This window comes from Neopsephotus bourkii, unplaced genomic scaffold, assembly GCF_033783945.1.
Source record: "Neopsephotus bourkii isolate Nb327-2 ecotype Australia unplaced genomic scaffold, CSIRO-AGI_Nbou_v1 NB_177, whole genome shotgun sequence".
Classification (NCBI taxonomy): Eukaryota; Metazoa; Chordata; class Aves; order Psittaciformes; family Psittacidae; genus Neopsephotus; species Neopsephotus bourkii.
In genome coordinates, this window is record NW_026900691.1 from 37,023 (window position 1) to 106,924 (window position 69,902).

At 49.1% G+C, this 69,902-nt stretch overlaps 1 protein-coding gene across 2 annotated transcripts; it reads left to right on the forward strand.

Moving 5' to 3' along the window:
- The first annotated feature begins 14,605 nt into the window (after positions 1–14,605).
- DAGLA (diacylglycerol lipase alpha) lies at positions 14,606–59,175 on the forward strand. 2 transcript variants are annotated; one of them, XM_061374981.1, is made up of 21 exons: positions 14,606–14,762; positions 21,264–21,417; positions 24,289–24,427; positions 24,902–25,113; positions 27,500–27,601; positions 28,181–28,319; positions 32,651–32,738; positions 37,283–37,417; positions 38,062–38,139; positions 39,557–39,681; positions 40,857–41,013; positions 41,320–41,403; positions 41,513–41,590; positions 46,650–46,730; positions 48,810–48,952; positions 50,539–50,607; positions 51,694–51,766; positions 53,500–53,696; positions 54,169–54,298; positions 54,766–54,947; positions 57,074–59,175. In XM_061374981.1, the coding sequence occupies exons 3-21, from the start codon at positions 24,333–24,335 to the stop codon at positions 57,999–58,001; spliced, it is 3,096 nt and encodes a 1,031-aa protein (XP_061230965.1). In that variant the 5' UTR covers positions 14,606–14,762; positions 21,264–21,417; positions 24,289–24,332; the 3' UTR covers positions 58,002–59,175. The 2 variants fall into 2 exon arrangements, with proteins under 2 accessions (XP_061230965.1, XP_061230957.1); XM_061374973.1 differs by lacking the exon at positions 21,264–21,417 and having other exon boundaries at positions 14,607–14,762.
- The last annotated feature ends 10,727 nt before the right edge of the window (positions 59,176–69,902 follow it).

Genomic DNA, 69,902 nt, shown 5'->3' on the forward strand with positions numbered 1-69,902 from the left:
TGACAAGCATGTGAACGTTACAGCTCTTGAGCCACTGGTCTAGACCACGAGGGCTAAAGGCTTCTGAAGAAAGAGTAAGTTGAACTTTCAGTTCTTTCAGCACTAGCACACTTCATTTAATGTGAATATTTGAGTAAGTCCTTTGGCTTGAGGTGCGTGAACCCCCTTTTCTCTTCCTGTTCTGGGCTGCTTTGATCATTCCAGTGTGTCTGGGCTGGCAGCTTTTGCGTTGACACTATGAACTATAGGTTGTTCTTCTACCTTTGCATCTGGAGGCACCAACCTCTCCCTGTACCAGTGCCAGAGGGTGGGATACCAGAACTCCTGGTTGTCCAAGCCTGGAGAAGCAGGAGATCTTGCTTCCAGAAATGCAGGTCCATTTGTTTCCTTGTACTTTAGCTGAACATGTTGGTGTTTGCTCAACAGCTTTGCACCTCACTGCTGCCTCTGTGTAGGAGTTCTCCAGGAGTTTGTGTTTCATAATGGAGTTTTTGTTTAAACTCAAGGTTTTTGAAGGGGAAAAAGTGACAGATGCCAAGGAGGGGAGAGAAAAAGGGAGGAAAATAGGATTATCCAAAGCTTGGTGGCCCCCAGGACTGTGTGGCTGCTGCTGCCTCTTTGTAGGGAGCAGGAGTAGGAGATGAGAAAGCGTTATCTTTATCTTCTCTTGAAATATGCAGAGTGTTCCTCCTGCACAGGAGCAAGGCTATTGAGGCTTCATCAGAGATTTCTGCTATTGGAAAAGGCAATGGGGTTGGAAGCAGTTGTGGCTCTTACGTTCCTATGGGAACAGATAGGAGCTGCAAGGCCTTGAATTCTCAACTCTCAGGGAATTTGTCAAGAAAGGTGGGAAAAGGATTTAATTTCTGATTTGAGTGGGAAACTAATATTCATTTTCCCCTTGATTGGCTCCTGGCTGCAAGTTCTTTTTTTGCTGAAGAGGAGACAAGAGTTTTGTGCAGCATCTTCAAGGATGCTGAAGAGGAGGCAGAAGCTTGTGCAGTGTCATTGAGGCTGCTTCCCTGAGCCTGGTCACAGGCTTAATTCCAAGTTGGACAATGAGATGCATGGGTCCACCCCAGCTCTTTTGCTGACTCAGCTTTTTGTGTGGTGAGAGGCAGCAAAAAGACTGTACATACAGAATCATGGAGTCGTTTGGGTTGGAAGGGAGCTTTTAAAGCTCATCCAGTTCCAACCCCTGCCATGGACACCTTCCACTGGAGCAGCTTGCTCCAAGCCTCTGTGTCCAACCTGGCCTTGAACACTGCCAGGGATGGGAGTGTGAATACCAGTTCTTTGGGCACCCTGTGCCAGTGCCTCACCATCCTCACAGTAAAGAATTTCCCTATATCCAACCTGTTTCAGTTTGAACCCATCACCCCTTGTCCTGTCGCTACAGTCCCTGATGAAGAGTCCCTCTCCAGCATCCTTGCAGCCCCCTTCAGACACTGGAAGCTGCTCTGAGGTCTCCAAGCAGCTTCTCTTCTCCAGGCTGAACAGCCCCAATGTTCTCGGCCTGTCTCCATATGGGAGGTGCTCCAGCCCCTGATCATCCTCGTGGCCTCCCCTGGCCTTGCTCCAGCAGCTCCATGTCATGCTGGATGAGAATGCAAACACAGCTCCGTCCCACTGAGCAGCGGTGCTTGTGGAGCAGGGTTAGTAACCCAGTCTGAGTGAATGCTCCAAACTAAACTACTTCTGAATCCACTTTTATCACCCCATTTAAAGCAGATAGGATTTTGAAGGCAGAGATATCCGGGTTTGTTTCCACCACCCTGAGCTGCAGGCTGTTGTTAAAGCAGTTCCTACCAAAGATGGGACTTTGCCCAGCCCTAAGCTCTTCCTGGGAAGATCAGCCAACACTCTGTAAGTAGGTTCTCCCTGTTCAGAAAGGTTGTGTGGTATAAGATTCCTGGTATAGGAAGGAAAACAGCAGCATGATAAGATCCCAGAGGAGTTTCAGTCCTAAAGCTAGGTTGCTCCATCTGAAAACTGAAAAGGGAATGCCAAAAAGGAGCTTGATGGATGAAGAAGCTGAGGATTTTAACAGTGAGTGTCTTGTTTCCAGCTAAATTCAATGGAAAGCAAGCACCTGCCCAGGGGTGGTGCTTGGATGGGTGCACTTCCTGGTCACCAGCAAGAGCTTTTGTTCTGTTAAAGAGAAAAGAAGAAAGCTGGTGGCTTTGGCGGCTTGTCACAGTAGCTGAAGGCTCAGGGAGCAAAGGAATGTTGGGTTGAAAATGGACCTTGTTGGTGAGTACAAGTTGCACTTACCTCTTAGAAAAAGCTCCTTTTAATATTCTTTAATACTCTTCTATATACATAGTATTTTAGCTGCACATCCTGGTTCTTTGACTGTTGCAAGGTCAACCCAATGCAGCCAGTGAGTAAAACCAGTATCTGCTGATCATCTGAGCAGTCGGTGTGGTGTTTGACTGCAGGGATGCTCCAGCAGTGCTGTGGTAAGTACTGTCTTGGTGTTAGGGCCCTGACTGAAGCAGTTGTGCATGGTGGAGCTTATCCCTTTGGGAGCTTCCAGGGCTGCTTCTGCCCTGGGTTGTGGTCAGCACATTGGAGTGTCCTGCCTGGAGGTTACAGTCTCTTACTGTATTATAAGGGGGATAACTGTCAGTTATATGTCCCAAATCAATGGGTTTTCAATTAATTCCTAGCTGGCCATTAAATCTGATACCTGCTACTTAAACTGCACTGTGCTTAGGGTGAATAATACTGTTTCTTTGTAGTACTTATGTTACCTACGTTGTAGAATGCAATTTGAATTAAGATCATTAGGTGTGCAGGAAAACAAGTGCTTCAGTTGAAGAACAGCTTTGCCTTCCTTGTAGCCTTTACACTGAGGTGCTTACTGAAGACCTGCAGCTATTTAGAGAACATGATTTCAGCTTCCTCATAGAGAAGGGGGGGAACCTACCTTAGAAATGGGGGGGGAGCAGTTTCAACTGCTGTTCTTCATTGCAAAAACCCCACTGTTTTATGTGATTTCCCTAAAATGGGTATGTAGCAAAGCTGTAGGTAGGGGCTTGAAGGCAAACTGCCTGTTAGCTGTGTGTTGTGGTCTGTGGTTCTGTGTCCTCCAGAGATGGAGATCACAAAGGTCACTGCAGCCCTGGTTGGCAGCCTGGAGGAGGAACAGGATGCCTGGCTGCTGTCAGCTGCTGATGGGTGTTAAAGTGCCAGGCTCTGTTTGTTCTCCTTCAGTGCCATTAACACCTTCCCTCCTGGTTGTCTACTTGATGCTTTGCTGCTGGATTCTTTGACTCTAATCCTGGTGATGCTTTTGTTATAGAAACCATTTCCAACTGACTCAGTTAGAAAGTTGTACGTTTTGTTGCCAGCCCTGGTAGGCAAATGGAGGTGAGGCCACTTGAGAGCTGTGGCCCAGATCCAGCCAAAAGTGAGGCTGAGCATGTTAAGTCCTATAGGCCCACACATATCTACTCAACATATACAAGGGTGTATGTATATATCAAAAGGAGCATGAGCAGCAGGTTGAGGGTAGGGATTCCCTCTGCTGCACTCTTGGGAAGACCCCCCCTTCAGTCCTGATCCAGCTGTGGGGCATGAACACAAGAGGGACCTGGAGCTGTTGGAGTGAGTCCAGAGGAGGCCATGGAGATGCTGCAATGCTCTGGAGCCAGGCTGAGAGAGCTGGGCTGGGGCAGCCTGGACAAGAGAAGGCTCCTGAAGGGGAGACCTTAGAGCAGCTCCAGTGCCTAAAGGGGCTGCAGGGAAGCAGGAGAGGAGCTTGGGACAAGGGCCTGTAGGGACAGGCCAAGGGGAATGGCTTGAACCTGCCCGAGGGGAGACTGAGCTGAGCTCTTAGGCAGAAGCTGTTCCCTGTGAGGGTGCTGAGGCGCTGGCACAGGGTGCCCAGAGAAGCTGTGGCTGCCCCATCCCTGGCAGTGCTCAAGGCCAGGTTGGACACAGGGGCTTGGAGCAAGCTGCTCCAGTGGAAGGGGTTGGAGCTGGATGAGCTTTAAGGTCCCTCCCACCACAGACTATTCTGTGATAGCACTTTCTCCTTTGACAGCCCAGAGAGGAGCCAAAGCAAAGGCTCTCCTTCCCCATCTAGATTAATGGGGTTCTTCTGTCTGCTGTAGTGCCTCTGTGCTCCTGTGTGTGTAGGTGAGCTATTTATCTCATAGCCTAAGGCGTTTCAGAGACCAGACTGTCTCTCTGCCTCTCTCCTTTCGTGCCCAGCCTATCCCTGATGGAAACACATAATTTTTCCATTTTGCTGTGTTTTTCTGCATCCTGACTTCTTGGGGTATTGCATAGAGAGAGGAGGAGGAGGAGGGAGAGAGGGAAGGAGGCTGCTGGTTTTGCAATTCAAAAACATACTTGTAGGGTCGTTCTTGTGTCCTGTAGATACTTTTCCCTTTGCCAGATGAACTTGACTCTGTCAACTGGAACACCTTTAATGTTTCAGTGGTGCCAGGAGAGATCATTGAACTGCTGGTGAATTATTCATAGTATCATTCCACCAGTATTAGTGTTTCTTTACTCCACAGTGATCACTTTGACCTCTTGGTATCATTCGTTCAGTTGAAGTTGGATGCTGTTTGCTGGGCAATCATTCTTGTGTGACTGAGGAGTACAGAGGAGGAAGGAAGCAGGCTGTGGACATTAATTTTTTCCAGTTTAAGGTATGCTGGAATTCATCATGTGCTGGGCAAGTCATTACTCAGATGGGATGCTGCAGTAGACTCTGCTCTCTGGGTTTGTCTGCTCTGCTCTTCTCCTCTTTACAATGGAAAGAAGATCATAAATTATCTGTGTGGTTTCAGCCACATGATGTATTGGCTGCTGGGCAGCTGGAGATACACAAAAAGATGAGTTGTTCATGTGAATAATAGCAACACTAATAGGGATAAATAAGAGTTCTTCATTATCTTGCTTCCAGCAGCAACCTAATCACTGACTGGTTCTCATCATGAATTCCCTGGGCAGTGCAAATGATGCAGGACTTTCATCAGGCACCTTTTTGTTGTGCAACTCTTTTCAAACACCCCAGTGCTGCGAGTACTGGGTGTAGTTCTGATGTCCTCAACATCAGCACATGGAGCTGTTGGAGCAAGCACAGAGGAGGCCATGAGGATGCTCAGGGGCTGGAGCAGTTCCCATATGAAGACATGGGGCTGTTCAGCCTGGAGAAGTGAAGCTGCATGGAGACCTCAGAGCAGCTTCTTGTTTCTGAAGGAGGTTACAAGGATGCTGGAGGGGGACTCTTCATCAGGGACTGCAGTGATAGGACAAGGGGTAACGGGTTCAAACTTAAACAGGGGAAGTTCAGGTTATATATGAGGAAGAAGCTCTTCCCTGTGAGGGTGCTGAGGCGCTGGCACAGGGTGCCCAGAGAAGCTGTGGCTGCCCCATCCCTGGCAGTGTTCAAGGCCAGGTTGGACACAGGGGCTTGGAGCAAGCTGCTCCAGTGGAAGGTGTCCCTGCCTGTGGCAGGGGATTGGAACTGGGTGATCTTAAGGTCCTTTCCAACCCAAACCAGTCTGGGATTTTATGAATCAACAGAGAAAACTGAACTGAATGATGGACACCTGCAGAGGGAAAGGCTGAAGGGAGGAGGTGGGTGCTTGGCTAAGCATGGATTCTTGAGTTCACCAAAATTTGACTGTCCAATATTAGAAGCATGGATTTTTCTCACTGGAGAAGGTGGAGTGTGAGAGATGCTGTCAGCAGGATTGCCGTGAAGGTATGTGAGAAGCTACCTGGCATTTAAATGGTGATCTGTTATTGAGTTCTCAAGGAAATCCCCTTCTCCAAGAGATTAGGCATAGTTTGTAAAAGACTTGGAGCCATCTGAGAACTCTTCTGCAGCTTTTGGCCTTGCAAACTGTTGTGCACCCAGATCTCAGGCAATGATTTGAAGGTAACTTTGCTGGTGCTGTGGGCTGTGCTGAGTGGTCTGCAAGGGCCTTGCAGTCTTGTCTAAACCTTTCTGCCAGAATGCAGGCATCACTCCTACAATTCCTTTTCCAAAGGGCTGGGAACATCTTCCCATCTTGCCTGTAGGTGAGTGCAGGAAACCTCAGCTCCAGTGTATGTGCCTGTGTTCAGAATTCAAGTGACTGAGGGAAGAAATGGAGGAGCAGTGGTGGAAGAAAGCCCAGGATTAGGATGCGGAAGAGCTCAGACCTGGGCTGGGCTTATGTCTGGTACTTGGCTGCTTGATTATGCTTTAATCAGGTGGATTAATTGCAACATAATATTGCTCTGAGGCCTTTGAGCTCTAATCAAGGATGAGGCTCTGAATCAAGGACTAGAAGTGAAAAAGATGAACTGAAGATGTTTTGTTTGCAGGCTGGGAAAGTTCACTTGCAACAACAGTGACTGAACTGGTTACAGCCCTCAGATCCTGTGCTTGGGGTCTCTTCCAAGATGATCAGGGGCTGGAGCATCTCCTATATGAAGACAGGGTAAGAAAGCTGGGGCTGTTCAGCCTGGAGAAGAGAAGCTGTGTGGAGACCTCAGATCAGCTTCTGGTATCTGGAGGGGACCTACAAGGATGCTGGAGAGGGATTCTGCATCAGGGATGGGAGTGATAGGATGAGGGGTGATGGGTTAAAGTGAATCAGGGGAAGTTCAGGCTGGATATAGGGAAGAAGCTCTTCCCTGTGAGGGTGCTGAGGCGCTGGCACAGGGTGCCCAGAGAAGCTGTGGCTGCCCCATCCCTGACAGTGTTCAAGGCCAGGTTGGACAAAGGGGCTTGGAGCAAGCTGCTCCAGTGGAAGGGGTCCCTGCCTGTGGCAGGGGTTTGGAACTGGATGAGCTTTAAGGTCCTTTCCAACCCAAACCATTCTATGATTCTGTCATTAGAACATTCTTACCAAGGACTGTTTCTTCTGAAGCCCAATTGGAAAGCCTGAAAGGAATGGGACACCTCATGGTTAATTGTAATTTAATTAAAGGAAAGGGAAAATAGTCTCCAGGAGGTCAAATCCTGCAGAATACATTGCTGCAAAGGCACTACATTTAATTACAGGGATATAATGATACATTGCCTACAGCATAAAAGGAAAAGTACTTTCTCTTCTAATAGTCTTAAAAGTGTGTCTGCCTAGAGCCAATTTCTTGTCCTGGAGTATATGTGAATAAACAGCTTCTTTTTCTCTTTATAATCCTGTTTAGATTGTAAATTCAAGTGTGAAGACTCAGCATTCGAAATTGGTTCCTGCTAAGCTAGAGAAAAAAAGACTTCTCTTACAGAGATCAGTTTAAAATCCATTCTTTTCCAAGGGGCAGCGACCCATCCACTGGTTGAGCAGGAGCCTGCCTGTGTTAATCAGTTCTCTGCATGAGATTTGGGGTCAACTCCTGGTCTTATCTTCTTGATGGAACAGTCAAGTTGCTTCCTTTTCTTCTACAAACACTGCTAACTTCTTGATGTCTTAATTTGCCAATGGAAAGGAATTCAACATGTATCTGATCTGGCTTTTGGCCTGGATGTGTGGCAACCAGGTCTGTCCTAGAGCTTTTGTATTGGACTTGGGAGCAGGTACCAAGGTTGTGTATGGCTCTGAGAATGACCCTGCTGATGATACTCAGGAAAGATGACCTTTTCCTTGTTCATTCAGGCTCCAGTGACAGTTCCAGGAGCAAGTTATGCCATCCCACTCTCTTTCCTTGCTCCTTTGCAGCTCACTGGCACCAAGGTGGTGTTACTTAGACCTTGTACATAGGTTTTGCCCACTTCTCTTCAGCAGGGAGAGGATACCTAGCTCCTTTCCCAACCCTTCCTTTGTGCTTTCTGATCCCTTTCCTCTGCATGATTCTTCTCTTGCTTTCCAGTAACCATGGCTGTGATTTATGTTCTGAACAGTCTCCTGCTGCTTCCTTGTACCTCCAGCCATAGTCCTAGCAGTCTGCAGCACTGGAGTTGGTGGCCTCCTGTGTGTGGCCAGCTCATGCTTCCTGTACACCATGAGCTTGGAAGAATTGCTCCTCATTTTCTGTCAGTACACCCAGTTGTTGGCCATAGAAACAGTTGCAGGCTGTGCTTTTTGGTTCACGTCTCTACAGCTGCTTAAAGCCAAGGAGTGTTTTTATCCAGGGTATTTCTACTGCTGCAGCTCTTGTCACGTGGAATGTTTGCTTCTGTCTCACCTCCTTTCACCTCAGTTTTGTCCATCTTTACTCAAGTCCTTCTAGGTGCAGAGCTGGATGGGCAGCAGGAGGGAGATGCTGTCCCTGCAGTGACAGGCTCTTCCAGCTCCTGCTGGCAGCTAATGGGAGAAAGGGAGGAGTATATGGGAATAAGGAGGATGGTGGCAACAGGGGTCTTCATAACAATAGCAAGGCAACGCTTGGGAGAGGCTGGGAACACTTGGCTTGCATTGAGTTTTAATGCAATCAGCTACAGGCTATAACACGTGTGGTTGTATGAAGGGGTATGTAGTAATCGTAGAGTCCCAGACTGGTTTGTGTTGAAGGGACCTTAGAGCTTACCCAGTTCCAGCCCCTGCCACAGGCAGGGACCCCTTCCACTGGAGCAGCTTGCTCCAAGCCCCTGTGTCCTTGAGCACTGCCAGGGATGGGGCAGCCACAGCTTCTCTGGGCACCCTGTGCCAGCGCCTCAGCACCCTCACAGGGAAGAGCTTCTGCCTAAGAGCTCAGCTCAGTCTCCCCTCGGGCAGGTTCAAGCCATTCCCCTTGGCCTGGCCCTACAGGCCCTTGTCCCAAGCCCCTCTCCTGCTTTCCTGCAGCCCCTTTAGGCACTGGAGCTGCTCTCAGGTCCCCCCTTCAGGAGCCTTCTCTTGTCCAGGCTGCCCCAGCCCAGCTCTCTCAGCCTGGCTCCAGAGCAGAGCTGCTCCAGCCCTCTCAGCATCTCCATGGCCTCCTCTGGCCTTGCTCCAACAGCTCCAGGTCCCTCCTGTGTTGTTGCCCCAGAGCTGTTTGCAGGATGCAGAGTGGTTTCAGCAAAGCAGAGGTGCATAATATTTGCTGTCTGTGTGTGCAGAAGGTGCTGTGTGTGGGTGTTGCAGAGGAGGGATGTGTGTGCTGGTGTTGACGAGTGCAGCTAATAGAGGCTCTGTCTGAAGGGAAGGGCTTTGTAGCTCTGGGTTATGGGAAGATACATATACATAAGGCTTAAATCTGACACAAGAGCAGAGAAACCTGGGCTTGATTTATCCTTGCTTACATAAGCAAAATGAAAATAGGATTCCAGCCTTTTATCACACGCGTCCAAATCAGAGCTGCAGGAACAGTCCAGCTCCTTCAGCTTGGCAAGATCAGCCTGGGATTTCAGTTTCCTCTTGCTGTGTCATTAGGGAAACACCAGCCAGTCAAGCATTCCTGGGAAGAGGAGGAAGCGTGTGGTCTGCTCGTCCCTGTGGTCTGTACACAGAGGTATGGGACCTGTTCTGCTTGTTTGCTTGTGCCTCTTGCAGCATTGTACGTGTGGGGTTACAGCATCTTTATCAGAAGCACTAGCTGGTGAACGTGGCTCAAGGGAAAGCAAAAGTGATCCCTCACAGGGGAACTGCCTGGATTTCATTTCCACTGGGGCTGAATTTGGGACTTAATTTCCTAAGCCAGGAGGGAGCTTTTGCTGCACGCACCGAGCAGTTGGGTGATTGTTGCTTCTTGCTGTGCTCTTTCTCAGTGATCTCCTCTGGGATCCTAATGGACAAGCCTTTTGGGCTATAGAACAGCTGTCAGCAGCTGGAAGGAGGAGCTTGGATTGTCTCAAGGTACTCCAGGGCCTCTTAGCAACAAAAAGTGGAGGAATAGATGGAGAGCTGCAAAGCACAGAAAATGTGGAGAGAAAGGAAAGGGGAGAAGAGAGTGACAGAATAATGGGGAAGTGGGTTGTAAAGGAGAGAGAAAATGTGTAAAAGGGAAGAGATTGGGTGAGGAAACAGGTTGTCAGTGCAGGACAGTGCTGTTATGGCAGGTCTGGGGTGAAGTATGAGGGAGCTATGAGTAGGAGAAGCACATTGGTGTGTGCAGAGCTGTGTGCAGAGCAGCACAGGCTATAGGAAGGGTCTCAGTGAATCATAGAATCAGCGAGGTTGGAGAAGTCCAACCGCTGCCCAGCCCTGCCAAGGCCACCACTGACCCATGGCACTGAGGCCTCATCTCCATGGTGTGTGAGCACTTGCAGGGACGGTGCCTGCAGCCCTGCCCTGGGCAGCCTGTTCCAATGCCTGAGCACCCTCTGGGGCAGGAATTGTTCCTCAGCTCCATCTAACCCTGCCCTGGTGCAGCTTGAGGCCGGTTCCTCTTGTCCCAGCCCTTGTTCCTTGGGAGCAGAGCCCAGCCCCTCCTGGCTCCATCCTCCTCTCAGGCAGTTGGAGGCAGCGATCAGGTCCCCCCTGAGCCTTCTCTTCTCCATCTGAACCCCCCAGCTCCCTCAGCCCTTCCCCATCACACTTGGGCTCCAGGCCCTGCTCCAGCTCCATTGCCCTGCTCTGGCCCCGCTCCAGCCTCTCAAGGTCTCTCTTGCAGTGAGGGGCCCAGAGCTGAGCACAGGATCTGAGGTGCAGCCTCCCCAGTGCCCAGCACAGGGGCCCAATCCCTGCCCTGCTCCTGCTGCCGCACTGGTGCTGGTGCAGGCCAGGACGCTGGGGGCTCCTTGGCTGCCTGGGCTCAAGCTGCTCCTGCTCAGCTCCATCAATCAGCACCCCCAGGTAAACGAGGTGAAGAAGATTTGGGTTCCTGCAGCACTCAGCCCTGGAGGGGGGTTATTTATAGCAGCAACCACTGAGGCAGGAAAAGTTTGCTCAAGCTGTCATTTGTGTGAGCCAGAGAGCTGGAATCTCGCTCTCCCTCCTCCCTCCTGCTCTTGCTTGTTCACGTTTTCACTGTAATTACCAAGCTTTACATGAGCAGGGTCAGAGCAAGGAGCTTTCTTTAGAAGACTGTGTTCTCCAGGCAGGAATCAGGCAGGATTTTTTTGTCTTCTGGGAATACTTACCCTGAGTTTGTGTTATTTCGAGGGCTGTTCTCGTGCGCTGAGGTGGAAGCCGCGAGATGGGAGGGACAGAACCACACTGCTTCTGAAGTTGCAGCAGCCAGAAGCCACCATCTGAGACTGCAGAGTTGAAATGTTCACTTTGAGCTTAGGAGGGATAGAAAACTCCAACTGCAGATTCTAATCTGTGCTAATGTGGGTTTGTCCAAGATGAGGAAAGCATGTTAGTCAATACAGAGATGTTCTCCTGCCGCATGCCTTCAAAAGCTGTTTCCTTTCAAATGGGAAAAGCTGCTTTTTGGGTAGCCAAAGGGGTGGATTTGGACCATTGGGTCAGTGTGCAGTTCAAGTGGGGTAATAGCTGTGTCTCTGTGACGGGTGATGACAATGCTCTGCTGTCATACGTTGTAAGGCTTTGTGCAGTGTTTATTGTACAGTCACGGAATGGCTTGGAAAGGACCTTAAGATATCCAGTTCGAGTGCCCTGCCATGAACAGGGATGACTTACACTAAATCATACTGCACAAGGCTCTGTCCAGCCTGGCCTTGAACACTGCCAGGGATGGGGCATTTTCCCCACTTCTTTGGGCAACCTGTTCAGTGCCTCACCATCCTCACAGGGAACAAGTTCTTATCTCCAACCTGAACTTCCCTTGTTTCACTCTGAACCCATCACCCCTTGTCCTGTCACTGCAGCCCCTGATGCAGAGTCCCTCTCCAGCATCCTTGTAGCCCCCTTCAGACACTGGAAGCTGCTCTGAGGTCTCCATTCAGTCTTCTCTTCTCCAGGCTGAACAGCCCCAATGTTCTCAGCCTGGCTCCATACAGGAGGTGCTCCAGCCCCTGAGCATCCTCGTGGCCTCCTCTGGCCTTGCTCCAACAGCTCCATGTCTTTAGGCTGAGGACACCAGAACCGCACCAGTGCTGCAAGTGGGGTCTCACCAGAGCAGAGCAGAGGGGCAGGATCTCCTTGATAACATATGTGGTATTATCCCAGTTAAGGAAACTTCCAAGCTAAACTCCACAATGCTGCAAGGTTTCAGCAGTGTTTATGGTGTGTGGGATGTAAGTTAAGTTACTGCTACAGTGACACTTGGCTTGGTGACAACACACGTGTGTGTTCACGTGTGCTGAGCAACACATGGACACCCAGTAACCAGAGCTCATTACTTTGGTGTTTGATCTCTGCTTTGTTCATGCCCCAGGGGAGACTTTGAAGTGAAAGTGGATCTGTTCCATGGTACGGACACGTGGCCTGGATTGGAGCCTGGAGAAGCCCTCCTCTGGAAGCAGTAGCCCTGTGCATGTTAGGAGGTTATTAGATACACTGATCTTGTTGGGGGGAAAAGCATTCAGGGGTTTTCTTTGACATTTTTTCTATGTAGTCAGGGTTACAGCAAATAGAGTGATGGCAATATAGAGTTAGGTTTCTGAACAGGATGCCATAAATACTGCTTTAGGTTCTGTTTTATTAAATACTGATATTCCTCTTGCAGTAGATCCTGCTGTTAACTTGATTTTCAGTGAAGGCTCCAAGAAATCCAGAGTGATGGGCAAGCAATAGAAGGGATTCTGCTTGATAAGGGGCAAGGCTGATGCTTTCAGGAGGGATAAGCTAAGGGAAAGTGGGAAACTGGGAAGGTTTGGGGGGTAATGGGAGAAGGCAGATGTGCACTCAGGAGGAAATACAGACATGGTATTTTCAGGGACTTCATAGAATCATGGAATGGTTTGGGTTGAAGGGAGCTGAAAGCTCCTCCAGCTCCAACCCCAACCCCTTCCACTGGAGCAGCTTGCTCCAAGCCCCTGTGTCCTTGAGCACTGCCAGGGATGGGGCAGCCACAGCTTCTCTGGGCACCCTGTGCCAGCGCCTCAGCACCCTCACAGGGAAGAGCTTCTGCCTAAGAGCTCAGCTCAGTCTCCCCTCGGGCAGGTTCAAGCCATTCCCCTTGGCCTGGCCCTACAGGCCCTTGTCCCAAGCCCCTCTCCAGGTTCCCTGCAGCCCCTTTAGGCACTGGAGCTGCTCTAAGGTCTCCCCTTCAGGAGCGTTCTCTTCTCCAGGCTGACCTAGCCCAGCGCTTGAAATACTGCTGCAGGATGAGGTGGGCCCCTGGAATAGTGTTTTGGTGTCTGTCTACTGGGAGTTTCATATGAACGTTGGAAGAAAACAGGTTGGGGACTGTGGGAGACTGGATGGACTTCCATGACTTGATGGTTTTGGAGTGACCTGTTGAAAGATAGTTGGGAAATATGTTGACCGCATTTATGGGGCTGTTTGTGGGAGTGGAGAATGTTCAGAAATGGGTAATTTGAACTTCTAGGAAGAATCCTTAGTGGTAAATGACATGGAAGAACAGTGAGAACTGAATTAAGGCATTTGCAGTAACCCAGAGAGAGCTTTTACATTCAGCTCTCATGCTGGGTGACTTGAGGACATGATGGAACATGCATGTCTTTGGGGTGTGTGACCTCAGCAACCCAGTCTTTTCAGTTATGGTTTCTAGGAACAGAAGATACAGGCAATGCCTTGCCTGAAGTCAAGAATACAAAGCAAAAGTGGCACTTTGAACCCAAGTGGAAGTACAAGCAGTCCAGAAAGATCAGCAGATGGGTTTAGTGCACATGGAGAAATCAGAGACCAGAGGAAAGAGGTGAGAGCCAGATATTTGATGAGAAACAGAGCTGTTGGTCCAGGGTTCCATCATCAGGGCCATGACTGAGGGAAAGCACTGAACTAAGCAGGCAGCACCAGTAAGATGAGGATGGATCGTCTCCAGGTAAGGTTTAGCCTGTTTGAAGCCCATTTCCAATGTGGTTGAGCCTGGAAGCTTCATGGAGTTTGCAGCCAGGTTTAGTGGGTAAAAAGTACATTAGGGTTTAGTGCTCAAGGCCAGGTTGGATGAGTCTTGGAGCAACCTGCTTTAGTGGAAGGTGTTCCTGCCCATGGCAGGGGGTTGGAACTGGATCAGCTTTCCTTTCCAGCCCAAACCAGGCAGTGATTCTGTGATATCCCCAAGCAGGGGAGGGAGGAGAGGCACTGCTTTTAATTCCAGAGCATCTTTCCCTTCCAGTGACTCCTTCCTGTATCAAACACTCCTTGGATGTGAGCAGATCCAGCACATTTCCTCTTTCTCTCCTGGCAGTTGCACGTGGAGGAAACCACTCTGCAGTGATTCCCTTTGCTTGGGAGCCTGGGGCTGCCTCTGTGCTGCCTGCATGGGGGTGCTGCTGCTCTCCAGCATGGTTTTTGGGGAGGGAAACAGGGAAGTTCTGCCAAGGAATGGTGTTGACCACACAGTTTTCTCCAGTTTGGCACTGATCTTGCTGTTCTCCCACTTGTTTCGCTCCTCTCGTATTGGCAGCGGTGGTCCCTTTAGCTTCCGGAGAATGACTGGTGGCTTTCCCTCTCTGTGACTCATCCTCTAGGGAATTCCTGAAGCAGTGAGTCAAGTTATTGGGAAAACTGTTTGCCCACTAGTGTAAATGAAGAAGCCAGGGAGCCTGCCTGAGGTGTTGTAGAGGGGATTACTTTTCATTGTGACTGGTTGTCCTCTCTCTTGCTAAAGGCAGGTCCCTTCCAGATAAGCTATAGCAGGGAGACAGCAGTGCATAGATGGATTTTCCCCTTGCAGTATGCTCCTCCTGATGGTTTTCCTCTTTTCCTTTCAAGGTGGCTGATCTGACAAGCATTCCAGGGTGGAGGAAAAAGTGACAGGTTTGACTTTGCCAGGATTATAGTGAAAAATAGCTTGCCTAAAGAGATGAGGCTGTCAGATTGGCACCGCTCAGCTACAGCTGCAATACTCCTTTCGTAAGTACCATTTACCATTTCATTCTGCCCTGGCTGACTTTAATCCAGTCTTTTGTTCTTTTGACTTAAGACAAATGAATGGTTGTGTGCTTTCCAACTAGGAATTAACTAATCTGAAATATTGCCATGGGATATTACAACAAAACCAAAGCACTTGGATGCATCCAGGAGGAATTACCTAGTGTACCACATATGTAAATGTGGATTGGTCAGGGTTGTTTGTACTGATGCCAGTGAGACTGAGGGTGCATTTTTAAAGCAAGGTGCTTTTTGTATCTTAATTCAACCCATCCAAATGTTCTCTTTCTACATCCTTCCCCTGTCCCATTCAAACCCAGCTTTCCTTGTCACTGCCTATTAAACATTAGCAGATCTTATTACCCAGTAGAACAGCAAGTTCTATTTAAAATCCAGAATTAGTTTCACTTTTGAATCCATTCTTTTTTCCCCTTAGCAACTTGGCCATGTATTTTTGCTCAAGCTTGGAGGCTTCAGCAAAGCTCAGCTTGTGGGCTTCACTAGCACAAGTTGTAGGTGGTTGCAGATATGTCTGCACTGATACCACGACTGGGGGCTGGTTTTAACTGTCAGTAGACTTGGAGGGTGCTCCTGCTCTGCTCCCAGGTTTGCAGTCCAGGGGCTCATTTGAAGGTAAGTTCATCTCTCAATTCTTGTTTCTTATCCAGCTATTCAGGAAGGCTTTGGATTTTCTCTAGTCTGACAAGTACGAAGCTTGGAGTTCAATTGTGCTCCTATGGAGGTCATAGAGTAAAGTGTTAGGAAGCTTGGAGCTGAGGAGGCTCCTTCACCTCCCTCACAACATCATTCTTCCTTTAGTTTGGGCACTTGAAATGTCTCAAAGTGTTCATGGTCGTGATGTCCTCAGCTGAAAATGGTTTTAAGAGGACTGTGCTTATCCTTAGAAGCTGCTTTTTGCCAATGGAAAAATCCTGGCCTGTGGGGTATTCCATCTGGAAGAAACCCAGGAAGCTCTGAACTGATACCAGCTGATTAGAGGAGGTATATCCCATACTAGAGAGTTTCTTTTTAATTCAGTGGCTCCCTTCTCCTGTTTTTACACTGGTGGCTGTGAAGTTGTGAACAAGTGCTGTGAATAGTAGCGGTTGGCTCTCAGTTAACTCTTACACTAAAACCAAGGAGATTTGCAAGATGATGCTTTCTTTCCTGAAAGAAAAGACTTTTCATCACTGTGGACGAGTACATGCCGAGCAGATAGAGTGGCTGTTCCGGTGTCTAACAGAAAGTAATCACTCAGGAAATGGATTCAGCTTTGTAAAGAGCTGTCACAGGCTGAAGGTGAGAATCTTACAGAATCACAGATTGGTTTGGGTTGAAGGGAGCTTAAAGCTCATCCAGCTCCAAGCCCAACCCCTTCCACTGGAGCAGCTTGCTAAAAGCCCCTGTGGCCTTGAGAACTGCCAGGGATGGGGCAGCCACAGCTTCTCTGGGCACCCTGTGCCAGCGCCTCAGCACCCTCACAGGGAAGAGCTTCTGCCTAAGAGCTCAGCTCAGTCTCCTCTCGGGCAGGTTCAAGCCATTCCCCTTGGCCTGTCCCTACAGGCCCTTGTCCCAAGCCCCTCTCCAGGTTTCCTGCAGCCCCTTTAGGCACTGGAGCTGCTCTCAGGTCTCCCCTTCAGGAGCCTTCTCTTGTCCAGGCTGCCCCAGCCCAGCTCTCCCAGCCTGGCTCCAGAGCAGAGCTGCTCCAGCCCTCACAGTGTCTCTGTGGCCTCCTCTGGCCATGCTCCAACAGCTCCACGTCCCTCTTGCACTGTTTCCCTTTGCATATTTTATGCTTGTGTGTGTCTCCACTGAATGGAGGCAAAGGGATGTTGCCAACTTGCAGCATATTGGTTGTTTTCCTCTGAAATGATCGCTTTCATGTGGTTTTTAGACAGGGGAAATGTATTAATCCTTAGAATTGCAGAAGAAACGGTTGAAAACCTGAACCTTTTGTGTGCAGAGCCTAAACCCCTGATTTAAATATTTCAGTGGGAGCATCGCATTGTAAAAATACTTGTGGATTTTGACAACTCAATTAATGCCTTAGACTGCCTGGGATTACCAATACTATTGCTCAGGAGCAGGCAGTGTGTCAGCGTTGGGCCCTTTGTGGTGTGCACAGCATTGTTCTGCAGGGAAATAACCAGTTTGGAGTGAATAGCAAATGTGATACTAAATCTTCTGTGTTAGTAGGAAGGTTTTTGAGAGCTGAATGTTTTTTTCCTGTCTCAGGAGAGAAAAGGGACCGTTTAAGGAAAACCTGATAAGAGGCTTTTGAAATTCAAGGGTGTAAGTTGTAAGGCTGAAAGGTTAAAGAAGGGAACAAGCAGGAGACGTTGCCTGTGTTTGAAGATAGTGTGGGACTCATGGGACCTATTTCCAGCCAAGGCAAGAGGGTTTGGAATAAGGCACAAAGGGGATGGATTTAAGCAAGGAGCACATATACATAGAAAACACCTCAATGTGTTTATGCTGCCTGAGGCAGTGGGGCTGTGTGAAGAAATATAGGGAGGAATAAGCTGAAATGAAGATCATGGAATGGGTTGGAAGGGACCTTAAAGCTCATACAGTTGCAACCCCCTGCCACAGGCTGGGACACCTTCCACTAGAGCAGCTTGCTCCAAGCCCTGTCCATCCTTGAACACTGCCAGGGATGGGTGTGCAAACAGCGCTTCACTAACAGATGAGCCCCATCAAGTCACCCCTATCTGAGCCCCTCATCTTTCCTCTCTTCACAAGGATGTTCCACATGGGCTTTCTACCCCTGTCGGGTCATTGTCCCTGCAGCTTACAGAACCTCACTGTTCCCATTAAATAAGCCTTTCTATAAGCACTTACTGTCCTTGACGGAAATCCTCAATTAGAACTTGGATCCAACTTCATCGGTCCTCATCCAGCTGTTTTTAAGAGCTTGAAATGGAGCTCTTTCTGCTTGAGCCTGGTTCCTCACAATCTGGGGATTGTTCTTCCTCGCGGGGAGAAGGGAGGATGTCATTACATCCATGCAAAGTGTCCTGAAGCTCATAGGAGACACTTGCTGCCCTGTGTCTGCCCACATGCAAACCCAGCTCTCCTCCAGCACCTCTTGCAGGACCCAGGCATACCTGCTCACCACAATGTGGATCAGAGGCTCATAACATAAGGTGGGGCCAAATGAGATAGCACCAGAGGAAGACGAGCTCTTCTAAGGCAGAGGATCTCTGCTGCAAGCAATGCCCACAGGAATTGCAGGGAAAGCTCCTTCCCTGGGGGAAGATAGTACAGCAGCAGGCAGAAGGATGTGAGGATAGCTCTAGCATGACTATGATTAAGGGAACAGATCCGTACTTCAAAGAATACTGTCAGTGTAACATCTACTTACAACTAAGCCAAAGGTGGCTCAGCATGGGGAGGGGATGATGGCAAAAATCAGTGGGGTCTTTAACGCTGGAATAGCAATTTCACGCCTGCTTTTAAGATTCTCCTTTATTTATCCCATTTTCCAAGGAGAAGGAGATAAAATGAGTCAGTGGCAGAGCCTGGGGACTGAGGCATCAGGTTCAAGGAAGAAAAAGGTTCAAAAAGCCTCTTGTGACTTGGCACATTTCAGATGCAGCTCCCCCAGGATAAGGCCATGGCCCCACAATCTTCTCAGTACAGTGTCCTCATCACAGAGCTATATGATTAGATCTGGAGCTATAATACTGCCCATTGACACACATACCCAAAATACATCTCGGAGTAGAAGCTGACCTTCAAAACCCAGGGGACAAGAACTTCCCCATGGGTCCCACCAGCTTAAATTGTACATGCTGGCAGAAATACAGCCTTGAAGTGCATGGTGATGGTCACAAGAATACTGACAGTAACAAGAACAGACTGTTGGCCCAACACTGGCTGGAGAGAGACTTATTGTAAGAGTAAGCAGGGCCAGGCCAAGGGGAATGGCTTGAACCTGCCCAAGGGGAGGCTGAGCTCTTAGGCAGAAGCTCTTCCCTGTGAGGGTGCTGAGGCGCTGGCACAGGGTGCCCAGAGAAGCTGTGGCTGCCCCATCCCTGGCAGTGCTCAAGGACACAGGGGCTTGGAGCAAGCTGCTCCAGTGGAAGGAGTTGGGGTTGGAGCTGGAGGAACTTTAAGCTCCCTTCCAACCCAAACCATTCCATGATGTTCTTGGCTGAATACTTTGGTACTTGCTGAGTCCTTGCTGTGTCCAACCCATGCCAACACTGTCCTTTCACCACTGCAATGCCATGAGTGAGGAAAGGCTGTTGTGTCCATCCTAATGAGGATTTGGCTGGTAAGTGAACATGCGAGTGTGGGAGGGTCCATGAAGAGGCTGCGATGGTGTTCTGGAGGGCTTTAATCAGGGAAGGGATGCTGAGAGAGCCAGGTGTGTCTGGCTTCTGTCCATCAGTGATGTGTTGGGGGGTTGGGGTTGGAGCTGGAGGAGCTTTAAGCTCTGTTTCAACCCAAACCATTCTATGATAAAGTGGAAATGCAAATGTACCAGCAAGGGACAGAACCTGTTTCTGTTGATGGAGATGAGGAGGGTTGTGCTGTGCACAAGTACTTGCAGGTGCCATCCTGTGTGGTAGGGAGCAGAAGGCAGTTCCAAAGGAGCTAACAGGATGGAGTTGATCTGGTGATGTTCAGACATTGTACAGGGCCTGCCTGGGCTACTTGGGTGACTCCTGGGGCTTTCTGTTCTCCTACTGGGGCTCTGCAGCACCAGTGCTGTGCCTGTAGGAACAGCATCTCTGGGTACCTGGGCAGAGTGTCTTCAGGGAGAAGGGAAGGTGCCTCTGCTGTGGTAGCACAGGAAGAGCAGAGAAGAACCCTAAAGGAGATGCTGCTGTTGAAGCTGCCCTGACACAAGCTTGTTTTCTCCATCTCCATCATTTTTCTTCATCAGCTCCAGCAGATGAGCTGTGAGGCTGCAACTTCTCAGTGGGACAGCAGGTTGGAACTCAGATGTTCCCTTGGAACACAGTGGCATTTCCTCCAGCACCACAGCAGTGTATTGCTGGATTCCAGTGGCTTTCTCCTGCAGTGACTCCCACGACCATCTCCAGTGCTAAGACCTAGACATCCCCTTTCTTTTGGGCTTCCTGTAGGCAGTGAAGATGAAGGTCTGGTCACTGGGCTTTGAACACTTTGAGGGAGTTTCTCTTGGGCAAACCATACAGTAGGCCTCAAGGCAGAATCTGGGGAGACTGGTTCAAAGTGTGCTTCCAGATAGGAACCACAGATGAGTTGGGATCACTCTGCCATACCTGGGGCATGTGGAGTTGGAAGCAGCTCACCGGCTGAGGGGAAAGGTAGGTGATGGATCAGTTATTCTGGCAGAGCTTTCTCCTTCCTGCTGGTGCCTCCAGTGGTCTGGCAAAGTGGGAAGAAGCTTGGTACCAGCACATCCAATTTCAGTGTCTTCTTGGCCCCCCATCGTTTGCTTGAGGGCAATAACAAGGCATGTGCTGAACTCCAGGAGGTTGCGTGGGCCAGGAGGAGTGTTCGGAGGGTGCTGAGTGAGTGTTCGAGCCCTTGGAGATCCCCAGGGATGAGGGTTTCTAGGGGGTTAGTGTGTTGGGCTGTGTGGGTGCGACTGTGCTTCAGGTGCCTGGGTGATGGGTGAGCTTAAAGCTGCTCGTGGGTTTTTGGGTGGTGGGGAGTAGCTGATGCTCTCCCTTGCTGTTGGCATGGTGTGGGTGGTCTCCTGCGGTGCAAGATCCATGCACAACCCTTTCCCTCCAGCTCTGGCTGTGTTCAGCTTGTGTTTACTTGTATCCCTTCTCCCAAGACTAATGTCAGATGGGATGGGGTGCTGGATTAGCCTAAATCTCCTTGGTTTAGCTGGAATGTTGTCTCGCTGGAGCATTTTTCTCCTTTGCTCTTTTCTCTAAGCCTTCCCCTTCCAGACAGCTAATTCTCCCCTTCCCCCACATCCTGTCATACCCCAGAGCATGTCACAAGGAATTAAGGGCTGAAAGGCCTGGGAGAGGCTGCTCCTCTCGGAACAGTCTCTCCTTTCTATGACCAGGGTGGCCCCCTCTCTGTGTCCCTTTTGTGTCCCATCCAATTCCCCTCCCCCTGCCCATTCAGTCCATGCCAGAGCAGAGAGCAGCGCTCCTGAGCCTTTCCCAGCCCTGCTTCCAGGACTGCAGCTGATGGGATGTATGGCTCAGAGTCCAGCACGATCCCAAACCGCTGCCGCAGTGCTCGTGGTCCAGCAGCAAGAAGGGAGGAGGTTTGTGCTGCTGCTGGAGGGTTTTCCTTCTCTCCCATCTCCGTGTGGCTCTGACAGCATCACTCCCGGTCCTCCTTCCCACAATCCACATCCAAGCTCCTCAGAATAGGGATGATGTCACTTCCTTCCAGAGGGTGCCGGGGGTGTGGAAGGGGGGAGTCACGACCCCTGGCAGCCCTGAGGAAGAGCTGAGGTTGCTGCCTGCCTGCCTGGGAAGAGGGAGTTGCTCTGAAGATGATGCCCAGCTCTGTCAGCAGGCAGGCACCACGCCGCCCTTCCCTGTGCCGAGTGGGATTTTCAATGGCTGCAAGAAGAGTTTGCTGTGCCTTCCTTCACTCGTGATGCCTGTCTCCGTGGATATGCACTATTCCTGCAGTACCCTTATGGGAGAGAAGGATGTGCAGCAGCTGGGTAAGATTCCTGCTTCCGTAGATCTTTGGGCTCAGGGTCAAGGGCTTTGGACTTGTTGTGCACAAAGCTGGTGCCTGCATGTGCTTCCCCTCATTCTGGTGTTGGGAGCTCGGTGCTGCTTGTACTGGGATTCAGGCTTCAAGGTCCTGGGAATTTTTCCCACTCTTTTCCAGCAATTTTAGGGATGGTGCAAAGGGGGTTTTGCTGTTGCAAAACGGGTCAGTGGTCTCAGGGCTGCTGTGCACTTTCCTCCTAGTTCTTCCGTTAAATCACATCTTCATCATCTGAAGCACCTCCTGGGATGAAGCCAGGATTCCTTACACTGACAGCTTTGCTTTTTTATCCTTTGTGGGCTTTATTCTCAGGCCTTCTGTCATTTCCCTTCTTTCCAAACTGCCCTCATCCTTCATGGGGTGGGTTTCCAATAGATGGGCTTTGGGAGCTGTGCTTCTTTCTGCAGTGCACTGGGAGCATGATGAGCGTGGAGCCAGGAGTGACAGTCCCTCAGTGAGTGACAGGCTGCTCTGCTCCAGCCCCATCTGTTGCTGTGGGTAAAGGAATTCATGTTGGATGGTTACTGCTCTTGCCCATTCCCTGCCTCTTCAGCTGGCAGGGAAAAGCAGGGAGAGCACAACTACTTGTGCATGGAGAGGTGGAAGAGTTGTTGGGAAAGTGGGAAATGCGTTGGTGGGATGCAGCCGTAAGCTGAGGGATGATGGGAATCAAGGTCTGAGCTTGGCTGGGAGGTGCTGTGGTGGCCAGAGGCAGCATGAATGAGCATGACGGAAAGGGCATCCCTAAATCCTGGGCAGGGATACTGATATTCCGGGTATAAATGCTTCATGTGGGTGGGTTATTCAGGGCAGGGCTAGAAGAAGTCACCAGATGGCCAGAGGAGTGAGCAGTTTGAAGCTGCAGTGTACTGAGTGCTCTGATTGTAATGTGCTGAGGAAGTGTGAATCCAACTGGTGATGGAATTTCACATTTGCTTTGTTTGTGGAATAGAGCATTCCCTCCATGCACTGGGAGTGTGTCAGCCTGTTAACCATGGAACCTCCTGGATAGCGTGGAAGGTTTGAAATGGGTGGGAAGGCTCAGTCCCATGGCTGTGGGTGGTGGTTCAAGAGTGGTCCCTCCTCTGGTTTGAGGTGATCTGCGCAGCAGGTAAGTGATGGGGTGACCACATCTGACCAGGGAATAGGTTTGAGTACTGTTACTGCAGCAGGGAGTGCTGTGATACTCGGTGGTCTGTCACAAATCCAACACTTGTATTACTTTGAAGGTTCAGATGAGTTTAAATGTGGTGTTGCTCCCCCTGCCCTCTTTTACCCAGAGCACTAAATGAGATACATCACATATGAGTTTGATTGGGTTTTGTCCTGTGCATGAGGTGTGGCAGATGATGTTCCCTCCAAAATGCTATTGGAAATCCTGAGTATGTTGTAAGCAACAAATGGGAACACTTTGATTTTTGACTCTGAGCACAACAGTGTGTTGCCAGATCAGTACAAAGAGCTTTTATCACTTTGGAGATGCAGCTTTGGATCAGTGTGGTCACTGCAGGTCAGGAATGGGGCACTCCAGCAGCAGTGCATGAACATGATGACTGGGAGGTTGGTGGGGTTAGAATATGGGAAGTGCTGTGATTTTGAGCTGGGATGCATCAGTTGGGAGAATCATGGAATCACAGAATGGTTTGGGTTGGAAATGACCTTAAGATCATCCAGTTCCAACCCCCTGCTATGGGCAGGGACACCCTCCACTAGACCAGGTTGTTCCAAGCCCCATCCACCCTGACAGGACTTCATACTGGTGAGATGGTGTCTTGGGGCAGAGGGGTACAGGCCAATGTGTGGTGTCCCCTGCTCTGGTAGCACAGGAGGGTACAGTTAAGACATGTGACAGGGGTTAGGGCACAGCAAAGAGGGACAGGACTGACCACTGCAGGCAGTGGGCAGACCACATAGACACAGTCATAGAAACCAAAGGCTGACCAAACCAAACAGGGTTCACGGTTGAAGCATGTTGTACAACATAGGAAAGGACTGAGGCAGTCTGATGCAGTGGACTTGGACTGGAGCAGACTGGTGTGTGTACAGCAGAGCTGGAATGGTGTGGGAGAGCTGTGCTGGGAGGAGGCGGCTGGGGAGCCCTGTGGAGTCTCGTGACTTACACCACTGCTGTTGCTGTTCTTAAAGGGTTTCTGAAGCTTTAAAAATAGGAGCACAAACAAAATGTGGGGAAGAACAGCCAGCTCCTCAGTCTCTGACCTTTTAATTGTTAGTGGCCCATCAGTGTGAGCACAAAGACGTGGAGCTGGCAGGGTGCTTCTGATGATGGAGCGAGAGATCTCCTAGGAGCTTGCTCCCTCAGCTCTAAGTGCTTGCTGTTGAGAGCAGGTCAATAGCTTCCCCAGACACTGCTGCTAACTGCTAATGGGTATTTTGGCTTGCTGAGGGAGGAAGAGAAGTATTGGACAACAAGACAAGAGCCTGGCAGCAGGGGTGCCTCTGGAAGAACATGGGAACAGGGCTTTCTTCAGAGCTGAGGCCAGTATAACCTGCCCAAAGCACCCCACAGCGACTGCTGCCCAGCACACAACACTAACAGGATTTCAGGTAATCTTATGAACTGGAGCTGGGGGAGTGGTGATTATGTACAGTAACTTACACACTGGCTTCACCTAATACTTCCCACTTTTCCAACTCCACTCTCCTGTACATCTCCTTCCCGAGCGTGCCATGCCCCCTGGTGCTGGAAGGAAGAACCTCTGCCATCTTTGGTGGAAAACGGCTCAGGTGCCACCCTTCTGCTGGTGTGGGGTTCTCTTGAGGACGATCAGCAGCATGTTTTGGCTCTGTTCTCTTCCAGGAGGTGAGTGTTGTGCCTGCTGAACCCCCTCAGACCCACTAGCCATGCCAGGGATTGTCGTGTTCCGCCGCCGCTGGTCTGTAGGCAGCGATGACCTGGTTTTGCCAGCAGTCTTCCTCTTCCTCCTGCACACCACCTGGTAAGTGAGAAGGGCAGGAGTCTCCCATCAGTTCTTATCGTTATTCCTGTTCCTTGCAGCTGTAATTCTTCCCGTGCTTATCTGTGTGGCTGGAAGGCTTGTTTGGGGCATTTCTCATAGACACCGACGTATTCCCAGCTTCTTTGGATAAGTTCTATTCTAAGCTCTAGTTCCAAAGAGGGAGCCTGACCAGCTCCTTTCATCCTCCTGCGCTACCCAAGGTTGTCCAGTGGAGTTTGGGGCTGTGTTTCTTCCAGGGGCTCAGGTTAAACAATTGGAGTGGCAGATCCCAGTGGGATAATGGGACTTGACACAGGGCGTCAAATTGGACTCTGGATGGCTTGTGAGGAGGAGATTTCCAGACCAAATTAGAGTAGCTGTGGGTGACTGAGGAGCCTCAGAAGCTTGGTGTGGGTTATTACATGCAGCTTTCTTTAGCTTCCTGCTGATAACAAGCTGGTTTGTGACTGGCAGGTTTGTGATCCTCTCTGTGGTGCTCTTTGGGCTGGTGTACAACCCCAACGAGGCCTGCTCGCTCAACCTGGTGGACCACGGCAGAGGCTACCTGGGCATCCTGCTCAGCTGCATGATCGCAGAGGTGGCAATCATCTGGCTCAGCATGAGAGGCAGTATCCTGTACACAGAGCCCCGGGACTCCATGCAGTATGTGCTCTATGTCAGACTGGGTAAGAGGCAGAGGCCTGAGGCCTCCTAATGACTCAGCCTCCACACTGCCATCTGCTAGCGCAGAAGACTTCTCTCCCCACACCCTGACAAACACACAGCTTCTGAAAGACATCCAGATGGCCACTTGTATGTGCTATGCATCTGAATACATCACATAGACAGCACCCTGTCATTGCTGTAAGACTCTCATGCAATGCCCCAAATATCTTTCTAGCAAACCTTTTAACTTGCCATGCTCATTGCAATGCAGGTGCATCCTTTCCCTGAAAGCAAATGTGCTCCCCTTCTGTCTCACAACGCAGATCTGCCACAGTGAGATGCATCTACACCTCTTCCCCATCTTTTTTCCACATGTTTTCCTAGGATGCAGGCATGAATCTGTGTAAATCACGGTGGGTCTGACCCCGAGGCATGTGTGTGTCCTTGCCTGTCATACAAGACACATCTACACCCACCTGCCTTGAGACGTATACTGGACCTCTTGACTCACAGGAGATGCATCTCCATCCAGTGCCTTAAATCCTCCCCCTCCAGGCACAGTGAGATAAATAGGTTTACCACCTGCTCACTGGTTGCATCCTCTCTCTGAGTGCGTATTTGTCTTCCTAAAAACGTTTCCTGTCTCTCTCACCCACCAAAAAATAGATCAGAAAAGAGAGATTGTTCCTTGATCTCTTACTCAAGGCTTCCCTTTTAGCTTGTTTTCCCTCCTCTGCTCTGTTGTCTTCCAGGTACAGAAACTTGAGCAGATTTTTTCTGTGCTGTGTGAAGATTTTAAGAGGAAACAAACCCTTTTGGAGCTGCAGAGTCAACCCCATTCCAAACAAAACACCTCAGGGTTTTGCATCTCTGTTTTTGCTGGATCTTTTCCCTGCAGAAGTCACTAAAAGAGGGCTAGCCTTGCTTGAAAGCTCTGTCTGGGAGACATTTCCACCTTTTGAGTGCTAAGTGCAAGTCATTAACACAAAGAGCAAACAAATCCTTCTCTTTGCTTTCCCAGACACACTGCAGTCTCCCTAGGGAAGCACGTGGAGCCTGACACTGAGTTGCACTGTGTTAAAACCAGACTAAATGGGGCAAGGGAGATGGAGAAAGATCCAAAAAGCCGTTTTCCTGCCCAAGAAACACCCACTTTTCTTCCTTGTCTGCCATAAACTGTACATGGATCAGTATTTACACTGTATTTTGGGTCTTGTTTGTGGTTGTTTCCTGGGGCTTTTTACTCTTAATGGCTTCATGAGTTCTGATGATAGATTAAGGAGTGTGACCAGCATGTGGGCAAGGTCCATGTGACCGTCCCAGTTGAAGCATGTGCTGTTTATTACATAGGAATCTGGGAAAGAGCTCCAATATGAAACCAGGAAAGTCTCATGCATGCTCCTGTCCTGCAGCAGGCCATCTCGGAGGGCAGACAAGCCATGGTAGGCAAAGCCTTAGCTAAGATTAAGCACACAGTTTGTGCTGAGCAGCAACCAGGTCCAGCCCTGGTTCCTTGCCCACTGCTGTTGTAAAGTCTTTGTGTCTCTTTGAACTGGTTTTTCCAGGCTGGTGAGAGCCTGTAGTAAGCCACTTGTGGAAAGACACCAAGCCAACACACAGATAAGGAGGGTGGGTGGTTACTTAGCTAGGCTGGAATGTGGGCTTAGTCCCAGCTCCACCAAAGCCTTGCTAGGCATTACTAAGCAAGCTATTTACTCTCTCCATATCTCATTGCTCACCTGCAGTTTGGGCTTGTAATGTGGAGAGAAAGTGTGGGGATGGGCACTTCAGAGTAGTGTTTCCCAACTTTTTTGATCTAGGGAACCATCCTGAATCCACAGTTCCTTGTTTATTCATAGGCTGGTTTGAACTGGAAGGGACCTTAAAGCTTACCCAGTTCCAATCCCCTGCATGGACAGGGACACCTTCCACTAGGCCAGGTTGCTCAGAGGGTAACATGCAAAACTGAGGAGTAAATGACTCCTTAAGGGTTGTGTCCTGGGAACTGTTACTGGAAAGACTGCAAAGGGCAGAGGTGCTGGGAACATTTACTAAGTGTAGAAAGCAGAATTAATCCAGGATACTCACTACTATTCATTTCCCATCTTTGAATCAGACCATCTGGCCAAGGTGGTTAAGTCCTGGGTGCTGCTACACGGTGATTACTCTGTACTCTTGTGATCCTTATATCATTCAGGAGTAGTTTTAAGGCCCTATTACACTTTTGGTTCATATCTTTGGAATATCACCTTCCAAAGCGTGGGGCCCGATCCTGCAGTCACTAATTCTGTGCAGCCATCCTGCTAAAGAGCCCCTCTTTGTGTTTCCTCTCCAGAAGCTGCAGAGAAGCAGTGGTTAATCCTTAGGGAGATGCTGCTACTCTCTATTGTGTTCCTTTTGTTGCAGCTATCCTGCTGATCGAGTTTGTGTATGCTATCGTGGGCATCGTTTGGCTAACGCAGTACTACACTTCCTGCAATGATATCACAGCAAAGAGTGTCACTTTGGGTATGTATTTGGAATGTGGTTTGGGTGCATCCCTGTGGATGAGCAGACATCCTCTCGCCTCAGAGAGCTAATTCATTCCTGCATGTGGGGATTGACTGTTGCAAGTGGATTGTGGCTGTAAATGTGGCGCTTGTTTTCCTGAGACATTAGTGCTCAGAACAGTTGTTCTATTCATTTGTTTGTGCTGTCTGTGCTGAGGCAAGAATCCATGTTCCCCTGGAAGGGTCTGGCTGGGGAGTCTGGAAGGCCTGGTTCTCCTTCAGTTCCAAATGGCTTTGCTGTTTTCCTGGAACTCCTTTTCAGTCTCAGGCAGTCCCTTGGCAGGGGTGATACTAGCTTGCAGTCCCTCTAGCTACTCAGTGAGTACTTAATGGTCTTCTACATGGGCAATATCCTAAACCAGCTGGAAACTTGAAGCTTTTCCAGAGGATTTCTCTTGCTGCAGCTGGGGTGACATTGGGGTGACTTTCTCTGCCCTGCAGCAATGGAGAGATGGGTCTGATGTGCGTGATGAACAGCAGGAAGTGTTGCTGCCATGACTTGGGGGCAGAGCACCTGATTCCTCTTCTTTCCTTGCAGGAATGGTGGTGTGCAACTGGGTTGTCATCCTGAGTGTCTGCATCACTGTCCTGTGCGTCTTCGACCCCACGGGCCGGACCTTTGTCAAACTACGCGCCACGAAGCGGAGACAGCGCAACCTGAGGACGTACAACTTGAGGTAAAGCAGCATTCCCGGAAGGATATCCTTCTTTTCTCCATGCTTAACATCCCTTCTTCAGGGAAGCATCCAGCTTCAGGCATTGCTTCCCTTTGGTGAGGGAAAGATGCAGCTCAGACTGTCAGGTGCTGTGTGTGGGCATCTACATCCAAAGGAGGCTAAGTGATGCGGTAGCTGCCTGCATTGTGTGTTAGTCACTGCATCTGTGAAGCCTTAGGAGCCTCTTGAGCCAGTGCTGACCACAACAGCTTCTTTTATCCATCCTGTAGCAGCCTTTTGCCCGGTAACAGTGAGACAGTGCTCAGATACTGCTTAGATTGAGAGAGCATCTTCTTCCAAAGCCCCTTTCATCCTTTAGTGTTGCCTTCAGAATACAACCTCTTGCCCTGAGGTTTCTTGTCTGTGCTTGTGGCCAAGAAGCAATTTCTTTTATGTTGGCAGGCAGATCTTTTAATTAAGAATTGATTACATCTTGGAGCTGCCCAGATGGGGATAGGAAAGCTTTATTTCACCAAGCAAAGCATTTTTCAGGAGGGGGACAACACAAACAGCCTTTGTTTTCTTATGCACTCTTGACATATGCAACTGTCAGCAAGGAATGTGGCTTTGTAGGACTCGAGGGCACTGGGTTTTGAACCTAGAAACTGGGGCTTTGAAAGAATACTCTGCAAATCTTGCATTTCTCGTGAGGGATGTATATCCAAGAGGGCATTTTGAATATGTGCTCTTCCACTGGCTTGAAATGGGATCCTTCAAGTTGTCTTTTTGAGGGAGGAAAAGCCTTTTCCAAGGATTGTGCAAGCAAGTTTTGTTTGAAGGAGCCTGGATTTCATTGTGGAATGCAAGACATTCTTCCTGACCTCTCCAATACGTGACACTAGACTTGGTTATTTGGAGTTAGTTCCCTGTTAGCCTAATGTGTGTGACTGCTGCAGTGTGATCAGGACATTCCCAGGGGGATTGGGGTAAGAAACTCTGATGATACCATGGATCTGGTATCCCTCAAACCTGTGTGGCTCAGGGTGTTATTTTGTCAAAGGGAAACTGAGTGCCAATGAAGGTTTTTTGGCCCTCTCACTCCAAGAGAGACCTTGAGGGGCTGGAGCGGGGCCAGAGCAGGGCAATGGAGCTGGTGCAGGGCCTGGAGCCCAAGTGTGATGGGGAAGGGCTGAGGGAGCTGGGGGGTTCAGATGGAGAAGAGAAGGCTCAGGGGGGACCTGATGGCTGCCTCCAACTGCCTGACAGGAGGATGGAGCCAGGAGGGGCTGGGCTCTGCTCCCAAGGAACAAGGGATGGGACAAGAGGAACCGGCCTCAAGCTGCACCAGGGCAGGGTTAGATGGAGCTGAGGAACAATTCCTGCCCCAGAGGGTGTTCAGGCATTGGAACAGGCTGCCCAGGCAACCGTCCCTGCAAGTGTTCACACACCATGGAGACAAGGCCTCAGTGCCATGGGTCAGTGGTGGCCTTGCAGGGCTGGGAAACAGTTGGACTTGGTGTCCTTCAAGGTCTTTTCCAACCTGGTTGATTCTGTGTTCTATAAGTGAAGGTATTTGTCCCTTGGGCCGTGGCCAGGTTTTCCCTTCAGGCCTGTACCAGTTTTGGACAGCTTGTGCCTGATGTTTGCATCTTCCCACTCTGCAAAAGGGAGCCTGAACAGATGTGAACAAGGAAAACGCTGTGGGCTCTGATGTGAAAGGCAAACAGAAGATGTTACTACTAAAGCAATTGTTCCCAAAGAGCACATTGTGAAATTCTCTGCCTGTTTGTGGATCATGATCCAGAAAAGATGTTGAGGGCCAGGAATTGGTACTGAAACTCCTTAGGTTGCATCAGTACACGTCTCTGCTGTACAGCAGGAACTTGACCTTTGCATTATGTTTATCCTGAGCTGTATTTCCTCTGTCTTGACTCATGAATAAGCGTGATTTGTTGCATTAGGAAGATATCTAACTTCTGCCTTCCCTTTGGTGGTGCTTTGATGTAGGTGTTGGACTCTTACACAGAGGTTTTCCTTCACCAGTGGCATCGTGATGTGTGTGGGCACTTCTGTTCTTGCAGAGCTAAGAAAATAAAGCAACAAAACAAAAGGCTCAGCTGATTGTGCTGAGGCTTTGCTTGCTTCAGAGCCCACTAAACATGTGGAAGTTCTGTTAGGAAGAAAGAATTTGGGAAAAGTTGGAGTGAAAATAGCTCAGAGCACACTTGGCTTCTTCAGCCCCCGCGGTGAAGTTGTGAAGTTCTTTGCATTGCTGCCCAAGTACTTTGGCATTTGGTGGAGCAGAGTACTGCCAGCTCTGCCTTGGGATGATCGTATTCCTGTTTGTCTTCTAGAGTCTTCCTTGGACACTGTGGATGGTTGAACATTCCCAGGGGCTGGAGCAGCTCTGCTCTGGAGCCAGGCTGAGAGAGCTGGGCTGGGGCAGCCTGGAGAAGAGAAGGCTCCTGAAGGGGAGAGCTTAGAGCAGCTCCAGTGCCTAAAGGGGCTGCAGGAAAGCTGGAGAGGGGCTTGGGACAAGGGCCTGTAGGGACAGGCCAAGGGGAATGGCTTGAACCTGCCTGAGGGGAGACTGAGCTGAGCTCTTAGGCAGAAGCTCTTCCCTGTGAGGGTGCTGAGGCGCTGGCACAGGGTGCCCAGAGAAGCTATGGCTGCCCCATCCCTGGCAGTGCTCAAGGACACAGGGGCTTGGAGCAAGCTGCTCCAGTGGAAGGGGTTGGGGTTGGGACTGGATGAGCTTTAAGCTCCCTTCCAACCCAACCCAAACTGGGATTGTATGATAGTTGTTGTATCATAGTTGTTTTCAAATGCTCAGCTGTGAGCTGATGGATTGCCCTGTGGGATCAGCTCCTCCTATGCAGGCAAATACTCCTTTATCAGCATCTTTTTCTTCCAGGTACAACCCACTTCCTGTGCTTGGGCTTTTGCTCATGTGAGAGCCTGCCAGAAAAACAGAAGTGGTCTTTTCTCTTGATTGCTCTGACCTGTTTTGGCTTTGTCTGTGTCCACGTTAAAGACCCTGCTTCGGGGGAGCAGTGGCCTTTGTTGATAGCATTGCACTCTGGCACAGACTCGCACAGACACCCACTCCAACACCACTAAGCTCAGGGCTGTTAGCAGGTATGCCAGTCAAAAAGGAGGGACTGTCACCCCGCAGAGTGTAGTAACTGGGACAAGCTGACAACAGCGGAGGCAACTCCGCTCTGCTTCATTGAAACAGGGTTGTCCAATTAGCTCGTTTTGAAGCTGGAATTGAAATGTCACAGAAACCAAATGTGGGTTGAGCTAAACCTGCTCTATTCAGCCTATTTTAGCCTTGTCTAAATGGAAGGAGACCCTTGAGCTAACTTCCCCTTTCTTTCTGCTGGAAACTAAGCACTATACTTGAATACAGAGTGTAAATTTCTTCAGTTCTGAGCCTGTATTATGTTTTATAAATATATTTCTCCCAAATAAGCAATTTATTGGGGAGAAAAATGGCCCAGCTCCTCTCATACTATGTGCCCAGGGTCTTTTGTATTGTTTGCACCCCCTTGCACTGAGGTAGAGTTTTCCTCCTGAGGGGTGGGATGGGCTGGCACTTGGTGCAGCTGCCAAATTGCCAGTGGATCCTCCTTCCATCCACAGCGCTGGGTGCTCTTGACCATCTTGCTTCCAGCAGATGTATAGAACAACAGGAGGTTCATTATGCCCAATTCGTTCAGGTGGGACACCATGTATGTAAATACAGAGGACAGATCTTTTTGACCTTCCCATCACAGACTATTTTGTGTTGGAAAGGACCTTAAAGCTCATCCAGCTCCAACCCCTGCCACAGGCAGGGACCCCTTCCACTGGAGCAGCTTGCTCCAAGCCCCTGTGTCCAACCTGGCCTTGAGCACTGCCAGGGCTGGGGCAGCCACAGCTTCTCTGGGCACCCTGTGCCAGCGCCTCAGCACCCTCACAGGGAAGAGCTTCTTCCTTATCTCCAACCTGAACTTCCCCTGTTTCAGTTTGAACCCATCATCCCTTGTCCTATTACTCCAGTCCCTAATGAAGTCCCTCTCCAGCATCCTTGTAGCCTCCTTGGGATACTGGAAGCTGCTCTGAAGTCCCCATGCAACTTCTCTTCTCCAGGCTGAACAAGCCCAACTTCCTTAGCCTATAAAAGGAGATGAGTTGTTGATCTTTTTGTGCTCTCCTTCCCTCTGCTACACCAGGATTCATAGAAGAATATGGTTTAGCATGTGTTTTAGCAGTGGTAGTACAGACTGGGTGACTTTGGATCTTACTGTGTGTTTGCAGACATGTTCTCCTGCCTGTCCTCATGCTCATACTCTACCCTTCATTCACAGACACCGCCTGGAAGAAGGACAAGCCAGCAGCTGGACTCGCAGGCTCAAGGTTTTCCTTTGCTGCACAAGGACAAAAGACTCTCAGTCGGTAGGTACCAAATAGCTCTTGTCCGAGCAGGAGATAGCATCCTACCTGCATGAGGTGTGTCTCATTACAGTGATATATGAGGGCACTAGGAGCCCAGGGAGCCTTGTCTACATGCAGGGACTGGAAATCCCTTCCAAGCATTCCCTCAGGATCACTAGGCTTGGAGCTTTGCTGCATGCTGATTCCTTTTCCATCCTTACTGCCCAAGTAGCCTGAAGGAGCCCTTGCATTTCTGCAGGGGGGACCTGGTATTCCATGCAGAAGCTGATGTAACAACAAATGCAGATGTAATGACACTGAGTAGGACAGCTATTAGAATGACTAGTCTTAACCCTCTGGTTTTGAGTATTAGAGAACTCTGAAGGTAAAGCCAGCACTGAAAAGCAATGTGAGTGCTAAACTCTTCTCCTGTATTTGATCTATACCTCACTGTTGCAGTGAACTGGGATAATAATGTATAAGTGAAGACAGCAGTGGAAGAAATACCTGTTTTCACTATGTTTGGGCTCAACATTTGACTATGTGATCCGTTTCAGTTTGCTCAGGCAGTTTCTCCTGGTGTTTGCATCAGTCTCATACACTTGAGGAGACAGACCTCTCTGAAAACAGGAAAATGTAAACCTGTCGAGCAGCTGAAGACTACTTCTGGATTTCCTAACAGTCAAACCCCACTACTTAATCCCTAGATTCACATGGAGATCATTGGTTTGAAGTTTTCATGTGCTGCAGTTGGGATTTTCCCTTCTTGTGCAGCAGGGAAGGATAAGGACTTGCTATTACTTCCCCAGAAGTTAGCAGTCTATTCCTATTGGAACCAGTAAGATCAGGTTTATGTCACGGGGTTGTGTTCAACAGGATTCCTGAGGACCTGCTGGGGATGTGAGCAAGAACATGGAAAACTTTGCTTATTAAGACTCCTAATACTTAAATGGGTCAGAATTAGGAGTGTTTGGGAACTCCTGGAAGACCAGACAGAACCAGGGTGTTGTTATCAGAGATAGTTGTAAAGAAAGACCAAGTGGTGAATGCACGTGTACTCTGGCTCTTAGTTCCAGCCTCTCAGGAGAAGAGCTTGGAGTTATCAAGGACACTTTGTCAAAGACATCAATGCACAGCAGTGGCCAAAATATCACAAGAACATTTAGCATCAGTAGAAGGGCATAGGAAATGACAGGGAAACCACCAAGGGACCGACCACATCAGTGATGTCCTCAGTAAATATAGCCTGGGGTTGGGTCTCCTCAGAGGTGCAGCAGAGAAAGGAGCATATTGGAGGGGATATGTACTTGGAAGAGAAATGGAATTGGGATTTTAACCTCAAAGAGGAAGATGGAATAAGATGAAGAGCTGTATAATAGAGTCAGGTGAAGGCTACCTGAACATTTGTTCATCACAGATGGCAACCAGTATGAATTAGATTAAAAGAGTGTGTGAGGAAGTGCCGTGGAGTTACCCACAGGCTGCATTCCCAAAGTGTGGCTGGCTGCAGGAACTGTCATAACCCTCATGCAGAAATCCAGCAGTGTGTCCTGGCACATGGATCCTCCCAGCGGCACTGGATGCAATGCCACCATGTTCCCAACCTGCTGTCCCACTGGGAAGTCAAGAGGCCAGTCCTGGCAGCGCTCACAGCTCATCTGCTGGTGCTGCTTGGGGAAAATCCATCTGGAAAACTGAAGCAAAATGAGCTTTTGTGTCAGGGCAGCTCCAACAGCAGCATTTCCTTGGGGGTTCTTTGCTGCTCCTCCCGTGCTACCATAGCACAGGCACCTTCCATTCCCCCCTGAGAGCACAACCAGGTCACCTCACGCAGGTACCCAGAGGTGTGTGTCCCAGGGATGCTGCAGTCTGGCTCCAGAGCTGTGAATGTCCTGGTTTCTGAACAACTCTGTTTTATTCAGGAATGTGAAATATTTCCCTGTATCGAGCTGTTTTAAACAAGCTTCTCATTCTGCAGTGACTGTTTCTACTTTAGATGTTTTTCTCTAGTTCAGGGTAAGAGCAGATACCACAATCTTCAAATTCTTTGTGCTATTGAGTTCCCATTTTGCATTCAGCTTGAGCAATTCCCAGGCTCTTTTCTTTACAGAAACAAGCTCTGACTTTGTGTGTCCTGGCATGACAGCGTGTGGAATGAATGCATGTGTAATGGATGAGAAATGAATCCGTTGCTGTCTCTCCCAGTCTTCATGGAAAAAAATGTTCTAACACAGAATCATCATCATCCTCTGGGCTGGAAAATAGTTCTGTGGGGTGGACATGGTGGTTGAGACATGAACGTGGGGCTGGAGTGAAGTGTGAGGTCTCCAGCCCTGGAGCAAATCGTCAGGGCTACAATCAATCCTACAATAGAATATGAGATGCTTCAGCAAAAACTCATCCTTTGGAAGCAATCATAGGATCATAAAATGGTTTGGGTTGAAAACAACATTAAAGTCATCCAGTTCCAACCCCTGCCACAGGCAGGGACACCTTCCACTAGAGCAGCTTGTTCCAAGCCCCTGTGTCCAACCTGGCCTTGAGCACTGCCAGGGATGGGGCAGCCACAGCTTCTCTGAGCACCCTGTGCCAGCGCCTCAGCACCCTCACAGGGAAGAGCTTCTGCCTTATATCTAGCCTGAACTTCCCCTGTTTCAGCTGGGACCCATCACCCCTTGTCCTATCACTGCAGTCACTGATGCAGAGTCCCTCTCCAGCATCCTTGTAGCCCCCTTCAGACACTGGAAGCTTCTCTGAGGTCTCCATGCAGCTTCTCTTCTTCAGGCTGAACAGCCCCAGTGTTCCCAGCCTGGCTCCATACGGGAGCTGCTCCAGCCCCTGCTCATCCTCGTGGCCTCCTCTGGACTTGCTCCATCAACTCCGTGGTCTTCTGATGCTGAGGACACCAGAACTTCACACAGGGCTCCAAGTGGGGTCTCATGAGAGCAGAACAGAGAGGGTGTTGCTGCCCCTTTGGGTTAGTAAGTGGTTTTACTTTGAGGCTGCGTTTCATGTGTGCTTATAGGAGCTCTGCTAAGCTTTATGGGGTCAGTACTTGAAGGCTGCTGCAGTTGTAATGTCACAGAGGTTACTGCCAGTCCATTTGCTCTTCAAAAGGCACAGCTGGTGTGGAAACCTGCACAATAGGCACCTGAAGCCCTGTTCTTAATGGTGATTTAACTTGCTTTTGTAGGCGAAAGTGAAAAATGAAAGAAAGTAATCTGGCACTCCAGGAGTTTATCAGAGATGAAAGAATATAGGTCATTCCCTGCAGGACTGCTTGGGAGAGAAGGGATTTACTTTCTTCCCAGTCAAAGAAGAGACAGAGAGAGATCCTGGCCTGAAATTGAGCCTTTCTGTTAGTGCACAGCTCAGGCTTTCTACAGACAAGACTGCAGTTGGTGCTGAGTAAAGGATGCTCTGAAAACACAAGCTAAAAGTTCAGGGGAAGGCTGTGACAGACCTTGATAGGAAAGGTTACTGATGGCAGGAGTCAAAATACCAGCACCATTGGTGTAGTACAGCACTTGTTCAGGGATCCAGCTTCAGGGTCACCCTTGCCTTTGAGCCTGCTGGTCTTAGAGATGGCCACATCAACATTGCCTCTCCAGCTCCCAAGCCATTCTCACTTAGCATCTTTTGTCTTTATAGTACATAGAAAAAGGGAAAATAACATTTTTTTTCCTCATAACACCTTTGTCACTCTGCTTTAGAAACCTTTGCTTGACCCTCTCAGGTCACTTTCACTTGCATCGCTCCTGTGGTGTCTTCCTTTTTTGGCCACCTTCTCTTCTGGGGACTCTGCATTTAATGACTCCCATCTTTATCCAGGTTTTCCCTTTCAGGCCCTCTTGCTTGCATGCAGTCCAAGACAAACCTGGAAAAGCCTCATAACTTGGTCTGCTCCTTCAGCACCAAGGGCTGCCATCTGTAACGCTTGTTGCAATGAACTCTTTGAAATCACATAGCAAAGAGGATGATGGTGAGCAATGAGCAGCTACGAATCCCATAGCAAAGAGGATGATGGTGAGCAATGAACAGCTACAGAGTGGCAGGATTCAAAAGCTGTCACCTTTATCTGCTTGCAGTGGTTAAATAATGGACAAAATCAGTGGGGTTTTCATCCTGAGGAGGCTTTGCTCAAATAAAATTGCTCCTGAGGGGCAAGGATGACTCTGAGATGATGCTGGGTTGGGATTTGCTTGGTTCTCATACTTCCTCTGTCTTAATTTACAGCGTAGAGATGAGACTGTTTCTCTCCCTTTCTGCCTGCTCTGTTTTGATGGTGAGGTGCTCTGCTTGCCCACACATCAGCACCAAGTGTAGTACAAACTCAGCCTCAGCTGAAGCCTCTCAGTGTGACTATGTAAAAATAAACAGGATCCTCATCTGATCAGGCCAGATATGGTGTTCCCTAAAGGAATCTCGTGGATGTTTTGGTGCGTGAGCTATAGAAATGAGGCCATTGCTGCCGCAATGGTTCTCATTCCGTGGCCTGTTTCGAAGCTTTTCATACCCAAACTCCTCCTTCTTCTCCTAAACTCTTCTCTCCTTGGGTTTTGCAGGATGCCTATTCAGAAATTGCCTACCTTTTTGCTGAGTTCTTCCGAGACCTTGACATCGTCCCATCGGACATCATTGCAGGCCTGGTTCTTCTGCGCCAACGGCAGCGGGCAAAGCGCAACGCTGTGCTGGATGAGGTGGGTGGAGAGGGCATCCCTCTTGGCCTCTGACTTAACCTGCTGCTCTTGACTCACTCTCTTGAGACCGCATGACTCTGCCCACCTCCTTCCTGGTGCGTGTGATGGGCTATTGCTAGTCACTGAGCTGGAAAATAAAGGTATTAACTGCTTGAACAGCTCTTCCCAAGGCTCCCAAAAGGCCTAGCTGACACTGAGTCAAGCTTGGGAAATCCATCATCGTTTCTAGGCAGGTGATACAGATTGAGTCTGTAGTCTAACCCCAAGAGGGCCTGAAGGAGGTGGTAGGCGCTTGGAAGTGAATGGGATGATTACTCCTCCTCTACACAGTAATGTGGAGAACATTCCAGCATCTGGGAAAAGCTGCAGGAGGAACTTTAAGGGCAAAATTCCTAAATTCCAAGCCATTATTGGCATTGAGATTCATGGATCGTCAACCCAGTAGAAAATGGGGTTAGGTTTTCTCAGAGGTGGGGTTCAGACAGCAATGAGCAAGAGCAGCAGAATTAGGGTTAGTTAGAGGAGACCGGTTGGGATACTCGAGAGCATCTTATCCCAGGTTGCACAATACTCTCTGTTTCTCAGGTGTAGCTTTGTCTTGGTGTCACAGGGAAGAATCTTTCTTGTGTGTTTCTGACTTACAGGCAAACAATGACATTTTAGCCTTCCTGTCTGGGATGCCAGTGACCAGGAACACGAAGTACCTGGATCTGAAAAACGCGGTAAGTGGCTGTATTGTGAACTTGCAAACCCATCTTGCTTCCCTGTGTTGCCTGTTTTCTCTTTCTCAGTGGCTTCTCTCACTCCTTTCTGCCCCTTTCTGGAATAATCAAAGAAATGAAAGATTAGTACAGCAGAAACAGACTGGTTTGGGTTGGACGGGACCTTAAAGCTCATCCAGTTCAATCCCTGCCATGGGGAGGGACACCTTCCACTAGAGTAGGATGCTCTAAGCCCCATCCAACGTAATAACAACACTTGCTCTGTGGAGGCTTTTAAAGCATGACCTGTGTAAGGCGTTCTCTCTGCCTTCTGTGTGGTGAGAGGTGGTAGGATTCCCACTTAGATGGGGAAAGGCAGCATGAGGGTTGTCCCAACGCCAGAGGTATGAGCTGAGTGCTGCTCCCAGGAGCATCGTGCAGAGCTCCATATGGAAGTACCACCAGGCAGGGCTCCATCTTGGAAAGGGCAGGGAGCTGCCTGGAGTGAGGGTGGAGCCTTCCTCCCTGGGGCTGCTTGTCAGCAGCTCTCAGGATGGGAATGCCAGCTCTCTGTTCTGTGTGGATTGAGCTTGCTTTTCTTCTGGCACGCTGCTATTGCAGCCCTTCGTGGGGCACACTGTATTCACCCCCTTGATCTGATGATATGGCTGCAAGAGTGACCCAATCCCAGCATCTCTGATCAAGTGCTTCTGTGATTAACCTGCTTGTGGCTCTGCTGTGTTTAACACTCACACCCTGCTTGTGCTCAGCCTGTCTCTCCTGAATAGGAGAGTGTGGGGAGAGAGGGAAGCAGAGCTTATAGGAGACCCTGCTGAGATATGAGCCCCCAGACTGGCTTTATGGCCCTCTCTGTGCATCCTATGGCCTGTGACTACGTGGAAGGAGTATATTTAAAGAGATCAACTTCCTGCAACTTGACAGAATCCCAGACTGGTTTGGGCTGGAAGGGACCTTAAAGCTCAACCAGTTCCAACCCTCTACCATGGGCAGGAACACCTTCCACTAGAGCAGCTTGCTCCAAGCCCAGTCCTCTGCTCCAGACCTCTGATTAAACTAGCTTGTCTCCTCAGCTAAGAGGAGAACCCCCAGGGGATGGCTGGTGATGGATACACAAAGGAAGATTTCTCTAGAACTAACTTCTGCTTTTGTTAAAGAGCTGTGGGGGCCCTTCCATGCAGGAGAACAGGAGTAGATGCACTGTGCTGTCCTTGGGAGGGGTTGCCTCTCACCCAGCACCACCAGCTTGTGCAGCCACCTGCAAACGCTGACAGTGCTGCTCTGGTGGTGCTGAGAGAGCAGGTTGGTGCTCAGAAAGAAGGGTGCACATGTCTAATCATGATGGAAGAAGGGAACCAGTAGGAGAACCTCACTGTCTAAAAGGGAATACAGCCTTTAGCAAGTCTCTTGTCTCTTTCAGCAAGAGATGCAGCGGTACAAAGAGGTGTGTTACTACATGCTGTTTGCCCTGGCTGCCTATGGCTGGCCCATATACCTGATGAGGAAGCCCACATGTGGACTCTGTCGCCTGGCCAGATCCTGCTCGTGAGTGGCCATCCTGTCTATCACTCTGCCTTTTCCCCTTTCCCATTCTGTTTTCCCCAGATTTAGATAAGCTTTCCTTCATCAGTTTACTCTCCATCACCCCTCTACTTCTTCCTTTTCTTTTCTCTTCCTTATCATGCTTTTTCTTTCCATCTCCAACCCTGTCCCTTCATACTCCAATGTCTTTCCCCTCAACCTCTTCCTTTACAGTTGCTTATCTGCTTACCTTGTTAAATAAACCAGACTGTCCTACACTCTACCCTCTCTGGTGCACTAAGGATCATGCCAGTCCTGTGCAGTATGAACAGCCAGGGGAGAGAACTCATCTGGCACAAGGCTGCTTTCACATTGAGTCAAAACAGCTGTCTGGGAGCTCAGAAATCAAATGTATCAGCAAGCCTAGATAAGCAGGGAGATGACATTTGGGTCTCTATTAAAGCCTTGGCAAGACTTGGCCAGTCTGTGCTGTGTACTCTGTGACTAATTGTTTTCTTCCTGCCGTGCTCTGTAGTGCTCACCTCATGGTAGCAAGGCTGTAGTTCAGTGCAGGATATATTGGGTTTGAAGGTTTGCTTTCAGCTGCCATAATGCTGGCATCTGCTTCTCTTTGGGGTTGAGCTTTTTGCACTTAAGCAGGTGACTGCTATGCTGAACCTATGAGGAGGAATCTCCTTCCTTTTATTTGGGAAGTGTTTCGTAAGGGAAAGAAGGAGAAATAAATCTGTGCTTCTGTTTTTGGCCTGGGATGATGATTCTAGACCTGTTTTCTGTTTTTGTTATAAATAGACCTTGAGCTCAGTATGATTCTAGACCTGCTCCTTGTTATAAATAGATCTAGAGCTCAGTACATGCTAGCTGCTTGGTGCGTTGAAGCAATGTAGGACTGCACTGTGAGCCATAGTATCCCTTGAGGAGAGATCCCAGCCCCACCATGCATCGAGTCCTGGGGGACCGGTGGCACTGCAGCTCTCTCTGGTGCTCAGAAGGGAAACTACATCTGCTCTCAGTGCCCCTTTTTGATGCTGCAGCATCAGTTGTGTGCTCTTTGATGCAAGAGCTCCTACCCGGGGAGGGCATCACTGCAGGGTCTGTCTTTCCCTTATCTCTAGGAATTGTGCTCTAAAGCCAATCTCTTCCACATTCCTCTTTTCCTCAAAGCTATTGCTCTTCTGCAGATGTTGCTGTCTGTGTCCTTCACGTCCCCGCTATGCACCTAGTGTCACCATTGAGGAGGACAACTGCTGTGGCTGCAATGCCATTGCCATCCGCCGCCACTTCTTGGATGAGAACATGACCTCGGTGGATATTGTCTACACATCGTGCCATGATGCGGTAAGAGCCTGCAACCCTTTGGGCTATGCTCCTAAGGCACTTCCTAATGGGATTTATGGGATTCCAGGTGTAGTGGTACAAAGGAGGAAACTTGAGGTCTTTTTTTTTCTGACCTTAGAGCTTCCCATCCTATCTCTCCACCAAGGAATTCTGTCACTTGGACAGAAATACTTGCTAAAGGCAAAAATCATCACTGAAAGGAGTGCTTACACATAAGGCATAATCTGTCACACCATTGCCTCCTTTTCCCTGGGAGTAATTAAACAGGAATGTCTCACCTGATTGCTAGTGCTGGATATTTTCCAGGTTTATGAAACACCTTTCTATGTGGCTGTGGACCATGAGAAGAAGAAGGTGGTTATTAGTATCCGAGGAACTCTGTCTCCAAAAGTAAGTGCCTCGCATCCCCTTTGCTACCCTGGCAAACGTTCAGGAGGGTCTCAGGCCTTCCTGGCTCATGCTTGATTGACCTGAAGGACAACAATGGCTTTTCTTCCAGGATGCCCTGACAGACCTAACTGGGGATGCAGAGCGCCTTCCAGTTGAGGGTCACCATGGCACATGGCTGGGCCACAAGGTGTGTAAAAGAAGAAAACCCCAAACCAAACAAACAGCCCCACAAAACCCCAAACGAACAAAATCCCAACCCCAAAATAACCAACCCAGCCCCAAACCCTGCACTTTTCTCATGTTTTGACTTGAGAAAACAAGTGGTCTGAATTGCCTGAGGTACTTCTAAGGGAGTTACATGATTGCAGTGAAATGGCTTGGAGCTGTTAATACAAAATCCTTAGTTGTAACTGTTAAAACCACTATGTGTGTAATTAAAACCTCCCATATAATTAGTGAAAACCAAGCAGTAAAAGGCATCTGTGGACATCTAGAGCAGCATTATTGGATTCATTGAGAGGACTTCTTCTTCCAATGACCTTTTCAGAACTTGCAATCAAACCCTGAGGATGTGTTTAGAATTCCCTGGCAATGAGATGGGCACTGAGCCTCATCCAAGGGAACTGGCAGGACTTGTGCCTGTGTAATGAGACTGATGCTATGGGTTTTTGTTAGTGATCAGGTCTGGGCTGATTAAATCCATTGATTCTAGAGCTGATCTTTGCCCCAGTCCAGCAAAATAGTGATGTGCAGACTGAGTTTTAAGATTATCAGGGATTTGGCAGCCTCTCAAGATGCAGGGCCAGATTGGGATGGAAAAATCCCAGCTGGAGGTTGTGTGTGTTGGAGGGAATGTGGAGGTTGCTGGAAATGCTGCTGCTGCTCAAGGAGATGAGACGTTGCTGATCATCTGCTTGGGGTCCCTTTGGGCAGGACATTGATGTTGCAACTCCATGGGAGTGGGGAGGTGGGAGCTTCTGCTTCCTTCATGATGTCCTGCTTGAAAGATGAACCTTTTCTGTGTACTCTGATGCTTGGCTTTGGGAAGTAGAGGGGAGTAGCTGATGGAGAACTACCTACTCAAATGCTCAGTTAGGTAGGGGTCTGATAAAGAAATGCTCACCTAAGAAAGTCTTGTTTGGACTTGTTTGGACTCTGAAGGCTCCACGTCTCCCAGAGTAGGTAGTCTTGAAAAGTGTTGTGTACTTCCATTTGGCTAATGGGCATCTTTTTTTGTTTCATAAAATCCTAGAATCCCAGCCTGGTTTGTGTTGGACGGGAGCTTAAAGCTCATCCAGTCCAACTGCCATGGGCAGGGACACCTTCCACTGGAGCAGCTTGCTCCAAGCCCCTGTGTCCAACCTGGCCTTGAGCACTGCCAGGGATGGGGCAGCCACAGCTTCTCTGGGCACCCTGTGCCAGCGCCTCAGCACCCTCACAGGGAAGAGCTTCTGCCTAAGAGCTCAGCTCAGTCTCCCCTCGGGCAGGTTCAAGCCATTCCCCTTGGTCTGTCCCTACAGGCCCTTGTCCCAAGCCCCTCTCCAGGTTCCCTGCAGCCCCTTTAGGCACTGGAGCTGCTCTAAGGTCTCCCCTTCAGGAGCCTTCTCTTGTCCAGGCTGCCCCAGCCCAGCTCTCTCAGCCTGGCTCCAGAGCAGAGCTGCTCCATGGCCTCACAGCATCTCCACGGCCTCCTCTGGTCTTGCTCCAACAGCTCCACATCCCTCTTGTGCTGCTGCCCCAGAGCTGGATCAGGGCTGCAGGGGGGTGTTCCCAGAGTGCAGCAAAGGGGGAGAATCCCCTCCCTTGACTGCTGCTCATGCTCTGGGGATCAGCCCAACACATGGGATTTCTGGGCTATAAGCACCCAGGAAAAAATGAATGAGATAATAAGGAAATTAACCCAGCAATTACCCAGGGCATGTTATGGAAGCAGCAAAAAGAGGTAGTATTTTGTCACATAACTGCTGTTTAGCTATGGGAATCTTTACTATTGATCTAACATTGCTGGAGTGTTGTTTCTGCTGTTGCTGATGATGTTGCTTCACTTTGTGCTAATTCATTTAGCTCAAAGTGACTTTGCCCATCAATGTGATCAACAGCTCGTGCAAAGGAAGGTGAAAGGAAAGCAAAGGGCAGTGAGGGGGAATTTGTTCTAGTGTATGGAAAAGCTCCTGATGGATCCTTGCAGAAGTTGGTTTTCTTTTGATCTCCATGTGCAAACATTCATATGCCAGTGACTTACATGAAGCATTATCAGCACATTCCCTTGGTTCTATATTGAGGTTTTATTTGGCCTTTATGTTATTTCTTGTTTTGACTGTTGCTAATACAGAGCTATAGCTTTATCTCAAATTATTATCAATATGAATCTTCAGACTGTAATGTACTGCTCATTCCTGAGGGGAAACTAATGGAGATAATAGAATTTAAATCCTCCATCCTAATGCATTTTTAATGTCCAGAAGTCAACTTGAATACACAAATAAATGAAGTGCTTTGCAAACACATTTAATTTGGAGCAAAGGACTCGGCCGTCCGGGAGCTTCCTGTAAGTTGTTTGATGTCTGTTCTTGTTCTTGCTGGTTCTGTCCTGCACATCCAACAGGCCTCTTATCTCCACCTGCAGAGCTCTCCTGGTGCTGGGCTTCATGTGGTGCCAATCAGACACCCCATAAGTTAAACCTCTTGATGTTCACATGAGCCTCCTTATCACTCTGCTGCTACCACAGCTCAAAGTGTTTCACTCCTTGGGTCGCTGTGAATGCCACAGTTAATACAGCATAGAAACAGATTGGTTTGGGTTGAAGGGAGCTTAAAGCTCATCCAGCTCCAACCCCAACCCCTTCTACTGAAGCAGCTTGCTCCAAGCCCCTGTGTCCAACCTGGCCTCAATCTCAATCTCCCCTCTGGCAGGTTAAAGCCATTCCTTGTCCTGTCCCTGCAGGCCCTTGTCCAGAGCCCCTCTCCAGGTTTCTTGTAGAGCTCTCTGAGCTATTTTGCATCAAAACTCACAGCTGTAACTAACATTTAGGGCTTAGCATGCCAGCAAAAAGAGGGATTTTTAGAATTTGGAGGGGAATGAACCACAAAAACCAATCCAACTTCACAGTATTTGAAATAAAACCCACTGATTTTGTAACAAAATTCTTTTTAACGTAATCATAAGGCGAGAACATCAGTGAACACTTAACTCTGGTGAACTGATATAGAACAAAACTACACAAATGATGATGTTATGGAGGTTGATTTGTGGTGCTGAGCCAGCTGGGATGACAAGAAACTGCCAGAAGGAAGTTCAGCCATGATGACAGCTCTTCCCACTTCCATAGAACACTCAGTAATAGCAAGAACTTCCCATTCAAGCTCTTTATTCTATCCAATACACTCCCTGTATGGGTTTTTACCCCCAGTTCAAATATCCCTGAGCAGTTTCATGCCTTCAGACTGCAAAACAATAGACTATTTCCATTTCCACTGTGGTTATTTACATATGAGCTTCCATAACTAAACCCAAATAGATTTATTCCTTGAAAACTTAGGAAACGGGGTCCATTTAAATGGCAAGTCTACATTTAACACTGCAGTGATGAAAGGCTCATTCCATACTATTAAAATCACTGTCTATATTAGAATATCATTATCAAACCTATCGCTATCAGCCTGACTAACAGCCCATTATTAATATCACCACAGATTTAGGTCATGCTATTCAAAAATAGCATCCTAAATTCATGTTAGGACTTTATGTAAGTAGTTTTGTCATTCACTTCTCATTAGAGAAAGAACTGGAGACTCCTCTGAATGCTGCAGAGATGGGAACACAGGCACGGAATGTGGTGGCATCTGCTTTTGATGATGCTGGTGCTGTTACAGGTGTCCCATTTGCAGGCTCAGCACAATCACCATGGTCTGTTCTTTCTCTTCAGGACTCACACTGGGTTTGATGATGTATTTGGTATTGAGGGCTTTGAATGCTCCTCGTTGCTTTGCTTTTTGAGAGGGGCATCAGTTCTTTTATGCCCAAAGTAGGGGGTTGGAACTGGATGATCTTAAGGTCCTTTCCAACCCAAACCATTCTATGATTCTATGTCACAGAGATTCATCAGTGCTCAATACCATTCACTTTGTACTTCAGCTGTTTTCAGGTAGGGGTGTAATGCAAAATAGCAGAGGAGATGATCTTAATGGGTTTAGACCAGGCCAGGCAATGTGAATTCGTTGAGGTCTGTAATCCCCATATTCAAGCAGATCATTTCTGTTAACCCATGTTCACCCTGGACTACAGGACTGGTTTTCAGCCCTTGGACTTCAGGTTTGCCTGGTACTGAATTAAACTCCAGTAAAGGCATAACCAAGAGCTGGTTCTAAGCAATGGCTTGAACCTGCCCGAGGGGAGACTGAGCTGAGCTCTTAGGCAGAAGCTCTTCCCTGTGAGGGTGCTGAGGCTCTGGCACAGGGTGCCCAGAGAAGCTGTGGCTGCCCCATCCCTGGAAGTGCTCAAGGACACAGGAGCTTGGAGCAAGCTGCTCCAGTGGAAGGTGTCCCTGTCCATGGCAGGGGATTGGAACTAGATGAGCTTTAAGCTCCCTTCCAACCCAAACCATTCTATGGTGCTATTTATGCACTGGACTGAATGGTAGTTGCTTGTTTGTAACAGATCAGCTGCATCTGTAATTATTACAGAGGGAGAAACACTCTTCAGCTGCAGCCATCAGCAGGGAGGAGAAATGTTTAGACCCAGACTGTTGGCTCGTTTCACATCTTCCAGCAGTGCTTAGCTTCTAGTGAATAAAAACCCTTTAATAATATGTGATAATCATAACATCATAGCACCATGGAATGGGTTGGGTTGTTGGGTGGAAAGGACCTCAGAGTTCATCCGGTTCCACCCCCCTGCCACAACCTTGTCTTTAAGCAGTGGGTTGTCTTGTTGTGGTGGTTTCATTGCCTTCCTGCACTTTGCATTGTGAGCCCAGGGCTAAGCTTTTGAGTATTACCTTAGTTTAAGAGCTGTCATTACTTGCAGGCAGTCTGTGGCTCTGGTAATCAGTGAGGGAGGACATCTGCCTAATGAAGTCTATTCCTCACTGTGGAGTGGAGTCAGTCTTCTTCCTCAAGCCTGACACATGCTGTGTGGCACTCTGGAGCTTATCCAGCCTTCGGGGCAGTGTAGTGTCTGCTAAATGTTCAGACTGGGAGCTGATATGTGACCATTGACATCCTGTTCTGCCTTCATGTTTCCTCAGGGAATGGTGCTATCTGCTGAGTACATCAAGAAGAAATTGGAACAAGAGATGGTGCTTTCTCAAGCTTTTGGAAGAGACTTAGTGAGTATTAGTTTCCCCTTATGCTTGTGGGCTATACAGAAGTGATTTCCCTAAAACACTGGTTTTAGGGAAACTTCAGTGTCCCTGAATGTTGCTCTGATTTCCCAGATCTTTCCATCCCTCTCAATTGCCACACAGGGAACTCATTCAGTATTCCCCCAAGGCTTTTTTTATTGTGAAACCACCAACACTACAAAGCTCCTGATGATGGTTTTTGTTTTTCTCAGGCAGAGCTAAGGTAGGAAGTCCCATTTGGTGGCAATGCAGGACAGGGAACACTAAAACCAAATTGACAGGAACTAAAATCTCATTTCTATGGAGATTCTCTTTGGAGGCAGCAATGGGATGCCACACTGACTGCCTCTGTGTGCACATTTCTTGGGATAGACAGCTATCAGAGGACCCAAGAGAGGTGTTAGGAAGCAGCTTACTTTAGCTTATATGTCAGTAATAGCACAGCATGTCCCTCTTTGGGAGGGAACTTCTGAACTGCCTGATTCCCTGCTATCAGACAGCTTTCTTCTTTGCATGCCCAAAGAGTGCTTGGCCTGAGCAGTTCCCATGGGGAAAACAGCAGGAGCTAAAGGAAGAATGAAGAGAGGGCTAAAAACCTCAATGGTTCCCCTAAACTTGAGTCAGAATCATAGAACCCCAGCCTGGTTTGTGTTGGAAGGAGCTTAAAGCTCACCCAGCTCCAACCCCAACCCCTTCCACTGGAGCAGCTTGCTCCAAGCCCCTGTGTCCAACCTGGCCTTGAGCACTGCCAGGGATGGGGCAGCCACAGCTTCTCTGGGCACCCTGTGCCAGCGCCTCAGCACCCTCACAGGGAAGAGCTTCTGCCTAAGAGCTCAGCTCAGTCTCCCCTCGGGCAAGTTCAAGCCATTCCCCTTGGCCTGTCCCTACAGGCCCTTGTCCCAAGCCCCTCTCCAGGTTTCCTGCAGCCCCTTTAGGCACTGGAGCTGCTCTAAGGTCTCCCTGGAGCATTCTCTAGGCTGAACAGGCCCAGTCACATTCTGTTCAGTTTAAAACTGGCTTTATGTATATTGGGTTCAACCTCTGAGGAAATGTATTGTAATGAGCTGGACCTGACCCACAAAGATGGAGAGAGTTTGAATTAACATGGAGCAACCTTCTTGTGTGTGGAAAATTAAGAGCTATCTGAAGCTGAACAGTGATCAATATCTGACAAAGTGCTCTGACCAGAACATTAATGCCATCCAAGGCCCTACCAAAAGTTCATCTACTGTTTCTTAACACTAAACCATCAGTTCTAGTTACCAACAACAGATCTTCAGGGATAAAGTATAAATGAGGTTATAAAGTCTTAGATCTCCCCCAGCATTCACCTTACTGACTGTAACAGGCAGGGTGGTGGCTTGGACGTGGCCTTGAGAAGGAAAATGGCACAAAGATAGATTCTTCTTGTGGGTTGGTCTTATGTTCTATGTGTGCTTTGTAATCTAATGCAGGAAGTCCCAGTGTATTCCCAGGTACTGGATAACAAGAACAGTATAAAACATTAAGGAATACTTCTGTCTCTATTACTTGAGCAGTGTCCTGCTGTTGAGAGCATCTAGACTTAGAAGACTGCCATCAAACTGCTACTTGGATGCTTGCTGTTCAGTGTTGGCATTCCTGAAAGCAAGTCATTTCTAGAACCTGGAGACCTCAGTTTGTGAGCCTCGAGTCAGATATCATCAGAAGGCTCATATCAGATCCTAAATAACTTATGTACATTCCCTTCCTCCTTTTTGTGTTTTAGGGAAGACCCAGTAGGTCAAACACTGCCTGATAGAGATGTAGGAGAGAATAACAGGAGAATGAAGTCTAACACCCCTTCAGCAACACTGCAGGGCAGGAGTGTGCCACTGTGACTCAGCCTAGGCAGTGTAAACCAGAACTCTGCTTCCATTTCACATCTAACATATCCTCACTAGTTCCTATTGATGGAGGAGCTGGTGAGCTGGGGTACTCATGTATAGGAAAGACTTAGAGCAGGGGAAAACGAACAGATCTGGGGGCTGTGGATTTACCTTTTGCTCTGAGCTCAATTTCTTGTTCTATGGCTTTTGTTTCCAGGGGAGAGGAACAAAACACTATGGCCTGATTGTGGTTGGTCATTCCCTAGGGGCTGGCACAGCTGCCATCCTGTCCTTCCTCTTGCGTCCGCAGTACCCGTCACTCAAGTGCTTTGCCTATTCTCCCCCAGGTGGGCTGCTGAGGTAGGTGTTGGGATGGACTGGTGAGGGGGGGGGGGGTGTAGTTGTAGCCTGGATCAGATCCTGTTTGTGATGCTCTGAGGAGCAGTAAAAGACAAGTCTCTGCTCTGAGAAGCTTGCAGGAACATGGAAAGGCTGAAAGCTCTTGGCAGCTTTTGCTCTGTGATATAGTTTAGGTTGTGATTGCATATGGCCATTTTCCCAAATATCCTGATTTATGGCTTAGCTGTCTGTGGCTATAGCTCTGATTTCACCCTGACTGGTGGAAAATGCTCACTGAGTGGACAAGGTGCACTTCCATAGAACCCCAGACTGGTTTGTGTTGGAAGGGACCTTAAAGCTCATCCAGTTCCAACCCTTGCTATGGGCAGGGACACCTTCCACTACACCACGTTGCTCAGTTTTCTGTATTCTCTGCACAGTGCCAGTGTCTCCTCTCCCCACCCGCTGTGAACAGATGGACAATAAGGGAGATACCTGACCGAGTGTAGATTTCTACATCAGTTGATGTACTTGTTTGGCACTTCTGGAGGGTGATTTCTGTCATTCTAAAGGGAGTGCCTAGAATAGGTCAGGTTCATGTGTTTCTTGGGTGCCTGTTTCTCTCCCATTGCTGTAGGAGGGATCTAGGGTTGCTGCCATGGACATCTTTAAAGAGAAGTGTGGTGAATTCTTCCCACTGTAGACTGGGACAGACCAGCTGATCATGTTATTTATGTGGCAGCCAAACCAAACTATCCCACTTGGTTGCTGTAAAGTAACATAAAGTCTTTGTAGTTTCAGACCTCATGGGGGCACTTAAAAGCAGCTATGGATTATCAGAAGCTTCTTGTGATAGTGACTGCATCATGTTCCAGGAGTAGGCAAAGGGTTTTACACCATCCTGCTAATGTATCTGGATACTGGCCTTGCTGTGATAGGTATCCCTGCTCTTCAGCTGCAGAGGAGTTGCTCTGTAGGATGTTTCTTGAGGGTTGATAGCTTTTTGCTCAGTTTCCACTCCTAACATCCCTCAGGCCAAGCTGTGCTGCGTTACCTCAACTGGTCCAGGGGTGCCTTTAACTGCCACACTTCTGTTGTGCTGTGGTCCATGCCCAGGATCACCTCTAGGTCAGTGATGCAGCCTCTGCCTGTGGAAACTGGTTTGGAGCATCTCTAAGAAGGTGGCTGATTGCAGAACCAGCTCATAGAGTGGAAGCCTTAATTCCCTCTTACCTCAGTTCTCAGGTTGCTACAGAAAGTGGCCACCTTAGTTCTACAGCATCCTTGTAAAGTAGTCTCAGGAGGATGGGATATCTTCTTAAATTCTGCTGTCCTGGCCATTCCCAACCTTGGAAAATGACTATGAAGCATCAAATTAAAGTACTTTTGCAAGTCTATTCAGAGCCATATGCAGAGTAGTGTTACTTAGGACACGAGATGTGAATAATTCAGCTTTTCTTTACTAAGATGCAAGTCCCCAGAACCTTGAGCATCTTGGGGTTTGGGGTTTATGGCTGTTTGGTAACTCGTCTGACACCAGTGTCAAATTTGGGGATGAAGTGCATTGAAACACTCTTTGCTTCTTCTTGGTCCTGTTTCTCTTCCAGTGAGGATGCCATGGAGTATTCAAAAGAGTTTGTGACTGCAGTCGTGCTTGGCAAAGATCTAGTGCCCAGGCAAGTGGAGAAGTGTCTCAGTGTCTTGATGAGTATCTGTTCTGCACACAAGTCATCTCCTTCCTGTCACAAACACCTCAGTCATATCTGTCTTCACTTTCCTCATTCACCCATCCTTGTTACTTCTTTGGCTTCTTGTATGGCTGCATCTTTCACCTGGACATCCATACTGGTGTTTGAAACAGCTTTCTATAGGCATACCCCTGGCCATCTCTCAGCTGCCTGTATGAAAGAAAAGGGTGAATATCCTGCCTCTAATTACAGTATCTGACATGTCAATGCCATCTTGCCTTTGTTATCTTGGACTTCTCTGCTCTGAACTAAATGTCCTGTCATCTCATTTTGTACTATCTGTCCCTGAATACTTATTCCATATCACTTCACATCTCTGAATCAGCTCCTTCATTTCTTGTGTCTTGGCATCTCTCACCTCTCCTCCTGGGACATGTTCTGGTGAATGGGGCACTAGATTAGAAGCCAGACTAGCTGAGTTTTCCTTTTGCTTCTGGCCCTGTTCTGTGACCTTGGATAAATGGTGACATTTGTCTGTACACATACAGAATTCAGTGGAGGAAAAGTACTCCACAGTACTGAATATAGAATCAGAATCATAGAATGGTTAGGGTTGGAAAGGACCTTAAGATCATCAAGTTCCAACCCCCCTGCCATGGGCAGGGACACCTGGCTCTAAACCATAGCTTTTGGATAACCTGTATGACAAAGTCTTTTCCATCCTATAATCTAGTGGTGCCACATAACTGTGGCACCTTCACTTACCTGTTCTGTGTCATCCTATACTTGTCATTGCTCACTTGTTCCTGTGATTGCATCATCTCCCTTATCTGTTCATTGACCTTTCTCATATCTGTGTTCACTGATCTCACTCTATTACATTCTGTACTTCTTTATTGTCATGATGGTTTCCTGCAGCCTCTTAACCATGGTTACTGGTCCTGGCTGATGCCACAACCCTCCTCTGAAATGATCTGTGTTGTATTCTTGTAGTAGCTTCAGTAGCAGTTTCTTGTTGTTCTGTGCTGTGTGTTCCTATGGTCCTGTTCCCTGACACGTCTTCCTCTTTTCCAGAATTGGACTCTCTCAGCTGGAGGGATTTCGCCGGCAGCTTCTGGATGTTCTTCAGAGAAGCAACAAACCAAAGGTAAGAGTAAAGATCAGCAAACACCCAAAGTGTCTCTGGACAGTGATGGTGAGCTCATAGTGTCACACAGCAATACTGCACACTGCCCCTGCCCTCCAGCTCTCCTTAAGTCATAGAATCACTGAATCAACCAGGTTGGAAAAGCCCTTTAAGCTCATCCAGTCCAACCGTTCCGCAGCCCTGCCAAGGCCACCCCTAACCCATGGCACTGAGGGCCTTGTCTATTGGGTTTGTGCACACTTGCAGGGCCGGTGCCTGCAGTCCCGCCCTGGGCAGCCTGTTCCAATGCCTGAGCACCCTCTGGGGCAGGAATTGTTCCTCAGCTCCATCTAAACCTGCCCTGGTGCAGCTTGAGGCCGGTTCCTCTTGTCCCATCCCTTGTTCCTTGGGAGCAGAGCCCAGCCCCTCCTGGCTCCATCCTCCTGTCAGGCAGGTGTAGAGAGCAATAATGTCCCCCCTGAGCCTTCTCTCCTCCAAAAGCCCACTGTGACCACTACCTGCATGACCAGAGGAGTGATGCTAAGAGCTTGAAGGCAGCTAGAAGGGTCAGGGCAAAGGGCTGTGCTTCATTTGCAGGCTGCATGATGACTGCTCCACATATCTCAAGTTCACAGGCCTACACTGAGCAGGGTATTTTCTCCTCTAAGCCTGTTTTGAAGTCTGTGTTCCAACTGTAGCTGTTCTTGGCCAGTAACAAATGGTAACAGGCTAGGGAGTACAACAGTTGTCTGTGTGTAGACACTGCTGGTGCTGTTCTAGGATAAGCGGTCTGTTCATGTTTTGAAGATAGGATATGTGGGAAGTTGTTCCTCCCCAGGCTTCTTTATCATTAGGCTGTAGTGGAAGAAAACCATAAGGCATTAAGATTACTAAGGGTAAAATATTCTAGAAATGACCTGTAGAGGGAGAAAACTGAGTTGTATTTGTTTTTCATGTGTTCTGTGGGGTCTGTGTTTTGGCTTTGGGGGTTATGGTGAATTTTGGGGGTTTTAGGATTTCTTTTAGTGCATAAAGGCCTAAACAGATTGTTTTGCCTGTGTTGTATAATCTATTGCTTATGTTTGTACATTAAACATTCAGATTCCATCCACCTTGTTTAGCCTGGAAGATACCAAGTTATCAGCTGGGGGATAAGTTGGTGCTTGCTCTAGATCCTTAACTCTGCAATATCCTCCAGCAAAACCAAGGAATTACAGAATCATGGAAGGGACCTTAAAGCCCATCCAGTTCCAAGCCCTGCGATGGGGAGGGACCCCTTCCACTGGAGCAGCTTGCTCCAACCCCTGTGTCCAACCTGGCCTTGAGCACTGCCAGGGATGGGGCAGCCACAGCTTCTCTGGGCACCCTGTGCCAGCGCCTCAGCACCCTCACAGGGAAGAGCTTCTGCCTAAGAGCTCAGCTCAGTCTCCCCTCGGGCAGGTTCAAGCCATTCCCCTTGGCCTGTCCCTACAGGCCCTTGTCCCAAGCCCCTCTCCAGGTTTCCTGCAGCCCCTTTAGGTACTGGAAGGCTGAGATGTTGCTGCTTCTAAAATTGGGAAAGGAAGGAATAGCTCTTCCAGGCAGGATTCTCTCTCTCTCTAGGTCTGTTATTTAAGCAATTGGGTGCAAGACCTGGTTTTTCTGCTGCCAGGTATTCAGTTTAAACCTCTCAGTAGTGTCTTGAGATGACTCTGCTTTTCTGTGTTGCTTTTCTCACCTCAACCCTCTCCCTGCTTTCTCTTGTTGTTGGACAGTGGCGCATCATTGTGGGTGCCACGAAGTGCATCCCCAAGACAGAGCTCCCTGAAGAGACAGAAGAGAACTCAGTCACGAGTAACCGCCTCTGGACCCACCCCAGTGACCTGACCATTGCCCTGTCTGCAAGCACACCCCTGTACCCCCCAGGCCGCATCATCCACGTGGTGCACAATCACCCTGCAGAGCAGTGCTGGTGAGTATCTGCAGAGCAGCACAACCAGCCCACAGTGGGGGTGGAAATTGCCCTTAGGAAAAGACTTTCCAGGACAGAAACCCATCTATGAAGGTGATTTTTTGCCCCCCACACACTGTCTTATAGTGACAGTGATTGTACTGTCAGAATGAAAAGATCATGGAATGGTTTGGGTTGGAAAGGACCTTAAAGTTCATCCAATTCCAACCTGCTGCCACAGGCAGGGACAGCTTCCACTAGAGCAGGTTGCTCCAAGCCCTATCCAACCAAAGATGGTCATGTCACTGTTGGCTAGTGCAGTTTGGAACAATGGCAGTACCATGTGTACTTTAACATCTTTTCCCTCTGTTTCCCCTCCTGTTGCTTTCGTCTCTGCAACCTGCTGTTTCTTTTGCATGCCAAAATATTGGCCTGTTCTTTCATCCGCTGCTCTCTGCCTTTCCCTCTCTTTGGATCCCAACTCTTCTTCCAGTTGCTGTGAGCAAGAGGATCCCACTTATTTTGCCATCTGGGGTGACAATAAGGCGTTCAATGAAGTGATCATCTCGCCGGCGATGTTGCATGAACACCTCCCATACGTGGTCATGGAAGGGCTCAACAAGGTAATGCAAAGAATTAGGATCATAGAATCAACAGGTTGGGAAAGGTCAAGTCCAACTGTTCCCCAGCACTGCCAAGGCCACCACTGACCCATGTCACTAAGGGCCTGATGGGTGACTGAGCTGGTGTATATGATGGTTGTAGAGTGGGTCTCTGTCCCTAAGCTCTACAGTTCCCAGCCATGCAGCTCTACCATGGAGGTTTAGCCACATCTCATCTGCCCTGCTGATGTGAAGGTGCCTCCCCAGCACTGAATTCCCAGCAGGGCATTTGGGCAGGATGAAGTGTATCAGGATGTATTGATCTAACCCTTTATCTCAAGATCTTACTCTGTGCTTGCAGGGTAAGAAATAGGCCTTTACCTTGCAGGCCCTGGTAGGAAACAGGGGCAAATTCAGCTATTTGAAAGCCCTGAGCTGAGAACAGTCTCCGCTAAAGCACTGACTGTTCCTCTGCTTCCCTTGAATAGGTCCTGGAGAATTACAACAAGGGGAAAACAGCTTTACTTTCTGCAGCCAAAGTGATGGTGAGTCCTACAGAAGTGGATCTCACCCCGGAACTGATCTTCCAGAGTCAGCCCTTGCCCAGTGGCCCTTCAGTGCAGATCGGAACTGGAGCCATAACAGCGGACAGAAGGAACAGCAGTACTAAGTAAAGATCTCTTTGGTTTCTTGGAATGGTTGTTGGCTCTTCGTGGGCCTTCTTTCTCTTGGGGTGTTGTGATTGATGTTTGTGGGAAGGGTGAATACAAGGGCTGCCTTTTGGGGGGCTTTGCTTAGCTTTAGTATGTCCTGTGTCACGTTGAGAGGGAGGAAATCCTTTATGTGCTGTGAGGTGAGGAGAACCTGGAAGTGTGAAACTCCTTCTCCATCCTTGTCGTGGCAAATGAGAGGTGAAGGAACATCTAGAAGGTATGTCATGGAGTGATAGGAAGAAGAGCTTGTTCTTGGTGGTGTGTGTGAACAGCTTTCCTCTAGGAGCCAGTGGCAGAGAGACTCCTTGCAGGCTTTCAGATGATGTTTGAGGCATTGCAGGACCCCAGATTTGCAAGAAGCAAAGCAAATAAGTATAAAAATGTGGGCAAAGGCTTATTTCAAAGTTGCAACACGATTTCCATCACAGAGTTGCATTACACAGGGCAAATTTGCAGACAAAACAGGGGAGGTGAGGGAAGAAAGATAGTTCATAGTCGCAGATAGGAAATGGTGGTTGTGAGTGGATACAAAGACAACAGTGTGGGTGGGAGAAGATTATTTCTTTGCAAGGGAAGCACTTCTGTGGAGATTACAGGTAGAGACCCAACAAGAAGCTCTGTGTGTGTGTGGGAAGAGGCAGGGTGAGATGGTCTTTACTGAGCATCCTTGAGATAACATGAGTGAAGTTTAAGCTTAAACGAAACAAAAGACAGCAAATAATATGAAAGTGGTGAGGTTCTTGTCTTGGAGAGAGTGATAATGGCCAGTAACAGTGAAGGAGAGCTTAGAAGCAGAACTGCAGCTGAGATGAAACAGCAGGAGAAGGGGTCAGCCCATGTTGTGAAGGCTACAATAAGCCTACGAAAATGAAGTAGGTCAAGCAGGGAGAGGAGCAGTGGTTTCTGTGCACACCCAAAGAGCTGCTTCCCTTTGAGGTGAGTGAAAGCAGAGGGGAAATTCTGAGATCTGAAAGGGATGAGGGAGAGGGCAGAGAGGCTTCAGGGAGTGCCATAGTGGAAATGGTTGTAGGCTGGTTGTGTTTGATCCGAGGTTAGAACTGGTTTACTGCATCACACTGCCTTCTCTGGGGTTCTGGAAACCTGTTCTTAGATGACTATTGAAGCTAAAGGGATCAGATCTTGGCCTAACTTAAAAGCTTCTCCCTGTCCATCAGGTCCTCCTGGCAGGTGCAGCAGTCCTCTGCCAAGCTCAGGCTCTTTTCCCAGGTATTCCTTCCTTTTCCCAGGAAGCTTGGAGCAAGCTGCTCTAGTGGGAGGTGTCCCTGCCCATGGCAGGGGGTTGGAACTGGATGAGCTTTAAGGTCCCTCCCAACCCAAACTATCCTGTAATTCTATGGTATTTCCTTAAGTTCTTGTCTTTAAGGGCTGTTGCTTTGTCTGCAGCTCATCTCAAGCTTTGTGTGTGCCTGGTGGGGGGAGCTCCTTCCCTGTGTCTTTGACATGGTGTCTTTCTGGACGAGCCCTGCCTGATCCTTTGAAGTCTTAGTGTAACTGGTGTCTTTCTCAAGGTCTTCACTTGGCTTAAGCTGAATAAATTGCTTTTTTACCTGTCTTAAAGCCTGCCACCTGAAATGATAGCTGAATTGGGCATGGGCAATGCTCTAACAGCCTCCAGGCATCGGTGGTAGCAAAGCAGGGACTGCCAGCATGGAGCAGGAGGGGAAGGCATGAGACTGGAATGGTTCCAGAGTGTGAGAAGAAAGAGTAATAAGTTAACTGCAGGCTGATCCTTCAACTTCTCATGCCCCAGTCCTCTCTTGATACAGAGAGAGGGGTTTGCATGCGTGGAACCTAAGTGAAAATGGTGCTTGAGAGGGAACGTATTTAGCCAAGAGAGAAGGGAGAAGGGCAAGAACCTGAGTTTGCAGAAGGGAGAAACCGTACCTAATACTTTCAGGTGGGAGGATGGAGACATAAGGGGTTTCTTGCCGTTATGGAGTGCTCTGGTTAGAGCAGCCAGGGTGTACAAGGACCTCTGTTCTTGGTTCCTGTGGCTGTTGTGGCAAGTTGTGGTTGGTTCTCTGGTGTGATGCGGCCTCACGTTGTCTGTTTCTCATTGCAGGAGCAAATCCCATTCTGAGATCAGCTTGGAAGGCTTTTATGAGACAAAGCCACTTTCCCCTGTGCAGAAAGACCCCGTGGAGCTGCTTCTCCTGGACACAAAGGAACGTCTATCTGTGGAGCTGCAGGACCGCCGTGCCCCTCTTGCCACCATGGAGAGCCTCTCAGACAATGAATCCCTGTACAGCTTTGATTCCAGGCGCTCCTCTGGTTTCCGGAGCATTCGGGGCTCTCCCAGCCTCCATGCTGTCATGGAGAAGGATGAGACCCACTGCTTTTATATAGACCCTGTTATACCTGAGGAAAACCCTTCCCTCAGCTCCCGGACAGAGCTGCTGGCTGCTGACAGCCTCTCCAAGCACTCCCAAGAGACCCAGCCCCCTGACAACGTGCTCAACAGTGGTGGCACTACCCCACAACGACGCTGCAGCGAGGAGGGAGCCAGCAGCGAGGGGGACCGTGTTTCCTTACCCCCTCGTGAGGAGTTGTCCCTCCAGAATGGACGTCTCACTGATGTTCCCAGTCCCCAAGTGTTGGAATTTGCTGAGTTCATAGACAGCCTCTTTAATTTGGATAGCAAAAGCAGCTCCTTCCAGGACATCTACTGCATGATGGTGTCAGACAGCTCCAGTGACTTTGCAGAGATGCCCAAATCTGTCAGTGATCAAGAGATCCTGTTGAGGGCACAATATGAACCCAACTTAGTCCCTAAGCCCCCGAGGTTGTTTGCAGGCTCAACAGATCCTTCGTCGGGCATCTCTGTGTCCCCCTCTTTCCCCCTTAGTTCATCTGGAGAACTCATGGACATCACTCCTACAGGTGTGAGCAGCCAGGAGTGCCTGGCTACTGAGAAAATCCGGACTTCTACCCCCTCTGGGCATGTAACCAGCCCTGCCAAGCAGGACGACCTCATGATTTCAGCCCTCTAGTTGCAGGGTAAAAGGGGTGCAGCTCTGAGAGCTGATCCCATAGGCTGAGTGCTGGGATAGTACTTGGAGGAGGAAGAGGTGGTCATGGGGCAGTTCAGATCAGAGGAGACAGTTGGAAGTGTTCCTTCTGGGGGTGACACAGTGGTGGCACGTTGGTGTCTGGAGGATGGGCTGGGAGAAGCAGCATTGCCTCACAGGGTCTGCTACAGGGCTTGGGTCTCTAAAGGTAGATGGAAGTTCCCTACCTCAGCCTGTCTCATGGCATTCCTGAGGCAGATTCCTTGCCCCAGGGCACCTGCTGAGTTTGGGAGTGATATATCCTGCTTCAGGGAATCCTCTGGGCTGAAGGCGTGGATTCTCTGAACTCAAGGATTGAATAGATTGAGGGAGCCAGGCCAGATCCCCACCTTGGTACCATGTCAGTGGGTTTGGAAATGAATGGATTGAGACTTTGGGCCCTATTGCACTACCAGGTTGGATCTGGCCCAAGATCCAATCCATCCCACTTCCATAGGCACTGCTTTTATAGGACACTCTTCTGATCTAAAGCCATTGGGGCTATATTCTCCCCACATGCAGTCTCCCATCCCCTGGCCAGGTACAGCAAGAACAGGGCTGGCACTGTGCTTTCTCTCCCCTGAGTCCTGTGTTCAGTGACCATCAGGCTGCTGCTGAGAGGGAAGGACACTGTTCTGAAGAGCCAAAGCCCTCTGCACGTCCCTCCTTTGCCAGAAAGAGTTCTGGATGTCACCACCATCACTTCTCAGCTCCCTGGACCGCTCTGAGCTGGCCACATTCCTGCAAGGCCTGACAGGATCCTCATCTTGGAGCTGCATGGATGGATCAACTTCAAACAACAACAGGCTTCTCAACACCCAGTGTTATGTGCCAGGCCCTTGTGGAGCCTGGGAGCCTCTTCTGGGTCCTCACACCACCCATATGCCATAGTCACAGAGCAGTGCCAGCCTCTGTCATTGGGAGTTCAGGGGAAAGATGGACTTTTACAAGAGTATTGAAAAATTACAAGAGTATTGCAAAAATACTCTTTTTCAGTACAAAAATTACAAGAGGATTGAAATCTCTTGTATGTTTACAGAGCTGCTAAGCTGCTTGGAAGGTATTTATTAAGCAAACAGGGAGGATTTCCCTCAGCTAAAAGCGTGTTCATCCTCTCCTTTCCTGTGCTGTTGCCTCTGGGATCCAAGGGGATAGAGGATGGGCAGGTATGATTGCAAGTCCTCTGCTTTTCAAGTGGCTCAGAGCCTGGGGGGAAGCATTGTGCATCCCTCACCCACCCTTCCTTGGCTGCCCCTCCATTGCACACTGCTGCATTGCAAAGCTTGACCAAGGTACCAGAACTCCCTGAGCACTGCTGTGCAGAGCCTCAGGGCCTGGAGGAGCCTCCAAGACCTTTCCAGGCAGGGACTTGCCAATGATGGGAGCAGGAGAGAAACTACCTATTGAGAGAGTTTAAACGTACTGTGACCTGTAAAAAGGCCTTGCATTGACACAAACCCTTCATATTCAAGCTCTGCAGTCATCAGTCAATCTCACTGGAGCTCTGTCCTTCCTCACTGGAACAGAAAGTCCCATTTTAACTCCTTTGTAATGACAGAGATGTTCATTGCTCTCCTTCCCCCTCCTTAGTTGTGATCTTTCCACTGTGGGAGGATGCTGTGCTTCCCAGGCTCATGGCAAGCCTCTGGGCTCCTGTTATCCCTATCCTGGTATCCCACAGCCTTTAGCTGTGGTCACTGAGTAGTCTCTTAAAACCCCAGATGTGGGTCAGGGCTGTTCTGTCCTGGACACCACAAAAACCAAGTGGCATCAAGTGCCATCGAGTCAGGACTGGAGCACTTTATTTCCATCAGTGCACACTGGTTATAACCTCAGGTGCATGGAAGTGAACTGGAGTTTGTGTCCAAATCCCACAGTTTAGCCTGGGGTACCGTGTTCCTGATCCTCACACATTACAGGGCCTTCAGAAGCACAGGGGCTTTGTTCAGTGGGCAGTAAAATACTGTCCCTAAAACACTGGGGTTTAGGTCCCAAAGGTGACCTTTACTGTCTTGAATTAGAAGTAAGAACCCCCTTTGAATTTCAAGTCATTTCTAAGAGTAAAATGATTTTAAAAGCAAAACCAAGTTACTTTTCCTCCTTGTAGATCCTTCAGGAAAGAGCAGTGTTGTTCCCTTTGCTGAGAGCTTGTTCAGGAGCTCCCCTAAAGCAGCTGTGTAAGTGCCATCACATCACCCACTCTTGCAGAGCACGGGGTAAGGCTGACTTGCTGCCCACACCCAAGGCACACTAAAAAGGTGGTGTCCAGGAAGACACACAATAAACTTGGGGGTGGTTTTGAGGGGGAAAGGGGATGTTGTAGCATCGGAAGGCTGAGGCTAGCAGGCTGGCTCTCCTCCTGATGCAGACTGCTCACCCATGTTGCTAAGAGAAGGGGAAAGGAGTTAATCTCTGCCTTTAATCACTGGCAGAAGATGGGTAGGAATCACTTAGCACTTAGGCAGAGCTTTATATCTGCAAAGCACTTTACAAATGCTAAGGAAAGAGTCATCTCTGGCCCTAGCAGTGAGGTGGTAGGAGATGGGTATCTCTGACACTAGGTGGAACTACTGGTGCCCTACCAAGGATGGTGGGGAGATGCCTCAAGGTGAGGAAGGTGGATTATCTCCCTCTGCTGTTTCAGTGATGACCTGAGGGTGGTTAATGGGTTATAATATTGCACTAGAAAGTCACTTCTGAGCTTGGGCATACATCCACTACATCCTGGAAGACACAATCCTTGTGTGTGATTCTTCCCTTCTCTGTGCCATTGGAACTGTGTCCCAAGGGAATGGATTTACCTTGCCCTGACCAGCCATAGCAGGAAACAGCCTGGCATGCTGCATTATTTGGCTTTGTGCTCTGTGGTTATTAGGTTCCTACTGAAAAGCCTGGAAAACACCTAATGCTTGTGACCTGGCCTTGCCATAGATCAAGGCAGTAAAGGTGCAAAAGGGCCTTAGTTAAAGGTCTTGTATCACATTATGTGTAATTCCTGGCTTTCTTTGTTCTCTTTGACAAACAGATCTGTTCTCAATCACAAGTAAATCCATGTTCTTGGCATTATTTCTGCTTTAAATGGCTTTCTCTGTCTTCATTCTTATCAGTCCTTTCCTCAAAGAGTATTTGGAGAGGCTGATCTCCTGTTTCATCCTGGAAGAGTCTATCTGGAGAGCTAAGCATGAAGCTTGTAGCTACCTCCTTTGCACTGCACTTGGTTGGCTGCTTTCTCTGCCCTCGCTCCTCTCTGATGTCCTTGGAAACATGAAGTATCCTCACGTTTCTTAATCTCTTGTCTTCTGGTTCCTACTCTTCAGCTTTGTGCCTTTGAATCTTTAGGTGTTCCCATGAAATTTCAATGGGATGTTCCAGCCAGCAGTGCTGGAAGTGCTGTTCCTCGTGCCTGACACCCCAGCTCTAAGCAGCAGCTCATCAGCTCCATAGCACATCCTTAAAATGCCCTCCAAGAGCTTTGTGGTACAGCTGAGGCCACAGCATTCATGGAGAGCTAAGAGTGGACTTTATGCACCTTAAAGTGAAGGAAGTGCAACCTGCTTCACCAGCACAGCTTTGCTGGAGTCCAGCAGGGTTCTCTGTCCCTCCATGATCTCCTGGTGTAGCAGATGACATTCAAGTGGGTACCTGACACTTGCTGCTGCATCCTTCTTCATGATGCTCTTGGCAGACTGTAGTGAAATGTAATCCTGAAGCCTTGAAGAGTTCAAGGGTCCTTTACAGAGGCCCTTAACTAAGTGTGTGTTGAGCTCAGTCCCACAGTTTAGCAGGGTCAGAGGCAATTCTTGTGTTCAAAGACCAGGTTGGACGGGGCTTGGAGCAACCTGCTCAAGTGGAAGGTGTCCCTACCTGTTTCATGGGGTTAGAACTGGATGAATATTAAGGTCCTTTCCAACTCACATCAGTCTGGATTCTATGATTTCCATTGTTGATGGGAGTCTTGTTTCCCTTTGAATTGGCTGGGCTGGAGCAATGCTTGGGGCTGGGTTCACTTTGTCCTTATGTGTGCCCATTGCTGGGATATTCTCTTCCTTTGGAGGATTCTGGCTTTGTAGGAAGGGTAGAGTAGCATTTGATAACCGTTATCTTAGGTATAGTGGTTGCAGCTACCCTCTGCAGAGCGTGTTAAGCAACACAGGTGAGTCATTTGCTTGTAAAGTGGTTTATAACTTATTAAATGTAACAGAAATATTGGCAGACACTTAAAATAACCTTTAGCTCTCAACCTGCCAGCTTTGCTGCGTGCTGAAAAGCTCCTTCAGCTTCTCTCCTATCTATAGCATCGCATTTGTTCCTTTCTGCTCAGACAACTGAAGTCTGAGATGGCTTTTGCTGACAATCCTTCCATGCTGTCAATGCTCATCATGCCTTCTCTTTGGATTCACTCCCCTAAAGCTGGATCTTTGTGGAGTGCTGTTACTTCATTATGCTGCTGCAAACAGACTCTCTCAGAGCTGCTCTGCACTTTAGGAAGCTTATAGACAATCTGACATCCTCTTTCTAGTTGGAATAGCTTTGGGTGAACAGGGTTTTTCTGCCCTGTGAGGGTGCTGAGGCGCTGGCACAGGGTGTCCAGAGAAGCTGTGGCTGCCCCATCCCTGGCAGTGCTCAAGGCCAGGTTGGACACAGGGGCTTGGAGCAAGCTGCTCCAGTGGAAGGGGTTGGGGTTGGAGCTGGATGAGCTTTAAGGTCCCTTCCAACACAAACCACTCTGGTTCATGTTGGGTAAGTGCTCCCTCATTAGAGTTCTGTAGCAACAGAAGTAATGAGTTCCAGAAGTAACATAAAAGGGAAATGGGTTGAACATCCAGCACACTGAATCTGAAAGCTCCGTGTAACAACCAAGACATTGAACATGGGTGGTTGTTTCTTAGCTGTGAAATCATAGAGTGGTTTGGGTTGGAGAGAATGATCCAGTTCCAACCCCTGCTATGGACAGGGACACCTCACACTAGACCAGGCTGCTGTAGTGAGAAGATGCTTGCAGTGAACCTGGTGCCTCTTCAGCCTGCCTGGGGAAAGGGAGGGTTGGAGATCTCCCAGTGCTTTAGCACCGGCTGCTCTGATGCCCTGAATGAAGGAGTATCTGGCTCTGAAGCACTGGGAAGCACTGGCTGGATCAGGCTTTTTGGCACATTCTCCTCGGAGCCTGTGCAGTGCTGAACTGGGATTTAGGCAAGAGCCGCATCTCTGGTGCCAAAGCTCCCTCTCATGGCGCTCCTGTGTGGAGGAGGCGATGCTCCGTGTGGCAGGCAGAGTGCATCCTGCTGGGGGCAAACCTTCCTGGCGCTTAAGGGAAGAAAGGGACATAAAGATTGCAGCCGAGTGATGGGACCTGAGCTGGGAATTCCTTGCTCCCCAGTGAGATGCTCATACTGGTGTTAGGGTGAAGTGCCAGATGTGAAATAGTGTACTGCATACAGTGATGTTCTTCCCCCTGCCAGCTCCTGAGTGGGCTCTGTCTGCTCTGGTCCCCTCAAGGAAGGAGCCACTGCCCCTTGGGGTGAGATGTGGCAGGGATGAGCCTGGAGACCTGGGGTTTGCTTGCATCAGGGTTTATGTTCCAGCTCTGAGAGTCAGGGTCTTCACTGCTAAGATGAGTGTTCCACCTCAACCCTATTAGTCTGTGAGCTCTGTGGTGGTAGAGTGGAGAAACACTTGAGGAAGGAGGTTCCTGCTGTGTGGAGGGCAGCGTATTGCAGGGCTTCTGCAAACAGCCACACTTCTGCTGTCCTGTATCTGCATTCACCACCTCCCTGAGAGCTGTTCCCCTCTGCACAGGAGGGTGTTGGTAGAATAAACTTCATCTGCTTTAAGGATATGGAAATTCATAGCAATCCAGGAGAGAGCAGTTCCTCCCTTTGCCATAGGGACTTGCTGTCTCAAAAAGCATCATTTGTCTGCAAGCACTTTGCTGTCTCTGTTCCTATTATGGTTCCTTTGCTTCTTTTCTTGAGTTCATACCTGTTGTGCCTTTGCTTTCCTTTGACTTGGGACAGGACATTTGCCAGCTTCCTTTCTTCTGCTTGTTGGTTCTTATTTCAGTGTGTGAAAGGGAATGCAGCGTGGCCAAGGACTAGTTCAGAGTTGCCTTTGCTGCCAGGTTCTCCCTTCAGATTCCTGCCTTAGGTTGTATCCAAGTGCCAACAGCAAAGCTCAATCTGAGGCAGGCTCTATCAAGCCCACACCACCATTGGGTCAGCCCCTTCAATCTAGAGCCTTGTGCAAAGTGAGTGTTTTCCACGTGAAAGGAAGGGAAGACTTCCTAGCACTTCTTCCCTTTGGTGTGTGTGACCTCAGTCAGTGTTGTACAGGTCTGTTCATGAGTAAAGCTTCCTCTTAGGTCTATCCATGAGTAGAATCCTTTCTCCTCTTTAAGATCTCATTCTGATTTTAGGATCATAGAATCATAGAACAATTAGGGTCGGAAAGGACCCCAAGATCATCAAGTTCCAACCCCCCTTTTCTTTGTTAGAACTTATGCTGGAAGGGACTTAGTTCTGAACTTACCATGCTCTGCCCACTGCAGTTTTATTTAGTGATGTTTCTTTCCCTGGCTCTGCAACATCCATCTCCCAAAGGTGAGCTCTCTTAGAGATTTGGGCTTTCTTTGCTGCTTCCATTGCTATGTTGGACACCTTGGACCTCATCACATCATCCTGTGCTCTGTTTTTCATGCGCTGAAGTTCTTTATCTGCCCAGCCAACCTGTATGAGGGGAACCTCTATCTGGCTCCTTGCTTACTTCTACAAAGCTCATTGAACACAGAGAGCACAAGAACAAGCCTTGGGTTTCATTGAGATTCCACTTCCCTGCTTTCCATCGTGGACTTTATGCAGTTCTGATGGCTCAGAGATGGAGATACCTGATGGCACGTGGCAGTGCCAGGAGCAACCCAAAGCAGCGCATCCATCCCTCAGCCTGGCTTGGTGGTACCTGTCCAGTCTTGTCCTCTTGATGCACTGCTTTGGGGATGCTGCTAGTGCAAGGTGATCACACCAGTGGGTGTTTCCTAGTGCCACACACCTTTGTGGGTCTTAACTCCTTTATCCCAGCACTTGCTGATGGTCCCTGTTGGTGGCAAAGTGGCTACGGAGGCTATGGCTTCCCAGCTTTCCCTCCACGCATGCTACTGAAGAGGTGATGGCCAGGGAATAGTCTCAAACTCCTATTGTAGTGAATAAACTTCCTCATGTCAGCACAGGGGTTAGTGTGATGGGCTCCCTGCCTGTGTCCATGGGGCAGCAGGAGAGGAGCACTCTGCCCTGTACAACCCTTTCCTTTGGCTCCGTGCTCTGCTCTGGTGTCCTGCTGGGACAGCCACTGGTCTGGCCTGTCCTCCTTTATAGCTGTGAATAAGCAGAGACAGCAAGACCAGAGGAACTGGTGGAAACTCTTCCGTTTTCTCATCTTTTAGGGGCATTTTAGTGCTGGCTGCATTGGGTAGAGCCCAACTGGGTGGCCTCATGCAACAGGAGCAGCACTGGCATGCAGAAACTCACCTCCCACTTCTCTCCCTGTCAGTGGACACCAATGCCTCTGGCAAAGCCCTTCTGCCTGCTTCTGTCACCTCTCACGTCATGTACTGGGGCAGCTCAGGGTAGCTATGAATTAACTCCAATTGCCTCTTTCTAGCTAAAGCCTTTTGCATTAATGGGAGAAACAGTCCTGGGGAGCTCAGAGCTGCTCTGACTGCCTCTTGCAGGGCTTAGAGCGCTTGCATATGCAATCAAGGGGGGAGACAGCACAGGGTCCTGTGTCCCCACGCTCATCCAAGAGGTTACTGCCTGTCCTGGGAATGCTGCCCTCCGAATCCCTGCTCCGAGCTGCCCCAGCATGAAGACTACAAGGAAACTAAAGCAGTCCTCACGTGCCATTCTCATGTGACTGACTTTTTGTACCTATGTATGAAAGATCCAAACTAATATTGCTGTAAAGAAAAGAGACAGATTAATATAGCATATTCTATAAAGATATATGTATATAAAAGTTTCTGTATATTACATGGCACTGTGTATAAAATGGATGTAGAAGCATGGCTGGTGTATGTGGCTGTTCCCATGTCTGACCTGGAGAATGCTCGTTGTGATTTGCTTGAGGTTATGCCTTCAAGGATTGAGTGTGAGTTTGAGAGTGGGAAGGAGCTGCACTGGGCTCCCTCGTTGCAGAGGCATGAGGACTATGGTGTTGGTGCATCACCACAGCTCCTGGGAGGCTCTTGGGGGCAATTTAGGTGCTGCTGGGGCTGATGGTCACCTCACTACCTCTGTTTGTTCTGGATCTTAGCCTTTGATGGAGATAGGATATATCTCTTCCTTGGGATGAGCTTGACACTTCTATGCCCTGTGCAGCCACGGGTGGAACTGCAGGAGACTCTTCTAGCATCTTCTTCAGTGGAGAGTTAAGGAAGAAACTGAAGGCATTGAGTTACCACGTACTGAGTTCAACGGCCATACAAAAAGACCAACATCAGTGCAAAGGTGCTGGATTCCAAGGGGCTCTTTGCAAGGGTACGAGGAAGTGGCAGGGAGAGGATGGAGTGAAGCAAGACGAGCGTAAGAGGGTTTGCCCTGTGGGACCCTTTGGCAAAGAAGGCGAGTTCAAACAGGGGAGGAAGAGCTTCCCACCCTGCAGAGATCCTGCTTTACAAGTAGTTGTAGGTGCTGCTCACAGCAGAGTAAGGCTGTAGTAACTCATATTCTGGGAAGGGGAAGCAGCACTTGTGCTTCACAGGGTCAGAGGAGAGTCAGGAGAGGAACAAGAGCTTTCTGCCAGGCCATGAGCAGCACGGGCAGGAAAAGGAATGCCTGGAAGAACGTTAATCCTATTAATGGCTGCATGGAGTAGTTTTTATGGTTGCTCCTGAAGAGATGAAGTACTATCAGGGAATTAAGAGCTTAAAGGCGGCAGAACTACTGAGTTCCCATAAAAATGCCTATAAAAAGGGCTGGTATGTGTAAGTGCTGCCTCTTGGTTGTGGTTTGTGGCTTTTTACCCTACCTATAACTATATCAGCCTCATAAAAGTCTATTGCCTCTTCTTTAAACGCTTCCTCTCATGGGGAAAGCAAAGCATAAGAGTCTGGATACAACCCTTGTATAAACATGAAGTAATCCATGCTTAGGAGCGACTGCTTTAATACAGTTACTAAGGAGAATGTGTACCCAGCAGGCATGGAGGATGTTGCTTTAAACCCTGTTTTACTATGAAAAGCCTTCACTATTGAATGTAGCTAGGGATGGAGTTGCTATTTCCAAGACAACTCTCTGGCTCTCTGCGATGTTGGTGGCCATAGGAGGAATTTCTGGCTTCCTGAGGTAAGTGGGATCAACCCATTGACCATAAAGCATCCAGACAACAAGGTTTCCAGTGATTTCTAAGCTCTGGAAGTGATGCATTCCCAAGGGAGCAAAGAAAAGGAGTGGAAACTAATGGGAATATGTAAGTACAGCTGTGATTTAATTGTTCATTCGTTGTAAATAGAAGCGAGCACGGCACAAACCAGTTCATATTTTGTTGTTTTTCAGGGATGTTAGGTTGGCATTCAGTTAGAAAAGAGATAAAGGACGAGAAGCAGTGCCCTGAAGGTGATTGTGCAGAGGCATATCTGAAAATCATGCTATGAGAGGTCATTGGGTTAGCTTGTACCTTTCAGAAGAGGCAACATTCTGCTTGGGTGCATCCCAAAACCTTACTTACAGGTGATTCTCCTTGGAAACAGTGCTGTGACGAAGGGAAATGGAAGCAGTGTGTATATGTATGTAATCCCTGCTCTGGAGCCAGACTGGGAGAGCTGGGCTGGGGCAGCCTGGGGAAGAGGAGGCTCCTGAAGGGGAGACCTTAGAGCAGCTCCAGTGCCTAAAGGGGCTGCAGGGAACCTGGAGAGGGGCTTGGGACAAGGGCCTGTAGGGACAGGCCAAGGGGAATGGCTTGAACCTGCCCGAGGGGAGACTGAGCTGAGCTCTTAGGCAGAAGCTCTTCCCTGTGAGGGTGCTGAGGCGCTGGCACAGGGTGCCCAGAGAAGCTGTGGCTGCCCCATCCCTGGCAGTGCTCAAGGACACAGGGGCTTGGAGCAAGCTGCTCCAGTGGAAGGGGTTGGGGTTGGAGCTGGAGGAGCTTTAAGCTCCCTTCCAACCCAAACCAGGCTGGGACTTTGGCTCTGTCTCCATGCCCTGATGCAGGTTACCTTGGTGCTTTCAGTTAATAGTGCACTGGAGAAGTCGGGGGTGCTGCTTGCAAATACAGGGTGATGCTCACTTGTTCAAGGAGGTTGGATTAGTGCAAAGAGAGCAGGAGCGAGGTCAGGCTGCCCCAGTGTAAGGAAGAACGTGGAAAACTGGTGGAAGAGTGGCATGTAGTGGCGTACAAGAGGGAGAGTGTGGGTCAGAGCTTATGTGGTCATCATGGCAAAGCGGGAGTGTCTATACGAATGCAACTTGTGCAGGGCATGTCAATGTATTAGTATTGTGTGTATTGTGAAACCACACATGTGAGATCCATGGGCTCTTCTGACACCGCTTGGATTTCCCTTCCTATTCAGCTATCTCTACTTAACGCTGCTGTTCTTCCATTAACAGACCTTCCTTGAAGGCAACATCAGCTCTGTGGGTGTCTGTTCCTCCCAGAGTCAGCAGAGGGGCTCGATGAAGCGGGGATGTCCTTGTGGGGAGATGCAATAGCAGGTACAGGACACTGCAGCAGAGGGTGCTGTGCCCGTGCTGGCAGCGCTGCCTGCTGTGGGTGCTGCCATCAGGGGAGTTCCCAGTGCTCAGCGGAGCATCCTGGGGCTGAAGGGATGCTGCCTGCTTCTCTGCAGCTGGGAAGTGCAGGCCTGGGGGATAACGGTGCTAGATGTGAGGGAATGGCCGTTGGAGAGGGGGGATCTCACTGCGGGAAGGGTTCATCTGTGCCCTTAAAAGCCAGAACCCCTCCATGGGCTGGGCTGCATCCGCAGGGTGTGAGCAGCAGCTCAGGGAGGGGAGCCTGACCCTCTGCTGTGCAATGGGGAGACCCCCCTGCAGCCCTGATCCAGGTCTGGGGCAGCAGCACAAGAGAGACGTGGAGGTGTTAGAGTGAGGCCAGAGGAGGCCATGGAGATGCTGCAAGGGCTGGAGCAGCTCTGCTCTGGAGCCAGGCTGAGAGAGCTGGGCTGGGGCAGCCTGGACAAGAGAAGGCTCCTGAAGGGGAGACCTTAGAGCAGCTCCAGTGCCTAAAGGGGCTGCAGGGAACCTGGAGAGGGGCTTGGGACAAGGGCCTGTAGGGACAGGCCAAGGGGAATGGCTTGAACTTGCCCAAGGGGAGACTGAGCTGAGCTCTTAGGCAGAAGCTCTTCCCTGTGAGGGTGCTGAGGCGCTGGCACAGGGTGCCCAGAGAAGCTGTGGCTGCCCCATCCCTGGCAGTGCATAAGGACACAGGGGCTTGGAGCAAGCTGCTCCAGTGGAAGGGGTTGGAGTTGGAGCTGGATGAGCTTTAAGCTCCCTTCCAACCCAAACCATTCCATGGGTCTATTTCCTATGACCTTTCCAACCCCAGAAGGTTTGGACCTATCTTTCTGTGGCAATGCTCTCTCTCCGCCCCTGTTGTTCTGAACCACAGTGGTGCTGCTCTGAGCCTTTGTGCTTCTGACACCTCTGCTCTCCAGTGATGGAGAGGATTCCCACTATTGGTGCCCCTTGCCAAGGGCCATCCTTTATTCTGTTTCTCAGTCAATGCTGGTATTCTCCCCATCTTGGGAACGAACCTCTCGCAGTTAATGAATAACCAGGGAGAGATTTACCAGTGCGGGTCTCTTGCCAAGAGGAGATAACAGCCTGAGCCCACAACAGTCTG

Excerpts from the sequence above, each read along its gene's own strand:
- DAGLA (XM_061374981.1), top strand. The coding sequence starts at position 24,333 with ATGCCAGGGATTGTCGTGTTCCGCCGCCGCTGGTCTGTAGGCAGCGAT. Across the intron at positions 54,299-54,765 it reads TCATGGAAGGGCTCAACAAG|GTCCTGGAGAATTACAACAA; the intron begins GTAATGCAAAGA and ends TCCCTTGAATAG. Across the intron at positions 54,948-57,073 it reads AGAAGGAACAGCAGTACTAA|GAGCAAATCCCATTCTGAGA; the intron begins GTAAAGATCTCT and ends TTCTCATTGCAG.